The sequence below is a fragment of the Cornus florida genome, unplaced genomic scaffold (assembly GCF_030987335.1).
Source record: "Cornus florida cultivar Cherokee Brave unplaced genomic scaffold, ASM3098733v1 CherokeeBrave_3.0.0_Hap2_Chr09, whole genome shotgun sequence".
Taxonomy (NCBI): domain Eukaryota; kingdom Viridiplantae; phylum Streptophyta; class Magnoliopsida; order Cornales; family Cornaceae; genus Cornus; species Cornus florida.
This window is the reverse complement of record NW_026775579.1, coordinates 74,749,022-74,821,110: the sequence shown is the minus strand read 5'-3', so window position 1 is coordinate 74,821,110 and position 72,089 is coordinate 74,749,022. Positions and strand designations below refer to the sequence as shown.

General features: G+C 37.3%; 5 protein-coding genes and 1 pseudogene across 5 annotated transcripts in view; all 6 read left to right on the top strand.

Annotated features, from left to right (window-relative positions):
- The first annotated feature begins 2,409 nt into the window (after positions 1 to 2,409).
- Positions 2,410 to 2,826, top strand: LOC132272882 (uncharacterized). The gene has a single exon (XM_059773959.1). The coding sequence runs from the start codon at positions 2,410 to 2,412 to the stop codon at positions 2,824 to 2,826; it is 417 nt and encodes a 138-aa protein (XP_059629942.1).
- Positions 2,827 to 23,897: 21,071 nt separating this feature from the next.
- Positions 23,898 to 24,551, top strand: LOC132272881 (uncharacterized). Its single transcript, XM_059773958.1, has one exon. It carries the CDS (start codon positions 23,898 to 23,900, stop codon positions 24,549 to 24,551), a length of 654 nt encoding a protein of 217 aa, XP_059629941.1.
- A 14,463-nt stretch (positions 24,552 to 39,014) lies between these two features.
- On the top strand, positions 39,015 to 46,604 carry LOC132272880 (wall-associated receptor kinase 2-like; annotated as a pseudogene).
- A 1,027-nt stretch (positions 46,605 to 47,631) lies between these two features.
- LOC132272879 (wall-associated receptor kinase 3-like) lies at positions 47,632 to 62,117 on the top strand. Its single transcript, XM_059773957.1, has 3 exons — positions 47,632 to 47,676; positions 49,394 to 50,021; positions 61,870 to 62,117. The coding sequence occupies exons 1-3, from the start codon at positions 47,632 to 47,634 to the stop codon at positions 62,115 to 62,117; spliced, it is 921 nt and encodes a 306-aa protein (XP_059629940.1).
- Positions 62,118 to 69,003: 6,886 nt separating this feature from the next.
- Positions 69,004 to 70,124, top strand: LOC132274443 (wall-associated receptor kinase 2-like). The gene has a single exon (XM_059775717.1). It carries the CDS (start codon positions 69,107 to 69,109, stop codon positions 70,085 to 70,087), a length of 981 nt encoding a protein of 326 aa, XP_059631700.1. The 5' UTR covers positions 69,004 to 69,106; the 3' UTR covers positions 70,088 to 70,124.
- Positions 70,125 to 71,728: 1,604 nt separating this feature from the next.
- Positions 71,729 to 72,089, top strand: part of LOC132274442 (wall-associated receptor kinase 3-like) — a 3,162-nt gene continuing 2,801 nt past the window's right edge. Inside the window, exon 1 of the mRNA XM_059775716.1 lies at positions 71,729 to 71,918. The gene's annotated coding sequence lies outside the window, so the exon portion shown is untranslated. The remainder of the gene's footprint in view (positions 71,919 to 72,089) is intronic.

Genomic DNA, 72,089 nt, shown 5'->3' with positions numbered 1-72,089 from the left:
CGAGACTATCCTTTTAAAATTAGGGGTATTACAATTCCTTATTTATACAAGTGTGGGCCTATGTGGAGGGAAAAAATCCCCTCCAATAAGATTAGTCCATGTCATCACGGAGGCAGGTCTGTTTTCCGAAAAGCCCGTCATGCTCAAGCCCAAAGTGAATGTACTCCTAGCCCAGGATCACTGTTATTGGCTCTCTTACTTTTATCCGAGCCAAATCAAGAGAGTGTTAACCCGATCTGCTCATTTCAAACATCTGGCCTATTATTCAAGCCCATCCGGTTAATGCTATAGCTAGCCCAGTTATTCAAGAATGAACGAATCCTACTTGCTGAAGGATTTACCATAAAAAGAGAACTTTGCAATAGAAAGTTCTACACGAAGCAAGTTCTATGGATGGAAAATTAAACAATGGAAAGAACTTTAATTGTAAAGAATGTATACATAGAAAGAATTGGAGGACAAGTAATGCGAGTCTTACCATAACTCGACTACTTTTTATGTATAAATAGAGGCCAAGACCTCCAATAAAAGGGGACCAAAACGTACAATCAATTCTACGATTCTTTATACACTATTCATATTTGTTTTTATTATTTTTTGAGTGAGTTGTTTTATTTTTCTCAATCATTATTGGTTGAGCAAAATTTTGCACCTACACTTTGGCGCCATCTATGGGAATCGTGTGCAAATATATTCCCACTCTTGTTTCAAGTGAATCTTGCTACTACCATCTGGAATGTCGAATGGAGGATCTTCAACAGATCAACAGATGGAGTTGATGCAGAAGATGCGTGAAGAGTTTTTACATCAGTTTGACATACTTCGTCAAGCAAACGAAGCTAGCGTGGCTTAGATCGCCTTGCTTCAATAGCAGAATAACACTCTGCAAATGGCGATGGCTCAGTTGGCACCACCGCCACCACCAGGTGATACGATAGTACCCCCTAATCAGAATATTCCTCCAGTTAACGAGCTTGAACCTAATGGGGCACGACCTAATGAGGCTCAGCCAAACGAGGTTCAGCAACAGCAGAGGGCAAGGTCCGAGGTAGTCGCTTTAGACAACTTCCCTCGTTGTACGTAGGACGAGCAAGCCGAGTCTAGCCATAAGCTCACACTATGGTCCAATGGTATTCCAGATGGTTCAGGTGTTCAGGATGCCTTTGATGAGAAAAGACTCCTGAAGATTTAGACACCCGCTGAGATAGCCAGAGAGCACAAAAACTCCCAGGTGAAGACTCCTTTCACTAACGATCTATATATGGTTGAGAGGTTCAAGAAATTTACCATGCCTTCTTTTACTCAATTTGACGGTACGAGAGATCCTTCTCAGCACCTGGCTCATTACACCCAAAAGATTGCTTTGGATGACCGTAATGATCCTTGGATGTGTAGAGTTTTTCCTACCAGTTTGATAGGAGCAGCACTAGAGTGGTTCAGGAATAGGCCATACAAGTCCATCCCGGATTATGTAACTCTGTGCACCATGTTCCTAGCACAATACTGTAGAAATAAGAACAAAAGAAGAGTATTGCTACCCTCTTCACCGTAAGGCAAAAGAAAAGGGAAACACTGTAGAATTTCTTATCTAGATTCAACATGGAAGCCTCGAAAATAACAGACTGTCATCCCGCGATTGCTATAGAAATATTTAAACTTGTAATAATTCAGGGGACGAAGTTTCATACTTCCTTGGTCAAATATTCTCCTCCCGACATGCAGACTCTCAATGCCAGGGCCCAAATCTACATCCGGCTCGAGGAAAATGTAGCACACCGAGCGCAGCACACCACCCTCATGACAGTAGAGAACAAGCCTCGGGAGAGAATTCCAAATTCAAAAATCCAAAAAAGCCAGCGCGCCTCAACGCCGATCACCCAGGCACCTAAGAAGGGGCAAAGGGTAGAGGAAGGGTTTACACCTCTCCGAACTACCTTGGCTCGGCTCTTCCAGGAGAATAAGATGAGGTTCACAGCCCTGCAGCCAATGAAGCAACCCTTGGAGCAGAGGGACAAAAACAAGCATTGCGCTTATCATTGAGATTATGGGCATTCAACCAATGATTGCAGATCCCTTAGGCGACAAGTGGAAAATATGATAGCCAGAGGTGAGTTGGTAGATTACCTCATGACGAAGGAATATGTGAAGCCCCGCGAGGTCTATCCTCGCAAGGTAAAAGGTACTCAAGTAAAGGTCATTCATGCAATACATGGTAGATCTGAAGATGATCAAGAGTTAGAGGAGGTATACAGATCCAGATTGAGGGTAACCCATAATCTCAGGAAGTTATCCTCGGTCAATGCTATCGCCTCGGGCAGCATCAATATTGGATTCGGCGATGGCGACCTATCCAGAGTTTAACTCCCCCACGAGGATCCATTGGTCATCAGTCTTTTAGTGGCGAATTACATGATCAAGAGGGTTTTGATAGACCCAGGGAGTAGTGCCAACATCATCACAAAAGTGGTCTTTGAGCAGCTAGAGATCCCGTCATCATCAATTCGACCTACCTCCAGCCCATTGATGGGGTTCGATGGTACAAGAGTAGATCCCCTTGGGGTAATAAACTTATTAGTAACTGTGGCGAAGAGAACTCTGAAGGAGAACTTTGTCTTAACAGAGATCCACCCTTCCTATAATCTCATCATGGCTGGATCCACCCTTCATCAGGTGATGCGGTGCTTATCTTCGGATGAAAAAGAGGTTATTAATCTATGGGCCGATCAAGTCGCTGCGAAAGAATGCTATATGCTGACACAGGCTGAAGCAAAGAAGGTGTCTAGACAACCTCAACCAGGCATGACTCCCAGAGATGCACTCAAATAGCAATTACAGAGCCCTCTGCCCAAGTATCTTAAGGTAGAGGAGGAAAAAGAAACTGCGAAGCCTACCGAGGAGATCCTCGAAGCCATAGAAGTTATCCTCGACAACCCCTAGAAGATCACTTATCTAGGCTCTTCTTCTACATCCGAAGAAAAGGAAGCATTAATTGATGTCATTCGGAGCAATGCAGGTGCTTTTGCATGGGATCATTCGGACATGATAGGGATCGATCCTTTAGTCTCCTGCCATAGCCTGAAGGCAGATCCGGAGTTCAAACCGGTGAAGCAGAAACACCGAAGGTTTGCCCCTGAGCGCAATCATATTATAGCTGAAGAAGTGAACAAGTTGTTGCAAGTAGGTTTCATCCGAGAGGTGCAATATCCATAATGGCTGTCAAATATGGTGGTCGTCCAAAAGAAGAATGGGAAGTGAAGGGTTTGCATAGACTATACCAACCTCAACAAAGCTTGCCCTAAAGATAACTTCCCTCTGCCGAAGATAGATCAGATGGTTGATGCCACTACGGGCTACAAGAGGCTTACATTCCTCGACAAGTACTAAGGATATAATCAGATTCCGATGAATCCAGAAGATGAAGAAAAAATTGCTTTCATTACAGAAAATGGCACTTATTGTTACAGGGTCATGCCCTACGGGCTGAAGAATGCCGCGGCCACTTATCAACGCCTTGTCAACAAGATCTTCGACAACTTGTTAGGGAAGACGGTTGAAGCATACATAGATAACGTGGTGGTCAAAAGTGTAAAGAAGGAAGACCATCCGAAGCACCTCCAGGAAGTTTTCAACACTTTAAAGAAGTACAACATGAAGTTGAATCCTTCCAAGTGCTCCTTTGCAGTATCATCAGGTCAGTTCCTCGGCCATATAGTGAATAAGAGAGGGATAGAGGTAAGCCCAGCTCAGGCTAAGGCCCTCATGTAGAATCAGGAACCAAAAACTCATAGGGAGGTGCAAGTTTTTACCGGTCGGATCGTAGCTCTCAGCCGGTTTATATCTCGATTATCAGATAAGTGTAAACCATTCTTTGATGCTATAAGATCTTAGAATAAGGATATATGGGAGCCTTAGCAGCAGGGGGGGCCTCAACCAGTTGAAACGATATATGGCCGAACCTCCAATTCTATCCGCTCCAAAACCTGAAGAAGTTCTTATTATGTATTTAGCAATTTCTAACATAGTGACAAGAGCAGTGCAAATTAGAGAGGAAAGAAAGAATCAATACCCAGTCTTCTACACAAGTAAGACAATGACAGATGCAGAGATACGGTATAGCAAAGTAGAGAAAATCATCCAAGCTTTGGTTTATGTAAAGAGGAAGCTTCGACATTATTTCGAATCTCATAGCATTGTGGTGCTCACCAACTACCCTATACGGGGTATACTTTCTAAGTCGGATTTATCTGAAAGAATTACCAAATGGGCCATCGAGCTCAGTTCCTTCGACATAACCTATGAGCTGAAGGTGTCACACAAAGGACAGGCCTTAGCAGATTTTCTTCTAGAATACGAGGACACTCCCGAAGAACCAGAACTCCCTGAACCACAGTGGGAGCTTTGGGTTGATGGTTCCTCGAATCAAACAAGTGTAGGAGTTAGGGTTGTTGAGTTAACACTCGAAGGCTCCAAAATGCAGCAGTCAATTTGTCTGAATTTCCCTGCTACTAATAATGAGGCCGAATATGAGGCATTACTTGCTGGTCTTCGATTGGCTAGTAGCCTTCAGGTACGGTGTTTAAAAGTTTTTAGTGATTCACAACTTGTTATAAATCAAGTGATAGGTCAGTATCACCCCAAAGAGGAAAGGATGAATACCTACAAAGAAACTGTGAAGAATGTTACACGAGGATTCGATCGCGTCGAATTCCACTAGGTACCTCATGTTGAGAATGCTGATGCAGATCAATTGGCCATAGCAGCGTCATCCTCAAATGAAGATCTGACTCAAATTGTGCCAATTGACATCGTGGACGAACATAACATTAACCTTCAGCAAGAGGTAATGGTGATTCCAGCCATTCCGCGAGAGCCATGCTGGATTGATCCATTGGAAGCCTACCTCAAGTATGGTACTCTTCCAAACCAGAAAATTGAGGCGCGGAAGCTCAGACTCACCGCAACTAAATATGCCATCATCAACAACTAGTTGTACCGCAAGTCATTTTCAGGTCCTTACTTGAAATGTTTAAGGCCCACTGAGGCTCTTGTGGTATTGAAGCAGATTCATGACAAAGATTGCGGCAACCACTCTGGGGGAAGATCCCTCACACATAAGGTTCTAACTCAAGGCTACCTTTTGGCTATATTTGGCTCGGAAAGCTGAAGAGTACGCCTGAAGATGTGATAAATGTCAGCGCCACGGTCCAATGAAACATCGACCTACCATAGATTTGCACGCAATGGCAAATCCATGGCCATTCGCACAGTAGGGGATTGATATGGTGGGCTCTTTACCCAAGACCGTGGAACAAAAAGAATACGTGTTGCTAGCTACAGACTACTTCATAAAATAGGTGGAAGCCGAGGCTTATTCAAGTGTGACCCATGAGCAGGTAAAAAGTTTCATTTGGAACAATATCATTTGTCGGTTTGGGGTACCAAAAGTCATTATGATGGACAATGGTAAGAACCTCGACAATAAGAGTACAAGAAAATTCTTCGCTGAACATGGAATTATACAAAAGCTAGCTGCGGTCAGTCATCCACAAGGGAATGGACAGGCTAAAATAACTAACCGAGCCATTTTCAGTTGTTTAAAGAAGAAGTTGGAAAAACTGAAAACAAAATGGTACGAGAATCTCCCTTAGGTGCTTTGGGCGTACTGAACCACTCCACAACAACCCACGAGGGAAAGTCTATTTGCCATGGCCTATGGTTCTGAAGCTGTAATCCTAACTGAGGCGGCAGTTCCAACCCTTCGAACATTCTCGCTACTTGAAGGACACAATAGATAACAGCTTGAACACAGCCTTGATCTTCTTGACAAGAAGAGGGATGTTGCAGCAATTAGGCTTGCTTCATATCAGCAACAGTTGCGCAGCAGCTATGACAAACGTGTCAGGCTCAGGAGCTTTGTGGTAGGCGATTGGGTTCTGAAGTAAGAGACAGCTCATGTAAAGAAAATGGAACCTAATTGGATCAGACCCTATAGGGTTACCGAAGTAGTGGGGAAGGGAGCATACCATTTAGCCGAAGCTGACGGGCGTCCCATTGCGCGTCCTTGGAATGCAATACACCTTAAAAGGTACTACCATTAGATAAGTTTGTCAATTTTACAAGAATTTCTTCACAAATAAGGCTGCTTATGCCCACAGTTAGCAAATTTATTTCTTTATGTTACTTCTATCATATTCGATGTGGGGGCCATACTAGTACCCTACCCTATAATTATGTGATTTTCATGCATTTTTATGCGTACACATTATGCAATTTTTATGCCAAGACGCATTATGCAATTTTTATGCCAAGAAGCAATGCCAAAACTAAGATATCAAGAGGTATTCTTCACAATAAATCTTTTTATTTAAAGCTTTTTATCCCACATCGATAAAAAAGTACGTTTTGCATTCTGTTATATATGGGAATATTAAAATAGTTGAGTGCAGTGTAAGGAGGGCTCACTGGTATTGAAAGCGGCCAAGCCTAATACCAGAGGCATTCCTTACACTGACCTTTTTGTAAAGATGGAGTTATTGACCTATATTTGATGAAATCTAATCTATGTCCCACATCGAATAAAACTAGAAAAGGGATGAAGTTGATATATACATAATCCACTACGTCTAGTTGCCAAGAAGAGAGTCTCAGTGGAAGAAAGTCTCCAAAAAATGAATAGGAAACTTCCCAGCCACTGTTACTCGCTTTCTTGGCCTCCTATCGTTTTTGAGTCTTTGGCTTCATGACAGGTTATTCGAAAAAAAAATAATATATATACGAATGGTTTAGCTAACTTCTCCTCAGGCACAGCACTGAGGAGTCATTCGCTTCAGACCCTAGTGTCCGGCTCAGCACACCTCCCCTTAGGCTCAACGCCAGGGAGTAATCCATTTGCTTCGAACCCCAAGTGGTCGGTTCAAAAATTTTTCCCTCAGGCTCAGCGCCGAGGAGTCATTTGCTACGGACCCTAAGTGTCCGGTTCAACAAAATTTCCTCTCAGGCTCAGCACCGAGGAGTCATTCACTTCAGACCCTAAGTGTCCGGCTCAGTACACCTCCCCTCAGGCTCAGCGCCGGGGAGTAATCCATTTGCTTCGGACCCTAAGTGTCTGATTCAGCAAAATTTCCCCTCAGGCTCAGCGCCGGGGAGTAATTCATTCGCTCAGGACCCTAAGTGTCCGGTTCAGCAAAATTTCCCCTCAGGCTTAGTGCCGGGGAGTAATTCATTTGCTACGGACCCTAAGTGTCCGGTTCAGCAAAATTTCCCCTCAGACTCAGTGCCGGGGAGTAATTTATTCGCTACAGACCCTAAGTGTCTGGTTCAGCAAAACTTCCCCTCAGGCTTAGCGCTGAGGAGTCAATTATCTCAGGCTTTAAATTGCCTGGAACAAATGTCTTATAGAGGTCGTACTCACTGACTCTGAGCTCAGTAGTATGAGCCACAAGGTTATCCCACATCGAAAAAATACAAGAAGAAACAAGTATATACATACTTATTTCACACAAATCCATTTCAAAGAAGGGTTCCTTTGACGGTTAAATCACCAAAAGGATAAACAATCCTTCGATATCAGGTAAACTGTCAAAAGAGATCCCTTCTTCACATCTTATTTATTTTTGCTTCGGACTATAATAAATGTTGAACCCTCAGACAGGGTAATTTCTTTAAAATATTCACATTCAATAAAGGGTGTGTGATATTAAAGACATTCAAGAATATTCAGTTGAAGCAAAATTAAGGCTTCACAGCCTAAGAAACATAGTTATATCATTCATAGTTATATCATTCCAAAAATTGTTTCATTACAAAAAACGAGGTTACACGATCCTACTTCCTCTTCGGATCAAACGGAGCAGATTCAAAAGCGTCCACCACAGCTGGACTCGATGCTGGAAGAATTGAAGGGCCAGGAGCAACTGTAGGAGTTGGTGCACTAGGAGCTGGAGGGACTTCAGGATAAGCCTTCACCATCTCAGTAAAGAGCACTTCAGCTTCCTGAGCCTTCGGACCCTCATCATAGGGGAAAGACACCCCCATATGAGCATCAAAAGCCTCGGGATCTATTATTTTCTCGCCTGAACCTTGATTAAAGCCGGACTTATAGGCCTTGGCGCTAGACAAGCGCACTAAACTGGAGTAACGCCCCTGTATTTGCCTCCCTGTAATGATGCAGGTGCTAAGGGCATTGTTCAAATGCTGAACCTCAGCCTCCAGTAACTCCACTTTCGCATCTGAAGCAGCCAGACGTTTCTTATACACATCCCTAGCTTCATATGCAATTTGTGCATTCGCAATGGCATGAGATGCCTTCTTCTTAAAATTGCTGAGGTCCTTCTCTAGCTTCTGAAGGGAGGAAGACTGAGCTTCAGCAGTGGCACAAAGAGCCATGGTGTGATACAGGCCCTGCATCATTAGATAGTAACAATAACGATGTGCATCATCAGATAGTAACAATAACGATGTAAGTAAATTGGCGAGATAATTACGAAAATGGAAGAAGAAGGGAGGAGCAAACCTCTATGGCACGAATAGGGGCAGAAGGGAGTAGCTGGTCTAATCCTATTCTACCAATAATCTCTTCGTCTTTGGGGAGCCACATTCCCTGAGCAACAGCTAGCGCCGTAGATGGGTCAATGATCATAGAATCACCAGTATGGAGGATTGATTTTTCAGCCCTCGAGAAAGAAGGAGTCCAAGGTGCCCCAGCGTCAGCCAGGACGTAAACTCTGACCTCCTCTTCAGGATGAGTCTCCTCAGCCTTCTTTCCTTTACTTTTTGGATTGGAAACACTCTTGGATTTCATGGAAGAAGACGTTAATCTCGCCTTCTTACGCAGAGGGATTTCATCAATCTCCTTCTCTTGTTCATTTAAGCGCAATATAATCAATAGGGCACTCTCTGCAGCCTTTCTCTTTAAAGCTTCAGCCCTTTGCTTTTCTTCCTCTGTCATTGGGAAGCTATCAAAAGAGGGGAGTGAGAGGTTCATGAGGTCTGCAGTCACGGCTCTAGAAGCAATTGCTTTAAGGTTTGAGGAGGTAAGCAAGTCCTCAACAGAAGGAGGCTCTTTCCAAACCTACTCTTCCAGAAAGGAAAGCCTCTTTTTGGCAGCAAAGGAGGGGAATGTCACTGAAAAAACACTAAGAAACTCGTAAATATACCGAAAGAATAAGACTCGACATGGGAAATAGCCAGAACAATCTTTATGAAGAGAGGGGGGACGTTCTATACCTAACTTCCCAAGCTTGTGTGGGATTGGGAGTTTGCTCGATTGAGGGACGACCCATCTCTCTTTAACAATTATCATCCTCTCTTTCCACTTCTTTTCAGAAGTAAAGAGGTCTGTACATATCCTCTGGTTCAAGGGATAGGTAAAATAGAAGTGACCAGGTTCGGTTCCATGCTTGGAAATAGTGTAAGTAATTAGCAAGTCAGTCAGAGTCAGGTCAAGACTCTCCAGCCATCGGCGAATTAGGAGTGCCGAGATTATTCGAAGGAAGTTAGGGTTTACTTGTGGGGGTGCAACCCCTAATTTGTTAAAAACAAAATGGTAAAAAGGGTGAAGGGGGAATCTAAGAGCATTGAGATGCCCAATAGAGAGGAGCAACTTGTCTTCCCCGCCGCCCTCGCCGGTACACAAATCGGCACCCTTGGGATATTCTACAATTTCTACTCGCTCGGGAATCTCAAAATCTTCCATTACGGATTCAATGGAAAACTTAATATGACGAACAGATAAAATTGAATCTTTTTCTTCCTTTGTAAAAATATTGTCCGACCCAGAGGTGGTTGCCCCGGCCTGGATTGGAGAAACATCCGGCTGATTAGCCGAGTCATTTGCAGACCTAAGGAAGTTCGAAACCCTAGGAGGAGGAACCCTAATGAGATTAGGGGAAGACGAGGGCGTGGACTCAGAGTCCACAATTTCTATGTGTTCAGGAGTAGTCAAAGTACTTATAATGCAAGATTGGAAGAAAGAGAAGAAAAACTAACCTGGAGATATGAGAATGTGAAGAACTCGAAGGATGAAACGAGCGCAGTAAGAACAAAAGCAAGTCTTGAAGAAGTCCTTGAGACAGAATAACAATAGACGCAAATGGAAACACCTCGTGCGAAATGTGGCAACTGCACAACTTCAATTCCCTTTTAATTAGGAGTCGTAGTCCAATTAAAGAGGAATTGGGGGCAAAGTGTGGAGGGAAAAAATCCCTTCCAATAAGATTAGTCCATGTCATCACGGAGGCAGGTCTGTCTTCCAAAAGGCCCATCATGCTCAAGCTCAAAGTGAATGTACTCCTAGCCCAGGATCACTGTTATTGGCTCTCTTACTTTTATTCGGGCCAAATCAAGAAAGTGTTAGCCCGATCTGCTCATTTCAAATATCTGGCCCATTATTCAAGCCCATCCGGTTAATGCTATAGGTTGCCCAGTTATTCAAGAATGAACGAATCCTGCTTGCTGAAGGATTTACCATAAAAAGAGAACTCTACACAAAGCAAGTTCTGTGGATGAAAATTTCAACAATGGAAAGAACTCTAATTGTAAGGAATGTATACATAGAAAGAATTGGAGGACAAGTAATGCGAGTCCTACCATAACTCTACTACTTTTTATGTATAAATAGAGGCTAAGACCTCCAATAAAAGGGGACCAAAACATACAAGCAATTCTACGCTTCTTTATACACTGTTCATATTTGTTTTTATTAGTTTTTGAGTGAGTTGTTTTATTTTTCTCAATCATTATTGGTTGAGCAAAATTTTGCACATACACCTAACAATTCGCAAGTAATTGATACAACAATCATTTTCTATAAAATATTAAAAAAACATGTAATCCGGATATGTGTTCAAAAATCATTATGTTATGATGCGTGGTGTGGTGTTTCTTACTGCAGTTATTTTTTAGTTTACTTATGCTTGTAGTCATAGTTATTTTCCTTTACAGTGTATTTATGCCTCGTGGGAAAGACTTTGTATAGTTGTATTGCAATTGTTAATTGAAAGAAGTAGAATCAATGATAGGGTCCACCAATGTTTATTTGGAATGCAAGTATCAAATTGGAGATGCCTATACAAAATTCTCAAAATTAAGTCTTCAAACTGGGAACAGAGCACTTAAATGGCTTCACAATGTGTTATTAGGCTACCACTACTGTTCATGGCATCAACAGCTCAAATACTAATATGACCCCTTTCTTTGATCTTTACAAACTTCTTTCTTTGATGAAGATTGAAAATATCACAAACTATTACTTTCGATTTTTGAGGACTTCATTTTTTTGTGAACAAGACGTTCTGCAATGACACGGCTAATCCAGATTGGAATTGAATCTAAAAACTTTGCATTAATTTGAGAGCTTCATACAAACTCAGCTACATCAAAATTGAGAAAAATCAGTTGCATGTATTGTTAAAGCTATTTGCTAAGCAAATATACTAGTGACAACTTTAGAATAACAATTAAAATTAGTGATTAGTACTTCTCACAAAAGATTTATTGTTGAAACAACATGACTGGCATTTATAATTTGAAAAAGCACGGAATGGATTAGGATTTTTGGAAAAAAAAATCCCAATTTTAATCGAATTTAATGTATCGAATGTGATTATTCAAAATAATAGATTGAGTTCTGCTACATCGCTCGACTACTCCAACAATCCTCAGAGGCTGTGGTGGGTCCCACATCCGCCTTCGAGTAGCCTGTGACCTTGTGAGTAGTCATCGCTAGCTAGCCGAGTATTATAGAGTTTTCTAAAATAATATCCAAGTAGGAAATGACTTTGTGAGTAGCATCGCTACCCGTGTATTATTGAGTTTTCCAAAATAATACTCGTATCTAAATAGGAAACTCATCACAACTTTCATTGGCTAGGTGGTGTTTTGTTAAAGCCCTGCAGTTCACAAGTTTAAGCCATTGAATTATCCAATGTTCTGGCCTCCATTGGCTTTCGAGAAGCCTGTGACTTTGTGAATAATTATCGCTAGCGAAATATTATAGAGTTTTAATTACAAAATAATATCTAAATAGGAAACTCATCACAACTTTCATTGGCTGGGTGGTGTTTTGTTGCAGCCCCGTAGTTCACAAGTCTGGTGGACTAGTCATGCCATTGAATTATCAAGACATTTGGTAATAAAATTGTATGATAAATTAGGTAGATTTATTAATTGATTATTTTCGTGTTATGTTATTTATTTTGTTTATTCTTTTGGCTTAAATAGCATTACTTTTTTAAAATAATAATTCTTTTCAAGTGAAAAACAAGGTAGATATATATATATATATATATATATATATATATTTGGTCATGAAAAACAAGGCAGAGTAACCAATTTGAGTGGAAGATGAATTATAAATTTGAATGAAACTTTAAGGAATGTGCTTGTTTGAATATGAAAAAATAAATAAATAATATTGATCCTCTCATTTAAAGATCTTCAGCTGAAAATAATAAAATATGAGTAATGATACTCATACAGAAGACATATAGTGAATTACCTAACTAAATAATTTTTTATTGATGTTTTTTACAAGTGCAGGACCTCACTTCCTTATTTGTAATAATTCCTTATTTATACAAGTGTAGGTTTAACAATTTACTGCAAGTAATCAAAATAACAATTATTTTCTATAAAACATTTAAGGAACATGTAATCCGGACATGTGTTCAAAAATCATTATGTTATGATGCTTGGTGTTTCGTATTGCAGTTAATTTTTAGTTTATTTATGTTTGTAGTCACAGTTATTTTCCTTTACAGTGTATTTATGCCCCGTGGGAAAGACTTGTATAGTTCTCTATTGCAATTGTTAATTGAAAGAAGTAGATTCAATGATAGGGTCCACTAATGCTTATTTAGAATGCACGTACGTAGTATCAAACTGGAGATAACTATACAAAATTCTCAAAATTAAGTCTTTAAACTGGGAACAGAGCACTTAAATGGCTTTACAATGTGTTATTACGCTGCCAGTACTGTTCAGGGCATCAACAACTCAAGTACTTCTTTCTTTGATCTTTACAAACTTCTTTCTTTGATGAAACTATTACTTTCAATTTTTGAGGACTTCAATTTTTTGTGAACAAGACGTTCTACAGTGATACGGCTAATCCAGATTGGAATTGAATCTAAAATTTGCATCAATTCGAGAGCTTCATACAAACCCAGCTACATCAAATTTGAGAAAAATCAGTTGCATGTTTTGTTAAGGCTATTTGCTAAGCAATACACTAGTGACAACTTCAAAATAACAATTAAAATTAGTGATTAGTACCTCCCACAAAAGATTGATTGTTGAAACAACCTGACTGGCATTTATAATTTGAAAAAGCACTGAATGGATTAGGCTTTTTGGGGAAAAAAAAATTCCCATTTTTAATCCAATTTAATGTATCGAATGTGATAATTCAAAATAATAGATTGAGTTCTGCTACATCACTCGACTATTCCGACAGTCCTCAGAAGCTGTGGTGGGTTCCACATTCGCCTTTGAGTAGTCTGTGACTTTGTGAGCAATCATCGCTAGCCGAGTATTATAGAGTTTTCTAAAATAATATCCAAGTAGAAAATGACTTTGTGAGTAGTCATCGCTACCCTAGTATTATTGAGTTTTCCAAAATAATATCTAAATAGAAAACTCGTCACAACTTTCCTTAGCTGTGGTGTTTTGTTGTAGCCCCGCAGTTCACAAGTTTGGTGTACTAAGCAAGCCATTGAATTATCCACTCCATTAGCCTTCGAGAAGCCCAAGGGAGGAACTAGTAATGGGCTAACTTGGGCTATAGCTCAGGTCCAATTGAAAATTTTTTTTTAGTAATATTGTTCCTATAAGCCTATGTGTTATTCTTTCTCTTCCTATCAGCCCAGCCCAATTCATAGTATTTCTATAAATAAAAAGAGTTATAAAATTTAAACCTTAAATATGAGTAAATTCACGAACCATAAACATGCCCAATCACAAAATAAATCATAATAAAATATAATAGGGCCCAGCCTAATAAATCAAAAACATTGTTAGCCTATGGAAGAAGACCTAAACTCTTTGTGTGTAACACTAAGGCATAGGTGGATGGATATCATATATTATTATTGTTAATCCAGTAAAAAAAGAAAAGAAAAAACGAAGGGCTTTGTTGATGACTTGATAATTTCTTATTAAATTGGATAATTTACTATATAATGGATTAATAACTAATTAGGGACGGAGCACATAGGTCTTACTTTTTAATGTGAATTTATTGATAAGGAACATATATATCTTACATTCTTGTTGTTGTTTGTTTTAATACTTGTATGAGGCAAACTTCAATGGATTCTTGACTGTGAAAATACGTTAGAGTTTGAAAGTGTAAATGCGTTAGAAGGTTGTAGATTATTGGGTTTAATTAAATAATTGATGCATGATAATTATATATTTAGAGCATGGATGACACACTATGAAAGTGTAAATGCGTTAGAAGGTTGTAGATTATTGGGTTTAATTAAATAATTGATGCATGATAATTATATATTTAGAGCATGGATGACACACTAAGTAATCATGGGTTTAATTATTTTTAGCCCTCCCTACTTTGCAATCCTGGCTCCGCCCCTGGAGAAGCCTATGACTTTGTGAATAGTTGCCAAATATTATAGAGATTTAATTCCAAAATTATATTATCTTCGTATAAAAAAAAGTGTCTTTTTTGGGAAACTATAATAGTTCAATTTGTGAGAGTCATGATTCTTAAAAATGACATTTTTTATAAAACGGAGAGAATATCTAAGTAGGAAACTCATGACAACTTTCCTTGGCTTGGTGGTGTTTTGTTGAAGCCCCGCAGTTCACAAGTCTGGTGGACTAGTCAAGCCATTTGGTCCTTAAATTCCTCTTGCACCGCTGGCCCCACCCATTAAATATATATATAGTACTACGTAGTAATTATATATATATATGAAAATTTTAATATAATGCCCCTTTAAAATTATTAGTTTCTTATATGTTAATTTTCTGGTCCTTTTCTCTTTTTTTTTGGAAGTTAAATCAATTACACATACATATTGCCTCCACCGAGTTTTGAACCCGGAACCTCCCTTTAGGAAGAAAGGGGTGATACCGCTGAGTCATTTGGTCCTTAGGTTGGTCCTTTTCTCTTTGTTAGCGTGAAATAGATAGAAAGGAAAAGAAATAGAAAATATTTAAAATTGTTAAGGGTTCGTTTGGATAGATAGAAATTTTTTATGGAAAGTGAAAGTGAAAGTGAAAGTGAAAGAAAGTAAAAGAAAGGAAAAGAAAAAAAAATCAAATTTCAATCATGTATTTGGTTAGCAAAAAAAATTTCCAAGAAAGTTATGAGAAAATATTATTTTGTGAGTTCGGAAAAAATGAAAGTGAAAATAAAGTCATTGTAGTTCCCAAAACTACCCTTTTATTTATAAGATTACTTTGTGCTCTTTCGACACACTATCATATCTCCTGAATTATGAACAAAATTAAAATTTCAATTTCAAAGATGAAATAATGAACATTATAATATTTGTCTTATGATGTTTAATAATAGATATATGTGATCATAGGTGCAAGTTTAATTAATAAAAGATTTTGATCCGAAAAATATTGAGGATAAAAGGTTGAAATTAATATATATACTTTTAGTCATAGAAAAAAAAAAGTTCAGTCTAATCGAAATAAAATACTTGAAACTAAATTAGTTTGATACATACCTAGAGTTAAAGTTAAAAGAGTTTAGTATATCTAATATACCTTGAGTCTTAAAGTCACAAGAAGTCTATATATAAAAAATACATGTATGAATTAAATAATAATTTCAAATCTTGTATGCGCATAGACTTTATTGAAACTTCTACTTTACCCTTTTTAAATTATAATAAAGAAAAGGTTCTATAACAAAACTTACAACATACCTTAGTCCTTCTTCTTCTTTTTCATTATTTTTATTTTTATTTTTATTTTTTTATTTTTTATTTTTTGAAAAGTAAACTACTATTCTTATTATCAGGGAGAAAATAAGTAATAATAATGATGACGTCTATGATGATAATAATAATACGTCCCTCTAACAGGTCAAGAATAGTAAGCCATACAGGAGGAAAATATTTTGGGACGAAGTAGAAGTCAAGTACAATTTGGAAGGGCCTCAAATTTAGGCTCTTTCACATCAAAAAATATTTGTGTTATGTATTTTTGACATCTTTAACATATAATGATTTAAATGTAGGGATAATTCCATAAAAACAGAGTTTTGTAAGTCAAAGGCTAAAAAGATGGAGTCAAATTTCTATTTTCTAAATAAATGTAGTTTTATGAAATGATGAGGTGGACATGGAAACTTATTGCGAAATGACCCAACTATCCTTTCTCTCTCTTCATATCTCTTTGTGATTGGAGAAGATGAATGCACAGTACCATCTCTCTGGATTAGTTGTTTTGCCTTTTATTTATACATATCCTGTTATTGTACCAACTATATTTATGGACTACCATATATATCAGTATATGGATTTGATTTTGTTGATTTTTAATTGAATTCTGTAATTCATTTGTCATAATTTGATTTGGTCATCAGATCTCCAAGAAACACACACCAACTATATTTATGGACTGCCATATATATCAGTATATGGATTTGATTTTGTTGATTTTTAATTGAATTCTGTAATTCATTTGTCAAAATTTGATTTGGTCATCAGATCTCCAAGAAACACACACCACTGGTGTTGAAAATGTAAAGAAGGTGAGGGGTTAGAAATTTAATAGATAGAAGAAAGTAACAACACTGTTTATGTTTGTAATTTACTGATAAAAACAAACATTTACAGAAAAACTATTTATATGGTATATGATCATCTTCAAACTTAACAAATAGTACAACCCCTATTATTGCATGTAATCCTTGCTTGTGGCCGGTAAGAACACTCCATCGTTGGTATGAAGAGATTTATAAAGACAAGCAAAGGAAACTTTGACTGAAAGAGTAGGTAATCACAAAGAGATATGAAGAGAGAGAAAGGGTAGTTGGATCTTTTCGCAATAAGTTTCCATATCCACCTCAGCCTTTCATAAAACTCCATTCATTTGGAAAATGAAAGTTTGACTTCACCTTTTTGGCCTTTGACCTACAAAATTCCATTTTTATAGAATTATCCCTTAAATTTAAGACCCTAAATTTGTTTTGTGTATTTTTTGGCGGTCCATTGAAAGATTTGTGTTATGTATTTTTGGCATTTTTAACAAATGATGATTTAATTTTTTTTTTTTTTGGCCATTGATAAGAAAATTACACAGCCACTTTGTTCTTTTAAATATTGGAATCCTCACCACCTACCTTAAAAGGTAAATAAGATATCATTGGACCACAAATAATGATTTAAATTTGAGATCCTAAATTTGTATATTATATATTTTTGACTCACATTTGAAAGTTCATCTAAAATCACTCAAAATTTTGTGAATCACAGGCCTAGTTATTGAAATGAAGCAAGACCCTCGCCTTCCACGAAACAAACGGACCTTGTATTTATATGACGACTATAGCCATCATTTACATTTAAGGAATACTGGCCACACCCTTTGTCCAGGCGAATTAAAGTCTTCTTTCCTTAAACCCTATTCTATAAGTTGAGTGGAATTGAAAATCGGCAGATGTTCACATATATGAGAAGAAAAGAAAAGAAAAAAAAAAACATAACATAAAGAGGCTCTAACTGAACTTCATTAAAACCGTTAAATCATCGGCACCGATTCAAATAGAAAGGTTTGATTCAATTTCGTGGATCAACGTTTCAATTCTGAATTTAATAATAGTGGAATCATTTAGTTTGACCCTCACTCAAATAAACATACTAATAAAATAGTATTCCAGGTAATTCTAATTTAGAACACATTACATTATTGATAGGACAAAATTTTATGTAGGTCATAAAGATGTAAGTAAGATGTGCTTTAAGTTTGGTTAATTACTAATTATAACTAAATTATAATTAAGCTGAAGCTGTAAAGCCGTACCACTTGATATTATCAGTTCTTATACGGTTGGAAATCTTTCGATTTCAGTTTAGTGGGCTCAAGATCAACTAGTTTGCAATTTTACTGGATCTACTTTACCCTTTTCAAATTACATTATAATAAAGAAAATGCTGTATAACAAAACTTACAACATGCCCTTAGACCTATAAAAGGATATGCCTCAAATTACATTTCTGTTTGTTCAATGTAAAATATTTTTCTTGAAAAAAATTTATATATATTTACCTGAAAAATAAAATTTTTATTTTTTTAAAAAGTTAACAAAGGTTGATGGGAGAAAGTAAGTAATAATAATGATGACGTCTATGATGATGAATAATACGTCCCTCTAACACGTCAAGAATAGTAAGCCATACAGGATAAAAATATCCTGCGACGACTTAGAAGTCAAGTACAAGCGATAAAGGATCACATTTTAATCTGTTGAATGGTAATCACTTTAGCATTTCTATTTAAATATCACTCTGTATAACACTAGAGGAAAGTATCAGCTCACTCAAATTCTACAAAGAATAAGTAGTTCCAACAGTAGTTGATCGAAAGATAGAGAAGCAATGAGATATCATAAGATGCTACAACTTTTTTTTGTAGTGTCAATGGCGATGATATTAGCAGCAATTGCAGCTGCAGCAGCACCAACGGTTTGCATTGAAAGCTGCGGCAACCTGAGTATTCCGTACCCGTTCGGCACATGCAAGGGCCGTTACCGAGATGAACATTTCCTCATCACATGTAATGACTCCACGCCATTCTTCAGAAAAAGCGACACAAAAGTTCTTGACATAACACTTGACGGGGAGCTACGAGTCATATGATTGTTACGACAAAACGGGTGCACAGGTTGACAAATTCGATAATAGGATGAATGTGGCCAACCCCATCTCATACACCTAAAATAAGTTAACAATTGTAGGTTGTGACACTTACACATACATACAAGGTTCTATAGACTATGGATATGTGTGGAGGGAAAAAAAATCCCCTCCAATAAGATTAGTCCACGTCATCATGGAGGCAGGTCTGTCTTCCAAAAGGCCCATCATACTCAAGCCCAAAGTGAATATACTCCTAGCCGGATCACTGTTATTGGTTCTCTTACTTTTATCCGGGCCAAATCAAGAAAGTGTTAGCCCGATCTGCTCATTTCAAACATCTGGCCCATTATTCAAGCCCATCCGGTTAATGCTATAGCCAGCCCAGTTATTCAAGAATGAACGAATCCTGGTTGCTGAAGGATTTACCATAAAAAGAGAACTCTGCAATAGAAAGTTCTACACAAAGCAAGTTCTGTAGATGGAAAATTCAACAATGGAAAAAACTCTAATTGTAAAGAATGTTTACATAGAAAGAATTGGAGGACAAACAATGCGAGTCCTACTATAACTCTACTACTTTTTATGTATAAATAGAGGCCAAGACCTCCAATAAAAGGGGACCAAAAACATACAAGCAATTCTACGCTTCTTTATACACTGTTCATATTTGTTTTTATTATTTTGAGTGAGTTGTTTTATTTTTCTCAATCATTATTAGCTGAGCGAAATTTTGCACCTACACTTTGGCGCCGTCAGTGGGAACGTGTGCAAATATATTCCCACTCTTGTTTCAAGGGAATCCTGCTACTACCATCTGGAATGTCGAACGGAGGATCTGTAACAGATCAATAGACGGAATTGATGTAGAAGATACGTGACGAGTTTCTACACCAGTTTGACATACTTCGTCAAGCAAACGAAGCTAGCGTGGCTCAGATCACCTTGCTTCAACAGCAAAATAACACTCTGCAAACGGCGATGGCTCAGTTGGCACCACCGCCACAACCAGGTGATACGGCAGCACCCCCTAATTAGCAGAATATTCCTCCAGTTAACAGGCCTCAACCTAATGGGGCACGACCCAATGAGGCTCAGCTAAATGAGGTTCAGCAACAGTAGAGGGCAAGGTCCGAGGCAGTCGCTTTAGACAACTTCCTTCGTCGCACGCCGGACGAGCAAGCTGAGTCTAGCCATAAGCTCACGATATGGTCCAATGGTATTTCAGATGGTACAGGTGTTCAGGATGCCTTTGATGAGAAAAGACTCCTGAAGATTCAGACACCTGCTGAGATGGCCAGAGAGCATAAAAACTCCTAGGTGAAGACTCCTTTCATTGACGATGTGTATATGGTTGAGAGGCCGAAGAAATTTACAATGCCTTCTTTTACTCAGTTTGACGATACGGGAGATCCTTCTCGACACCTGGATCATTAAGCCTAAAAGATGGCTTTGGATGACCATAATGATCCTTGGATGAGTAGAGTTTTTCCTACCAATTTGACAGGAGTAGCACAAGAGTGGTTCATGAATAGGCTACATAAGTCCATCCCGAATTACGTAACTCTGTGCACCATGTTCCTAGCATAATGCTGTGGAAATAATAAGCAAAAGAAGAGTATTGCTAGCCTTTTCACCGTAAGGCAAAAGAAAGGGAAAACACTGTAGGATTTCTTATCTAGATTCAACATGAAAGCCTCAGAAATAGCAGACTGTCATCCCGCGACTGCTATAGAAACATTTAAACTTACAATGATTCAGGGGACAAAGTTTCATACTTCCTTGGTCAAATACTCTCCTCCTAACATGCAGACTCTCAATGCCAGGGCCCAGATCTACATCCGGCTCGAGGAAAATGTAGCCCACCGAGCGCAGCACGCCACCCTCATGACAGTGGAGAACAAGCCTCAGGAGAGAGTTCCAAATTCAAAAATCCAGAAAAGCCAGTGTGCCTCAACGCCAATCACCTAGGCACCTGAGAAGAGGCAAAGGGTAGAGGAAGGGTGTAATACCCCTAATTTTAAAAAGGATAGTCTCGGCATTTTTTTTTAAACATATTTAAAACTTTATTTTATTATCTTTATCGCATTTTTATTTAATTGGTTATTGGAACTTTGACTTAAATTGTTTATGTGATTATTTGGTTTAATTGTTGTTTACCTATGTGTCATGTGTTTTAAATTGAATTAAGTGTTTTAATTATTTAATTGGGTTTTTAATTGAAATTAATTAGTTAAGTGGATTTAATTATGTAATTGTTTTTTCATTTAATTCTGTTTTAAGTTACAGTTAAATTTAGGGTTGCATTTACATAGGTGGCCGACGTAGGTATTTATCTTAGGTCGGTTTATGGGCCGAGATGGGCTTTGGCTTAAGGTTACATGGATTAGGGTTTAATCACTACGCCTATAAGTATGTGTGTCACGGTGGTTTAGGGTTTGAGAATAATTAACCGGAATTTCTGTAAAAACAACAGAGACCGTGAGATACAGAGAGAGAGAAACAGAGAGCAGTTGTGGGAAAACAGAGTGAGGCTTAAGAGGATTTGTACAGAGAGGACCAAGGAGGTTGAGTAAGGATTAGAGACAGAGTTATAGGAAGCTTGGCGGCGTTCAGAATTGCAGGAAAACTTAGAGACGACACAGGGGTTTCATAATTGAAATCACGGGCAAGTTCTTATCTTCCTCCTTCCCTTTGATTTGTGTTCTGTGCACCTGGACATCTCTAGGAGATTAATTGGCCTTAAACTGAACCATGCATGTTTTATATATGTTTTACTTGATCGTTTTATCTGTGAAATTTAGTTACAAAACAATTATAGCGCGAATGTTTTCTTAACTCTGTTTTGGCATAACGTCTCACTGTTCTAATTTTTATTTTGAATCTTACTGAAATCAACCAAGGTCTGACTGGATACTAGACGTAAGTTAAGACTTCAAATTTAGATTGGAGAAAGAACAGAGGGGTTGGGATAAAACTGATCTTGCAATTTAGTTTCAGTGCCGTTCTTCAACAACGCTAGTTTAAATGGCCTGATTAAACTCTGTAATTGCTTTCAAAACTATTGTAAACAATCTTGGGGAATGCTTCGAGACTAAATTACGAGTCCTAAGTTTGGTTTTAAAAACTAACAGAGGGTTAGGAATAAGCCGGAGAAGGAGCACAAGAGCTGAAACACGCACCGGGGACGAAGGCTCACACAGGAGGTGAGAGCCGGCTCCATGGAAGTGGGAGCCGGCTCCCACAACAAAGTGGAGCCGGCTCTAGGAAGTCCTAGAGCCGGCTCTAGGCTGGAAAAGAGCCTGCTCCAAATTCTGGAGCAGGCACCCTTGTTCTTTTTGGTTTATTTTAATTTTTTTTAAGTTTTCTACGTACTAGGTTCACTGTTTGGGCAATCTGGGTTATTAACCGGTTTTAAAATTCTAGTTGGGTGTTAAATAATAATTTTAACTTGTAACTAAGGTCTTGAATTGTATAAATTTACCCCTTAGTTTAAATGGAATTAACAGTACGCTATTTGACAACTTTGCGTACAGTTAACGGCTGGAAGGAGATTTGTTGATTAATTTTAATCTGATGGTTTAGGGTGCTATAAAATGATTCTAAATTTATTTTTGACGCACGATGAAGTCTTTTAAAGTAATATATTGGACTTGTGGCATAGTGGGGGCTCTGTGCTAAAGGCTACAACACAGTATAAGTATATGACTTAGTATTCTATTACCGGATGGAGGGAACTAGATCGCTTAGTTTAATCTAGCGATTTATTGGACTATAATATTATTATAGAACTAATTTTAAATACATGATAGGGTCATTGTTTTTATTAAATTTGAACTATGCATGTGTTGGATGTTAATTGTTAGAATAGTTTATTCTCCGATGCAATTACATGGATTATTACTGGATTTTATTTTCTAGATCGTTAAAATTCCTTCTGCAAGTATTGGATGGTGGTTTTTGGACTGTAAATTATTGAACTATTATATATGTTGTAATTTACATGGATATGGAGGATTGTATGTACCGGTATGGGACGGTGACATACTAGGGACGGTTTAGCTCAAAACGCATAAACCTAACCTAATGGATTAATGGAATGGATTGAGAGATATCAAATCCTAATTGTGGCTAAGTCAGATCAGCTGTAACCAAGTTGGATGACTTCCTGGATTAACGGATGGTAGTTAAGTCATATCCACTGAATAAGTTGAGTGATTAACTAGTTGGTTTATTGTAGGTCAGTTTAATAAATAGTTGAACTGCTTACCCTGGATTTGGACAGACTTTATATATATGTTTATGGTACCACGAGTTGAGCTTGAGTCTCAGACTCGTTGGTTAGGGTGCGTATATGCAGGGGATGCGTAGCTGGTTATAATAGGTCGAGGTGTACCCTATTAGGTCTAGGTATTCATGCCCACCCTTGGGTGCGTATTCGCATGTTGCCTTCTATTCAGGTTGAGACCCCTATTATAGACTAGTGAATGTCCCTTACTGTGGATATATTTATACGTATGGACTAGATAGATATTGTGAGGTGTCTACGGTGTATCTGCGTATCGGGTCACTGTATGGATTACAGTTAGATTAGAACTTGCTCGTGGGTCTGACCCACTCCTTCATTATTCTTTTCAGGTACAGGACGGTTCCAGCCTTAGAACTTGATCGTGCTTGTCGAGGACAGTCTCACATCCATCTGACTACGTAGGACTTCCCTCGATGTTTCTAGTATTATTTATTTTCAGTTTTCAGTTTCAGTTGAACTTTTAGTTAGGGGTCCATCAGTGGATTCCCAAGTTGTAACTTTGAAGTTTTGGAGGATTGGAGTTTCACTTTTCAGTTACACATGGAGGATTTTATTATTGTTATTTCTTTCAGTTTTATTATATCTTTGTTGTTCTTTTTGTCATCTGTGTTCGGTTTAAAATACTTTAATTGTTTGATATTCCCTCGGGTTTGGGCCTGGGCCTGATCAACCCGTGTCTCGGATCCGAGGGGTATCACAAAGGGTTTACACCTCTCCAAACTACCTTGGCTCGGCTCTTCTAGGAGAATAAAATGAGGTTCACAGCCCCGCAGCCAATGAAGCAACCCTTGGAGCAGAGGGACAAAAGCAAGCATTGCGCTTATCATCGAGATTATGGGCATTCAACCAATGATTTTAGATCCCTTAGGCGACAAGTGGAAAATATGATAGCCAGAGGTGAGTTGGCAGATTACCTCATGACGAAGGAATATGTGAAGCCCTGTGAGGTCTATCCTCGCAAGGTAGAAGGTACTCAAGTAAAGGTCATTCATACAATACATGGCAGATCTGAAGATGATCAAGAGTCTAAGGAGGTATACAGATCCAGACTGAGGGCAGCCCGTAAGCTCAGGAAGTTATCCTCGGTCAATGCTATCGCCTCGGGCAGCATCAGTATTGGATTCGGCGATAGCGACCTATCCAGAGTTCAACTCCCCCACGAGGATCCATTGGTCATCAGTCTTTTAGTGGCGAATTGCATGATCAAGAGGGTTTTGATAGACCTATGGAGTAGCGCCAACATTATCACAAAGGCGGTCTTTGAGCAGTTAGAGATCCCGTCATCATCAATTCGACCTACCTCCAACCCATTAATGGGGTTCGATGGCATAAGGGTAGATCCCCTTGGGGTAATAGACTTATCCGTAACTACGGTGAAGAGAACTCTGAAGGAGAACTTGTCTTAACACAGATCCACCCTTCCTATAATCTCATCATGGGAAGAGGCTGGATACACTGAATGAAAGGAGTTCCGTCCAGGTTTCATCAGGTGATGCGATGCTTATCTTCGGATGGAAAAGAGGTTATTAATCTATGGGGCAGTCAAGTCACTGCAAAAGAATACTATATGTTGACACAGGCTGAAGCAAAGAAGGTGTCTAGACAGCCTCAACCAGGTGTGACTCCCAGAGATGTACCCAAATAGTAATTACAGAGCCCTCTGCCCAAGTATCTTAAGGTAGAGGAGGAAGAAGAGGCTGCGAAGCCTACTGAGGAGATCCTCGAAGCCATAAAAGTTATCCTCGGCGACCCCCAGAAGATCACTTATCTAGGCTATTATTCCACATCCGAAGTAAATGAAGCATTAATCGATGTCATTCGGAGCAATGCAGGTGCTTTTGCATGGGATCATTCTGACATGATAGGGATCGATCCTTTAGTCTCCTGCCATAGCCTGAAGGTGGATCTGGAGTTCAAATTGATGTAACAGAAACACCGAAGGTTTGCCTCTGAGCGCAATCGCATTATAGCTGAAGAAGTGAATAAGTTATTGCAAGCAGGTTTCATCCGAGAGGTGTAATATCCACAATGGCTGTCAAATGTGGTGGTCGTCCAAAAGAAGAATGGGAAGTGGAGGGTTTGCATAGACTATACCAACCTTAACAAAGCTTGCCCTAAATATAGTGTCCCTCTGCCAAAAATAGATTAGATGGTTGATGCCAGTACGGGCTACGATAGGCTTACATTCCTTGATGGGTACTCAGGATATAATCAGATTCCTATAAATCCAGAAGATGAAGAAAAAACTACTTTCATTACAGAAAATGACACTTATTGTTACAGGGTCATGCCCTTCGGGCTGAAGAATACCGGGGCCACTTATCAATGCCTTGTCAACAAAATCTTCAATAACTTGTTAGGGAAGACGGTTGAAGCATACATAGATGACATGGTGGTCAAAAGTGTGAAGAAGGAAGACCATCCGAAGCACCTCCAGGAAGTTTTCAACACTCTGAAGAAGTACAACATGAAGCTGAATCCTTCCAAGTGCTCCTTTGCGGTATCATCAGGTCAGTTCCTCGGCCATATAGTGAATAAGAGAGGGATAGAGGTAAGCCTAGCTCAGGCTAAGGCCCTCATGCAGAATCATGAACCAAAAACTCATAGGGAGGTATAAGTTCTTACCGGTCGAATCGCAGCTCTCAGCCGGCTTATATCTCGATTATCAGATAAGTGTAAACCATTCTTCGATGCTATAAGATCTAAGAATAAGGATATATGGGGACCTCAGCAGTAGGTGGCCCTCAACTAGTTGAAACGATATATGGCCAAACCTCCAATTCTATCCGCTCCAAAATCTAGAGAAGTTCTTATTATGTATTTAGCAATTTCTAGCATAGCGACAAGTGCAGTGCTAATTAGAGGGGAAGGAAAGAATCAATACCCAGTCTCCTACACAAGTAAGACAATGACAGATGCAGAGACACGATATAGCAAAGTAGAGAAAAGCATCCTAGCCTTGGTTTATGCGAAGAGGAAGCTTCGGCATTATTTTGAATCTCATAGCATTGTGGTACTCACCAACTACCCTATACGGGGTAAACTTTCTAAGCCGGATTTATCTGGAAGAATTTCTAAATGGGCCATCGAGCTCAGTTCCTTCAACATAACTTATGAGCTGAAGGTGTCACACAAGGGACAGGCCTTAGCAGATTTTCTCCTAGAATACGAGGACACTCCCGAAGAACCAGAACTCCCTAAACCATAATGGGAGCTTCGGGTTGATGGTTCTTTGAATCAAACAAGTGCAGAAGTTGGGGTTGTTGTATTAGCACACGAAGGCACCAAATTACAGCAGTCAATTTGTCTGAATTTCCCTGCTACTAACAATAAGGCCGAATATGAGGCGTTACTTGCTGGTCTTCGATTAGCCAGCAGCCTTTAGGTACAGTGTTTAAAAGTTTTTTGTGACTCACAACTTGTTATAAATCAAATGACAGGTCAGTATCACCCCAAAGAGGAAAGGATGAAAGCCTACAAAGAAACTGTGGAGAATGTTACACGAGGATTCGATCAAGTCGAATTCCACCATGTACCTCGTGTTGAGAATGCTGAGGCAGATCAATTGGCCACAGCAACATCATCCTCAAATGAAGATCTGACTCGGATTATGCCAATTGACATCCTGGACGAACCTAGCATCAACCTTCAGTAAGAGGTAATGGTGATTCCCGCCATTCCGCGAGTGCCATGCTAGATTGATCCATTGGAAGCCTACCTCAAGCATGGGACTCTTCCAAACCAGAAAACTAAGGCGCGGAAGCTCAGACTCACTGCAGCTAAATATGCCATCATCAACAACCAGTTGTACCGGAAGTCATTTTCAGGTCCTTACCGGAAATGTTTAAGTCCCACTGAGGCTCTTGTGGTATTGAAGCAGATTCATGATGGAGATTGCAGCAACCACTCTGGGGCAGATCCCTCTCCCATAAGGTTCTAGCTTAAGGCTACTTCTGGCCATATTTGGCTCAGAATGCTAAAGAGTACGTCCGGAGATGTGACAAATGTCAGCGCCACGGTCCAATGAAACATCAACCTGCCGAAGATTTGCACGTAATGGCAAATCCATGGCCATTCGTACAGTGGGGTTTTGATATGGTGGGCCCTTTACCCAGGACCGTGGAACAAAAGGAATACGTGTTGCTAGCTACAGACTATTTCACAAAATGGGTGGAAGCCGAGGCTTATTCAAGTGTGACCCATAAGCAGGTAAAAAGTTTCCTTTGGAACAACATCATTTGCAGGTTTAGGGTACTAAAAGTCATTATAATGGACAATGGTAAGAACCTCGACAATATGAGTACAAGAAAATTCTTCGCCAAACATGGAATTATACAAAAGTTGGCTGCGATCAGTCATCCACAAGGGAATGGACAGGCTGAAATAACTAAACGAACCATTTTCAGTTATTTAAAGAAGAAGTTGGAGAAGCTCAAAACAAAATGGTATGAGAATCTCCTTCAGGTGCTTTGGGCGTACCGAACCACTCCACGGCGGCCCACGGGGGAAATTCCATTTGTCATTGCCTATGTTTCTATAGCTGTGATCCCAACTGAGGCGGCAGTTCCAACCCTTCGGACATTCTTGCTACTTGAAGGACATAATGGGCAGCAGCTTGAACACAGCCTTGATCTCCTGGATGAGAATAAGGATGCTACAGCAATTAGGCTTGCTTCATATCAGCAACAATTGCGTAGCAGCTATAACAAACGCGTCAGGCTCAGGAGCTTTGTGGTAGGTGATTGGGTTCTGAAGAAAGAGACAGCTCATGTAAAGAAACTGGAACCTAATTGGATCGGACCCTATAGGGTTACCGAAGTAGTGGGGAAGGGAGCAACCGTTTAGCTAAAGCTGACGGGCATCCGAGTGTGCGTCCTTGGAATGCAATACACCTTAAAAGGTACTACCATTAGATAAGTTTATCAATTTTACAAGAATTTCGTCACAAATAAGGCTGCTTATGCCCATAGTCAGCCAATTTATTTCTTTATGTTACTTCTATCATATTTGATGTGGGAAGCCATTATGCTTCATTTCTTTCTTTCCATAAAAATGGAGGCCGTACTAGTACCCTACTTTACAATTATGCGATTTTCATGCATTTTTATGCGTACACATTATGCAATTTTTATGCTAAGAAGCAATGCCAAAACCAAGATATCAAGAGGTATTCTTCACAATGAATCTTTTTATTTAAAGCTTTTTATCCCACATCGATAAAAAAGTACGTTTTGCATTCTGTTATATATGGGAATATTAAAATAGTTAAGTGCAGTGTAAGGAAGGCCCACTGGTATTGAAAGCGGCCAAGCCTAATACTAGAGGCATTCCTTACACTGACCTTTTTGTAAAGATGGAGTTATTGACCTATATTTGACGAAATCTAATCTATGTCCCACATTGAATAAAAGTAGAAAAGGGATGCAGTTGATATATACATAATCCACTACGTCTAGCTGCCAAGAAGAGAGTCTCAGTGGAAGAAAGTCTCCAAAAAATGAATTGGAAACTTCCTAGCCACTATTACTCGCTTTCTTGGCCTCCTATCATTTTTGAGTCTTGGGCCTCCTGGCAGGTTATTCCAAAAAAACAAAATTTCAACTATGCAGTTAACTTCTCCTTAGGCTCAGCACCGAGGAGTTATTCGCTTCGGACCCTAAGTGTCCGGCTCAGCACACCTCCCCTCAGGCTCAGCGCCGAGGAGTAATCCATTTGCTTCGGACCCTAAGTGTCCAGTTCAGCAAAATTTCCTCTCAGGCTTAGCGCTGGGGAGTAATTCATTCGCTACGGACCCGAAGTATCCGGTTCAGCAAAATTTTCCCTCAGGCTCAGCACTAGGGAGTAATCCTTTTACTTCGGACCCTAAGTGTCTGGTTCAGCAAAAATTTCCCTCAGGCTCAGCGCCGGGGAGTAATTCATTCGCTACGGACCCTAAGTGTCTGGTTCAGCAAAATTTCCCCTCAGGCTCAGCGCCGGGGAGTAATTCATTCGCTACGAACCCTAAGTGTCCGGTTCAGCAAAATTTCCCCTCAGGCTTAGCGCCGGGGAGTCATTTGCTACGGACCCTAAGTGTCCAGTTCATCAAAACTTCCCCTCAGGCTTAGCGCCGAGGAGTCAGTTGTCTCAGGCTTTAAATTGCCTGGGACAAATTTCTTGTAGAGGTCATACTCACTGACTCTGAGCTCGGTAGTATGAGCCACAAGGTTGTCCCACATCGAAAAAATATAAGAAGAAACAAGTATATACATACTTATTTAACTCAAATCCATTTCAAGAAGGGTTCCCTTGACGATTAAATCACTAAAGGGAGAAACAATCCTTCGATATCAGGTAAACAGTTAAAAGAGATCTCTTCTTCACATCTTATTTATTTTTACTTCGGACTATAATAAATGTGGAACCCTCAGGCAGGGTACTTTCCTTAAAATATTCACATTCAACAAAGTGTGTGCAATATTAAAGGCATTCAAAAATATTCAGTCGAAGCAAAATTAAGGCGTTACAGCCTAAGAAACATAGTTATATCATTCATAGTTATATCATTTCAAAAATTGTTTCATTACAAAAAATGAGGTTATACGATCCTTCTTCCTCTTCGGATCAAACAAAGTAGATTCAAAAACGTCCACCACAGCTGGACTCGAAGCTGAAGGAATTGAAGGCCAGGAGTAATTGCAGGAGTTGGTGCACTGGGAGCTGGAGGGACTTCAGGATGAGCCTTCACCAACTTGGCAAAGCGCACTTCAGCTTCTTGAGCCTTCGGACCCTCATCATAGGGGAAATACACCCCCATATGAGCATCAAAAGCCTCAGGATCTATTATTTTCACGCCTGAACCTTGATTAAAGCCGGACCTGTAGGCCTTGGCACTAGACAAGTGCACTAAACTGGAGTAACGCCCCTGCATTTGCCTCCTTGCAATGATGCAGGTGCTTAGGGCATCGTTCAAACGCTGACCCTCAGCCTCCAGTAACTCCACTTTCACGTCCGAAGTAACCAAACGTTTCTTATACACATCCCTAGCTTAGTATGCAATTTGTGCATTCGCAATGGCATGAGATGCCTTCTTCTCAGAATTGCTGAGGTCCTTCTCTAGCTTCTGAAGGGAGAGAGACTGAGCTTCAGCAGTGGCACAAAGAGCCATGGTGTGATATAGGCCTTGCATCATCAGATAGTAAATTGGCGAGATGATTACGAAAATGGAAGAAGAAGGAAGGATCAAACCTCTATGGCACGAGCAGGGGCAGAAGGGAGTAGCTGTTCCAATCCCATTCTACCAATAATCTTTTCGTTTTTGGGGAGCCACATTCCTCGAGAAACAGCCAGTGCTGTAGATGGGTCAGTGATCATAGAATCACCGGTATGGAGGACTGATTTGTCAGCCCTCAAGAAAGAATGAGTCCAAGGTGCCCCAGCCTCAGCCAGGATGTAAGCTCTGACCTCCTCTTTAGGATCAGTCTCCTCAGCCCTCTTTCCTTTACTTTTTGGATTGAAAGCACTCTTGGATATTGCGGTTGAAGAAGACGTCAACCTCGCCTTCTTATGCAGAGGGATTTCATCAATCTCCTTCTCTTGTTCAGTTGAGCGCAATATAATCAATGGGGCACTCTCTGTAGCCTTTCTCTATAAAGCTTCAGCCCTTTGCTTTTCTTCCTCAGTCATTGGGAAGCTATCAAAAGAGGGGAGTGAGAGGTCCATGAGGTCTCCAGTCAAGACTCTAGAAGCAATTGTTTTAAGGTTTGAGGAGGTAAGCAAGTCCTCAATAGAAGGAGGCTCTTTCCAAACCTGCTCTTCCAGAAAGGAAAGCCTTTTCTTGGCAGCAGAGGAAGGGAATGTCACTGAAAAAATACCAAGAAACTCATAAATATATCGAAAGAATAAGACTTGATATGGGAAACAACCGGAATAATCTTTATGAAGAGAGGGGGGATGTTCTATACCTAACTTCCCGAACTTGTGTGGGATTGGGAGTTTGCTTGATTGAGGTACGGCCCATCTCCATTTAACAATTATCATCCTCTCTTTCCACTTCTTTTCAGAAGTAGGGAGATCTGTACATATCCTCTAGTACAAGGGAGAGGTAAAATAGAAGCGACCAGGTTCAGTTCCATGCTTGGAAATAGTGTAAGTAATCAGCAAGTCAGCCAGAGTCAGGTCAAGACTCTCCAGCCATCGGCGAATTAGGAGTGCCGAGATTATTCGAAGGAAGTTAGGGTTTACTTGTAAGGGTGCAATCCCTAATTTGTTAAAAACTAAATGGTAAAAAGGGTGAAGGGGGAATCTAAGAGCATTGAGATGCCCAACAGAGAGGAGCAAGTCGTCTTCCCCGACGCCCTCGCCAGCACAAAAATCGGCACCCTTGGGGTATTCTACAATTTTTACCCCTTCGGGAATCTCTAAATCTTTCATTACGGATTCAATGGAAAACTTAATACGACGAACAAATAAAATTGCTTCTTTTTCTTCCTTAGTAAAAATATTGTCCGACTCAGAGGTGGATACACCAGCCTGGATTAGAGAAACATCCGGCTGATTAGCGGAGTCATTTGCAAACCTAAGGAAGTTCGAAACCCTAGGAGGAGGAACCCCTAATGAGATTAGGGGAAGACGAGAGCGTGGACTCAGAGTCCGCGATTTCTATATGTTCAGGAGTAGTCGAAGCAGTCATAATGTAAGATTGGAAGAAGGAGACGAAAAACTAACCTGGAGATATGAGAATATGAAGAACGCGAAGGACGAAACGAGTGCAGTGAGAATAAAAGCAAGTCTTGAAGAAGTCCTTGAGCCAGAATAACAATAGACATAAATGGAAAAGCCTCGTGTGAAAAGTGGCAACTGCATAACTTCAATTCCCTTTTAATTAGGAGCCGTAGTCCAATTAAAGAGGAATTAGGGGCAAAGTGCGGAGGGAAAAAAAATCCCCTCCAATAAGATTAGTCCACTTCATCACGGAGGCAGGTCTGTCTTCTAAAAGGCCCATCATACTCAAGCCCAAAGTGAATGTACTCCTAGCCCAAGATCACTGTAATTGGTTCTCTTACTTTTATCCGGGCCAAATCAAGAAAGTGTTAGCCCGATCTGCTCATTTCAAACATCTGGCCCATTATTCAAGCCCATCCGGTTAATGCTATAGCCAGCCCAGTTATTCAAGAATGAACGAATCCTACTTGCTGAAGGATTTACCATAAAAAGAGAACTCTGCAATAGAAAGTTCTACACAAAGCAAGTTCTGTAGATGAAAAATTCAACAATGGAAAGAACTCTAATTGTAAAGATTGTCTACATAGAAAGAATTGGAGGACAAGCAATGTGAGTCCTACGATAACTCTACTACTTTTTATGTATAAATAGAGGCCAAGACCTCCAATAAAAGGGGACCAAAAACATACAAGCAATTCTACGCTTCTTTATACACTATTCATATTTGTTTTTATTATTTTGAGTGAGTTGTTTTATTTTTCTTGATCATTATTGGTTAAGGGAAATTTTGCACCTACAATATGCAACCGGTTGCATGTTGGTTTGTAACAATATTACTGATGTGGTCAATGGTTCGTGCTCTGGGATCGGTTGCTGCCAAACATCCATTCCCAAAGGAGTAACATAATTTAATGTGACGGTGAAAAGCTATTACCATACAGGGGTTTCGGACTTCAATCCTTGCGGCTTTGCCTTTGTTGCCGAAGAGGGCTGGTATAACTTCTCCTCGGCCGACCTTTACCGTCTAAGCAACATTGAGCAGTTCCCAGTTGTGCTTGATTGGGCGGTTGGCAATGAGACGTGTGAAGAAGCAAGAAAGAATGTGAGCAACTATGCATGTGGGAACCATAATACATGCTATAACTCTGATAATGCCTGCGGCTATCGCTGCAACTATTCTCAAGGTTATCAGGGGAACCCCTACCTTCCAAATGGTTGTCTAGGTATGTGCTTGCAGCCTGCATATACATGTGTTGCTTTAATTTCCTTGCTCCCTTGTGATCTTATTCTGAACAAAGAGAGATATAAAGTTTTATTTTGTTAATTTTTTCTTCATCATCATTCATAGTCTTAATCTCTCACATGAATTCTCTTTCTCCAAATTATATTATACATGTCCTTTCACATATTATATTTCACTTTTAAAAATTATTTTTAATAATCTTATCATCCTGGTATTTTTTATTGCTCTCTCCTTATATTATATTCTATTATAACAAGTCTTATATAGATCTCCGGTGTACATATCCAAACCATCTAAATTTGCTCTATTGGATTTCCTCACTATGGGTACTACACCTAATTCTTCTTTCAAAAGTTCATAATTTCAGTAGTAAACATATCTCTTATAGTCACTCCATTCATCCATGTTAATACCCAGGTGTTATTAGGCTATCAGTACTGTTCATGGCATCAACAGCTCAAGTACTAATATGACCCCTTTCTTTGATCTTTACAAACTTCTTTCTTTGATGAAGATTGATAATATCACAAACTATTACTTTTGATTTTTGAGGACTTCAGTTTTTTGTGAACGAAACGTTCTGCAATGATAGATTGGAATTGAATCTAGAAACTTTGCATTAAGAGAGCTTCATACAAACTCAGCTACATCAAATTTGAGAAAAATCAGTTGCATGTTTTGTTAAAGCTATTTGCTAAGCAATTTACTAGTGACAACTTCAGAAAAACAATTAAAATTAGTGATTAGTACCTTCCACAAAAAATTTATTGTTGAAACAACCTAACAGTGGCATTTATAATTTGAAAAAGCACCGAATCGATTACGCTTTTTGGAAGAAAAAAAAACTCCCAATTTTAATCTAATTTAATATATCTAATGTGATAATTAAAAATAATAGATTGAATTCTGTTACATCACCCGACTATTCCGATAGTTCTCAGAGGTTATGTTAGGTTCCACATCCGCCTTCGAATAGCCTGCGACTTTGTGAGTAATTATCGCTAGTCGAGTATTACAGAATTTTTCAAAATAATATTTAAGTAGGAAACGACTTTGTAAATAGTGAGTATTATAGAGTTTTTCAAAATAATATCTGAGTAGGAAACTCATCGCAACTTTCAGTGGCTGGGTGGTGTTTCGTTGAAGCCCCGCAGTTCAGAAGTCTGGTGGACTAGTCAAGCCATTTAATTATCCAAGGTTCTGGCCTCCATTGGTTAATTAATTGTAAGAGCTATCCAACTCAATTTAGGATGCAACTTGTGTGGTTGGAGTGAAGTCTTGAAGACCCTAATTCCACTGGCCAATGGGTTTAGCAGTCTGACTAAGTCATTTGTTTATTTTATTATAGGAGTTATTGAATAGAAAAACACACAACTGACAAGTGCTTCAGATGTAACTGTGATACTATGGTCCCTCAAGAAATTATTTGCCCTAAAAAGTATTCAAACCTTACACCTGATATTTTAAGAGGCGTTGAATTAAGTTCTTACCCACATAAGCTAATTCCTTAAAGTTCACATAAATATATGAAAAAAAATTAAAATTTTAATTGTTGAAAATATGTCACATTATTGGTAGGTTAATTTTTTTATAAAAAAAAAAAAAATTAGAAATGCAATCTCAATTGGGTAAGTAAAAAAAAGAAAATTTTATTTAGTCCATCAAGTTTTATGTAAGCTATACTTTGTGTATTTTTTAAGGACAGAAAAATGAAGCCCTTTATAAAATACGACTTTTTACAAGGGTGCCTTTTTTTCTTTTCTTTTTTTTTCCTGAATGGTGTTTATTTTATTGATACAAATAAGCAATAATGTACATAAGGAAGCTCTTTATGCGCCTTTCTTTTTTAAAAAAAAATTCAATGCAAAACAATATGCTAAATGAATGAGTTTTAAAAAATAAAAAATAAAAATAAAGAATTAATATATTTTTTAGTAATATTTTCATTGAAAAAATTACATGCTATAGGTAAGTACAAATATTTTTTTTTTTAAGAATTAGGAAAAAAGAGAAGAAAAAGGAAAGAAAAATGAGAATTTTGAAATGAAAAAAAAATTAGAATTTAATTGAAGAAGAGAAAGTTAACCTTTTTTTTTTTTCCCTGGGATATATATTAGAAATTAAAAATTTTAGGAGGCATTATATAGAAAATTTAATATATATATATATATATATATAAAAATTAAAAATTACTATATATAGTAATGAGCGGTCCACCCCAGGCCAGGGTATATGCCCCGGGCAAGATTTTTATTGAAATTAAGAAAGTTCATCTTGTGGGGCTGCTGGCTTGTAATTGGAAAGAACACGCCAATGCATAAGGGGTGGCGGAAGAAAACTAGTCTTACGCGGTTTTGTGTCCATCTTTACTGAAATTATCCAAATACCAACCGTTTTCAAAGTTTGATTACCACCTATAGATATTTACATTAGACTATAGAAGGAAATACTCTACAAAGAATAACCTCCACTTAAGAGATCAGAAGCAATCATGAGGTTTCTACATATATTGGTGGTGGTGGTGGTGGTGGTGGTGGTGGAGGAGTTAGTAGTAAATGCAGCAACTCTCGCCAAGCCCGGTTGCTCACAAAATTGTGGGAATCTTACCATTCCATACCCGTTTGGCACAAGCCTGGACTGTTGTCGAAAATTCAAAATGAGAATTTCCTGATAACATGTATTGACTCTAAGCCATATCTTTTAGCCAACTCAACTGTCCTTCACATATCACTTGACGGCGAGTTGCGAAACTCTACTTGGTTAGGGGCATATGCCTGTTACAACAAATTCAGTGATTGGTTTACTACTACAATTCACCTCTTTTCCCAAATTTTCCCAACTCCTCTACCAAAAATAAGTTCACGGTGGTAGGCTGTGACACTTATACATGTTATGAAATAAGGGTCGAATAGGAGTTTATGAGAATAAAGAGAAAAATTAATAATAAGAAAATATTATAGGCATACATACAAACGAGATAAGGATTTACGTGGTTCGGGCTATGCCTACGTCCACGGGGAGAAGACAAAACAATATTTCACTATAGAAATAAAGAGATACAAGGCAAAGTGGCTCACACCCAAAACTCAAATACGCCCACACTCTCACTCTCCAACTGATATTTCAAACTTACTTTGATGATCTTGGATGCCTTGGATCAAATATGTGCAAGGCTATTTATATAGCCCAAAAATACTTAGTGTCCAAGTATATTCAAAACTTTCTTTGGAAGCTTTACCATCTATCAAAAGAATTTGTTGTACACACCAATATACTTGCTGATCACACATGCTTGAAAGACAAGATGATGATGTAATGGATGACCTCAATTTGAGCCATAATATTCAACAAATCTCTACCTTGGTGAAAATTCAAATGAGCCATTATATCTCTGCAAAACAATCTGTCTTCTCCACAAAACAAATTGATTAAGAATTTTAGTTAAGTTTGAGTCATCCTCAAACTTAACCCTTAGGCTCTCATTTTTCAACCCATGCATGTCTTGCGCAACCACAAGCATACCTCCGGTATTTCTATCAAACTCAAAGCGCTTACCAAAAACACCCTTAGAAACTCCAAGTTTGACAACTCCTTAAGCAACTTTCTCCAACCGCTCACTAACCACTTGTTGGTAATGAAAAGTCATCTTCTCACCCTTGTAGAGAATAGGACGTCCTTGACTTTTCGTCGCATCTCTATTGTGACCAACTACTTGTCTCCCATACATCTTAATAACACTCGAATGGACTATCTCATTGCCACCAAGATTATTGCAATTCAACATCACACCTGTCCTCATAGGTCTGCCTCACTACTGCAATTTTGGTTACCATCTGAAAACAGATTTCATTCTTCCACCACGTTGTGTAGTCCCCTCACAACCCTTTTGAGAATTACGATTGTAACTCCTCTTTCTAACTCTTCTTTTGCCAAGACCCGAACGTAGATTTCTGCTAACTGTAAAAGACCTTGTAGAAGCTTCACCTATTATTGTATTCCCCTGGAGAGGATATAAAATTTTCACCTTAGTGCCCTGTAGCACCACAAGAGAATCCATCACAACCATCATTAATCCACCCTCTGTTACAACCTTGTAACCTTTAGAGTCAAGCACACCTACTGAAACAAGATTCATCTTTAGATCCGGTACATGTCGCACATTTGATAATGTTCTCACCAACCCATTGTGCGTTTTGATCTTGACTATTCTAATTCCCAAAATTTTGAAAGCTTTCCTGTCCCCCGTCAAAATCAAACCATATATGAACGGAACAACTAGAATCAAGAATCCAACTGTTATTAAATGACATACCTGAACACAAGGTTGTCATGAGAACATATTCGTCACTTTCTAAATCACTCGTTGTAGCAATTGTCACAGAAGCTACTTCTTGAACCTTCTCTTTGCCATTCCCATTCTTCTTCCTTTAGTTTGGGATAGTGCTTAATGATGTGCCCTATCTCGTGACAGTAGTAACATTCCACATTTTTATGAGATCTAGATTTGCCCCTACTACTAGAACTCTTTGTCTCACTTTTGCTTCTTACAAATAGACCTTTGGCTTGCTCATCTCCAATATTTGCAGGCACCTTTTTCCTTAACTCCTGAGAGTTCAACAAGGATTTAATATCCTCCATGCTAATAGTGTCTTTTCCATAGAGTAATGTGGTAACAAAATGCTCATAGGAAAGAGGCAAAGAACACAACAAAATAAGGGTTTAATCCTCGTCATTAATTTTAATATTAGTATTTTTCAAATCCATAATAATATAATTGAAATTATCAATATGCTCCTTAAGAGGCATACCTTCATACGAAGGGTGCAGAGTCTGTTGGTGAGACACTTTGTTATATACAGACTCTCCAATTTCAGTCATAACTTTGTCGCTGTGTCTTCATCAATAACTTCACACAACACCTCATTAGCCAAATTCAAAATAATCGCACTGCGCACTTTTTCATCGACCTCATCCTTATCTTCATTGGACATAGTTGTTGGCAACTTGTCCTTCCTGAACAACACCTTCTTTAAACCTTGCTGAGTCAGGAGGCTTGCATCTTAATGTGCCAAAGACTTAAGCTAATCTTGCCATCAAATTTATCAATTTCATATTTGTCGACATCTAAAAAAAAACTCCCCAAAATATTTCTCGGTGAATAGTACCATATTTGTGAACAGTACCGTAAGTATGAAATGTTACAATGAATAGTACTATACATGTGAACAATATCTGTACACAATACACGAACCCGAGCTCTAATACTAAATTGTTATGAAATAAGGGTCGAATAGGAGTATATGAGAACAAAGAGAAAAATTAATGACAAGAAAATATTATAGGCACACACACAAACAAGATAAGGATTTACGTGGCTCAGCTATGTCTACATCCACGGGGAGAAGACAGAACAATATTTCACTACGGAAATAAAGAGATATAAGGCAAAATGGCTCACACCCAAAACTCAAATACACCCATATTCTCTCACTCTCTAACTGATATTTCAAACTCACTTTGATGATGTTGGATGCCTTGGATCAAATATGTGCAAGGCTATATATATAGCCCAAAAATATTTGGTGTCCATGTATATTCAAAACTTTCTTTGGAAGTTTTACCATTTGTCAAAAGAACTTGTTGTGCACACCAATATACTTGATGATCACACATACTTGATGTGATGACCTTGTGGACGGGAGTGTCGTGGGCGGGTGTGAGAGACACTGACAGGCTACCACACTGGCGAGTTATGGGTGCACAAGTCCCACATCGCCTGGGAGAGGGAAAGGTGAAGTGCTTATATGTAAGTGTGTCATCTCCAATTGGTATGAGACCTTTTGGGGTGAAGCTCAAGAGTAAAACCGTGCGGGCTCAGGCCCAAAGCGAATAATATCATACCATGTGGTGGAGTGGGTTGTTACAAATGGTATCAGAGCCTGACCCAGCTGGAAGTGTGCTGACAGGGACGTCGGGTATCAAAGGGAGGTGGATTATGGTGACCTTGTGGGTGGGTGTGCCGTGGGCGGGTACGAGAGACACTAACAGGCTACCACACTGGCAAGCTACGGGTGTACAAGTCCCACATCGCCTGAGAGAGGGAAAGGTGAAGTGTTTATATGTAAGTGTGTTATCTCTAATTGGTATGAGGCCTTTTGGGGTGAAGCCCAAGAGCAAAACCCTGCGGGCTCAGGCCCAAAGCGGACAATATCATACCATGTGGTGGAGTGGGTCGTTACACTTGAAGGACAAGATGATGATGTAATAGGTGACCTCAATTTAAGCCACAATATTCAACAATGCATATGTAGAGCAATACACGGGATCTAGGTACATAAGTGGTTACATGTCAATGTGTGATGATTTTTATGATGTAGTCGCTGGTTCGTGCTCCGGTATAGGTTGTTGCCAAACATCAATTCGTGAAGGAGTAAATGAACTTCAGTTGACAGTGAGCACTTATAATAACTACGCACATGTTATCTTCTTTAATCCCTGTGGCATCGCGTTTCTTGCTGAAGAGGGCAGTCACACATTATTCCCAGATGAACTTTTAAAAAATATGACCGTGAGCGGATTTGCCCCAATGCCGGTTGTGCTTGATTGGGCTATAAGCGGTGAGACGTGTGAAGAAGCCAGAATGAATTTGAGCAGCTATGTATGTGGGCAAAATAGCATATGCTATAGTTCCACTAATGTTTTGGGTATCTCAGCAACTGTTCTCAAGGTTATCAACGAAACCCTGTTTGCACTATAAAAATAAAATTTTTAATTTAGACACATGGTGTTGTTTGATTGGAGGAGAAGATATGTACCGTGTTATTAAATAGGACTCCTATATAAAATTAGAGTCTAAAGTCAATAAATTGCCTATGTCAATTTTATTCCACAAATACAATTTATTTGGATAAATTTAAGACAAAAGGCAAAAGGTGGATAAGATTAAGACAAGGGTAGTTTTTATAATTCAAATGATGGTGGATAAGATTAAGACAAGGGTAGTTTTTATAATTCAAATGATATTTGAATTTAAAAAGAAAACTGCTGCTACAAGGTTTCTCTATAAATAGAAACAGGAGGAGTTCGTGCAAAAGGTCCCCGACCAACACAACGCATTTTCTTTATCGATGTTTTTCATTCTCTACAATTTCAGTTCTTTAATTGTATTTTACTTCTGTTCATAGGAGTAGCCTCTAGTGTTAGAATTCCACTTCTTGTACTCTGTATAAGAATTTTACTTATGAAATAAAAGTCGACGCTTGGCATCAGTCCCCTCTACTTTTATTTTTCAAGTCTCTTAGAATAGATGAATGCTCGTATCATTTGTTTTACTCCCTTCATCCATTCTACTTATAATGCTGAAAGTCCTCTTTATTGAGGCGTTGAAGAACCTGAAGGAAGGGGTCATCCTTGCCTTCCAGCAGTCGCTTGATTCATTAAGGGCCGATTTCAGATTCGGTCAGCACTAAGGATAGTTTGGCTATCGAACCCCTTGGGTCCAAAAACTCTGGCACGCCCCTAATAAAAAATAGCCAAACAATTTGGCACGCCCGGTGGGACTCCGAAAGTGTCTAAATCTATGCCATTTACTCGGTCTCAGTTGTAAAATTTTCCTGAGAAACAGCCTCAACATTAGGAATAAGAGGCTGAAATCGAAGTAAATCAATAGCCAAGTAATCAGATGTTGGCTGAGAATATTAATAATTTAGTGCAACGGATGAAAATTTCTAGCCGTACCTTTCATGGAGCATTAGAGCCAATCTATAATACATTGGCTAATTTAAGTAATTCCTTGACCATCTTATCAACAAGGTTTGATCAACACCTTATGGCACAATCGTATATTACAAATACTTTGTTGCATACACAACAACAAGTTCGAGTGCCTGTTGGGGTTCAACAGAATTACTACCAACAACAGCGGCAAGGGTTTCAACCCCTTCTGTAGCCATTGCATGGATAGCATCCACCCCTGGCTAATCAATCGCAGGCTAATCAGTCGCAACATCAGACACTAGCGGAGTACCAACTAATCAGAGGGGCCAATCAGAATGTGAATTGGCCACCACTTAATCCGATTTATCAATACCAACCGCATGTACGTCAGCCCCAAGAGGGGCGAGATAATTTTAATACTAGTTTTAATTTTTCAGCGCCTCAACCTCAGGCGTCATATGTGCCTCAACCTTAGGCGCCGAATGTGCCTCAACCTTAGGTGCCGAATGTGCCTCAGCCTCAGGTATCGTATGTGCCTTAGCCTCAAACACAACAGCCAAACCATCAACCCCTTATGGTTGATTGAGATCAATTGGCTAATTTAATTCAAAAAACTTATGGACCATCCCTAAGAAGAGTTGGTCGCCCTACATATAGGAAGCCATATCCGGGTTATATAGACCGATATGAGTTTCCAAGAGGCTATAAAGTTCCCAATTTCGTTACCTTTTCGGGAGAAGACTCCACTTCGACCATTGAACATATTGGTCGGTTTACCATTCAATGTGGTGAGGCTGGAGTAAATGAATTTTTTAAATTAAGGCTATTTGCTAATTCCCTTAAAGGGACCGCATTTTCTTGGTATATAAGTTTACCGGCAAATTCGGTCTATACTTGGCAACAATTGGAAGAAATGTTTCATACCCAATTTTATAAGACCGAACCAAAGGTATCGATGCCTGACTTATCTAGGCTGTCCCAAATGCTTGGAGAGACGGCTGAAGCCTTTATTGGTAGGTTAAAAAGTGCGAGAAATAAATGCCAAGTAGCCCTTCCAGAAACAGAATATGTGAGTCTAGCCTTGAATGGTTTAGACTTTGAATTACGAAGGAAATTTGAGGGAATGCAATTTCAGGATTTGTTCCAACTAGCCTCTAGTGCTACAAGATATAAAAAGGTTCTGAAAAAAGAACAAGATAAAAGGAATGCCTTTAGGGGTACCTATTATAGGGACCCAAACTATGAAATTCATGTGACAGAGGCATCGAATAAAAATTATGTCAAAGATCCTACTTATGAGAATCATTTGACAAAGGCTGAAAGTGGCATTAAAGTTAACGCTGCAGAATTGATAAAAATAAAGCATTACATATGTCAAGCATTGAAAAAGCCTCTGAAAAGGGTTAATGATGTTCAGGTGTTGAATTCAATAACCATAAGGACCCAAAAAAAGGCTAAAAAGTAATATAATTTTGAACCAAGGCTTACTTGGCCTTGGGGGGCAACTCGTTCGGCCTTAAGAAATCCCAAGAGGCCGAAAGAATTTCAGTTCGATTCGGGAGGACCCATTAAGTTGTTCAACCACTTGGGGTACCAAAGAAGAATCGGTTATTGTGACCGATTTAAATTATGAGTTGTTGATTGATAGCCAAATATGTACATTTTGGTTGTAAATGTCAACAATTTAGTGCTGAGATTGTAAATTACCCAGGGGCTAAACACAATCAGCCTGCACCTAGACCTAATTCAATCCTGCACCTAGACCACTTACTTGTCACGTTGGTGGTAAGGTTTGATCAGCACCTCAATCAATTAAGTGCTCAAAATGATTGTATGGTGAATGTGCCGTAGTTAGGATGTGGTTGAAAGATTGCTTATAATCGAAATAAAAAAGGGGCTGATAGCAATAAGGTGCTAATCGAAAGCAATCGAAGAATTGTCAGAAGATATAGGGACTGGTTAGTTATGCAAAGGGCCAAATAAGAGTGGCTAATTTAAATTGTGATCCATCAATTCAACTCTTTAAAATTTCGGTCTGCCCTTATTTCAAAGAGCTGGGGGGGGGGGGGGGGGGCATTGTTTGCACCATAAAAATAAAATTTTTAATTTAGACACATGGTGTTGTTTGATTGGAGGAGAAGATATGTACCGTGTTATTAAATAGGACTCCTATATAAAATTGCAGTCTAAAGTCAATAAATTGCCTATGTCAATTTTATTCCACAAATACGGTTTATTTGGATAAATTTAAGACAAAAGGCAAAAGGTGGATAAGATTAAGACAATGGTAGTTTTTATAATTCAAATGATGGTGGATAAGATTAAGACAAGGGTAGTTTTTATAATTCAAATGATATTTGAATTTAAAAAGAAAACTGTTGCTATAAGGTTTCTCTATAAATAGGGACATGAGGAGTCTGTGCAAAAGGTCCCCGACCAACACAACGCATTTTCTTTATAAATGTTTTTCATTCTCTGCAATTTCAGTTCTTTAATTGTATTTTACTTCTGTTCATAGGAGTTGCCTCTAGTGTTAGAATTCCCCTTCTTGTACTCTGAATAAGAATTTTACTTATGAAATAAAAGTCGACGCTTGGCATCAGTCCCTTCTACTTTTATTTTCTAAGTCTCTTAGAATAGATAAATGCTCGTGTAATTTGTTTTACTCCATTCATCCATTTTACTTATAGTGTTGAAAGTCCTCTTTATTGAAGCGTTGAAGAACCTGAAGGAAGGGGTTATCCTTGCCTTCCAGCAGTCGTCTGATTCACTAAGGGCCGATTTTAGATTCGGTCAGCACCAAGGATAGTTTGGCTATCCAACCTCTTGGGTCAAAAGACTCTGGCATGCCCCTAAAAAAAAAACAGCCAAACAAACCCCTACCTTTCAAATGGTTGCCAAGGTACGTATGTTTCAAATGGTTGCCAAGGTACAGAGTATTTAGAGTGTATTACACTGTTTGAGAGTTGTTCTTACAATGTATCGGGAGAGGGTTATATTCTCTACAAACAAACTTACAAGTCTCATTTCTCATCATTAAAACTCTTAAGTTTCATAGGATTAAATAACATGAGTAATCACCAATAAATTGGAATCAATATCTGCTGTCAGTAATGGCTATCACTTTATTTTTGATGATAACATTCTGCTTATATGTATGTAGTTGTATAAATCTGTTGCTATTTTATTTCATCAAAGGTCTATTCAACTTTATCTTTTAATAGGAAAAGTATTACTTAATTCTATGAAATCGTTAGGTTAAGTTTGTGTAAAGTGACGTGACTTTGACTTTGACTATTAGGTTGCATCTGATGGTGCAGAAAAGCATCTGATGAATTATTGGTGGTGCAATATTCCATATGGTTGTCTATTTTATAGTTTGATTACTTTGACTGTTAGGTTGGTTACGTGGTTCGTTACTTTTTTTATTTTTTTATTTTACAAGGTAAGAAGTATTATAAATTAGATTAGTACATGTAGATATCTGACACTTCAAAAATTACTAGAGGCACTAATTTACTGTGTTATCGAGGCATCTGCATGTGGTTCATTACTTTTACTGTTACCATTTTAATTTAATATTAATAAAATTTTTCATTTCATAACCAAATTAACGGGTTGATCACGGATATGAGGACAACTCGATAACTTTTTTAGTTAAGGAGCTCTTTAATTTTAGGACTAAAATCATAAAACTCATCTTTTATTTTCAAAAAGGTCATATAACCCCCCTCAATTATCAAACCAGCTCCTAAACTAGGAAATACTATTACGTTACGCCCTTTCCGTAATGAACAGTCAATTATTACAAAAATGACAATAATGCCCTTAATAGTATATTATTATTTTATTAAACTGATATTAGCCCTTAATTCTATTAGAGTTTTATGCATAATTTTAAAAGTATAAGAAAATTTTGTTATTTTATGAGCGGTGTTGAGCTCTTAGAGCACCCCCATTAGAATCATTAGACTACACTATTAAAAGGTGCGCTTCCTGATTTAAAATGCTTTCCAATTCATGTTAGTGTAGCCTTATTTCATAGTGATTTATGTAACAAACTAAATAGACATAATCTTTGAGAACACTTTTGTTATATCATTTATGATCCATAAATATTCAAATTTGAAGAACTTATACATACTCAATGTGCAATTGTTTTGTTTCTTTTGGACTCAAAAGATATTGACGAGTGCAAAGGTCAGAAAAAGGATATTTGCCCAATTGGTGCCCTATGCAAAAGCACAGAAGGTAGTTACTCATGTGTTTGCCCACCCAGTTCCCACAACATTGATGGAAATGGAACTGCATGCATACAAGGGAGACGATCATTACAACTCATTATTTCTTTAGGTACAATCTTCTGAAATTCCCTTTTAACCCTCCTCCCCATGAAATTATTCTTACCTTTTCTGCACTTGCAGGCATTGGAATTGCTATTGGCATTCTACTCTTTATTGCTATTGGTTTATGGTTGAACCGTAAATTTGAGAAGAGACGGAAAAACAAAATCAAACAGAAGTTCTTTAAGAGGAATGGAGGTTTGCTAGTAGAACAACAACTCTCTTCAAGTACAGAAAGTGGGGTGAAAACAAAACTCTTCATAGCAAAAGAGTTAGAGAAAGCCACAGATAAATTCAACGAAAGTCGAATCCTTGGTAAGGGTGGACTTGGTACAGTTTACAAAGGGATGTTATCAGATGGAAGCATAGTGGCTGTAAAGAAATCTAACATAGTTGATGAAAATCAAGTTGGTCAATTCATTAATGAAGTTCTTATCATTTCTCATATAAATCATAGAAACATTGTGAAATTGTTAGGTTGCTGCTTAGAAACTGAAGTTTCAATACTAGTGTATGAATATGTCTCAAATGGCACCTTCTCCGACCATCTTCATGATGAGGGCTATGTTTCGATGGCTTGGAATAATCGTTTAAGAGTTGCAGGGGAAATTGTTCGAGCACTTGCCTATTTGCACTCATGTGCTTCTACACCTATCATTCATAGAGATATAAAGTCTAGCAATATACTATTGGACAACAATTACAGGGCTGTGGTGTCCGACTTTGGAATTTCAAGGTCAGTACCCCTTAACAAGACTCATTGGACGACTTTGGTCAGGGGCACATTTGGTTACTTTGATCCCGAGTACTTCCGATCAGGGCAGCTTACTGATAGAAGTGATGTTTATGCCTTCGGTGTAGTTCTTGCCGAACTTCTAACAGGAAAAAAAGCTATCTCCTCTGATGGATCTTATGAAGAAGGTCTTGCACTTCATTTTCGATCATCATTGAAACAAAATAGTCCGTTTGAAGTTTAGACACACAAGTTGTCAATGAAAGCCAAGATGAGGAGATTCATGTTGTTGCTACCCTTGCCAAGAGATGCCTAAAATTGAATGCGAAGAAAAGGCCAAGTATGAAAGAAGTGGCAGCAGAATTGGACCAATTGACAAGGATACAAGAGCTGCCATTGATTCAACAGAATAGCCTGGATAGCTACGACTTGGTGAGTGAAAGGTCCTCCTCTTACACAATTGATGCAGTTGAAGAAGAAAGTTGATGATAGGAAATGTTTCTTATAGTCAAATTCCAAGGTAATGAAGTTTCTATTTTCTTTTCCGAACAATAATAGAAGTTTAAGGAGGATTGTCAGACCAGTTTCTTTTGGTTTTGAATAACTACAATGATTGACTATCACCTTTGTTCACTGTTTAATTTTGAAGGGTTTGTACGAATTTCGTATTAAAACTTTTAAAGATATCTAGTAGCTAAATTTGTGTTTTGCTAGTGATATCTAGCCCGGGTTAAAAATATCATGAAATCATTCTTTTTCTTTCTTTATGTTCTCTTTTTTAGTTGCTTTCACTCCTGGACCACTAGGTCCAATAGAGTTTAGAATAAATGGTTTACTATTTTACTCTTAAATGCATCAATATATTCAACATTTCTTATGGCAATTCCAAACTAATTTCAACCCATGAGTCTATGACTGATCAAAGTATATCAGTTTGTATAAATCAGTACAGAACAAGAAACAGATTCCTAGTGTAGTGAAGTAATCAAATTATCTTTAAAGAAAAACTTGAATGATTTGAATTTCCTAACATTCCTTCCAAGGCAATGTAAGTCCTCAAGAAGTAGAATTAAGGAAATTTTAAATATTTTGCTAGCTTGCAAATCATGTTACCTTGCCTTATTAGCCACGAACAACGTTGGTAGTGTCTTCCTGGAAAATGCTGATTCTTGGGGAGCATTAGCATGCGTCCATAAGATATCTGAACACGTTTAAAGCTAAGATTCCAGGTTAATTCGAAAACCAATGACAATAAATGTATTAAAAACATTAATAGTATGACAAATACTAAAAATAACAATTGAATCAATTATTATCACACACAAATGAACTGTTAACGATATAGGATACACGAGGGCGGTATAAAAACAAATATCTTACTTCTCCACTCTTATTTTTTAGATAGATGACAAGATTCATAAAAGGGTTCACCGTGGTGTGTTTTATAAGCGTATCCAAGAGATTTCACTCAACTCAACCCAACAAAGGCTTTTTTCAACTTTTTGGGATCAGCTACATGAATCATGTCTCGCCACTCCACTCTGTCTAAAGCCTTAACTTTAGTCAAACCAATATCTAAGAGATACATCAACTAAAAAAAAAAAACTAATTAGAAGAGTAAATTATCACATTAGAAAAGGAAAAATGCAACAGCCCCACTTACCTTGGTTCAATTGCTAACAAAACTTTCTCAGCCTAGTTCTTGCTTTTAAAACCGTAAATGATCAATTGTCGCTCAAAATCATACCCCAATGGTCAGTGGGTGCATCGGAATCATACCCCAAATGGTTGCCAAGGTACGTATGTTTCACGGGGATGGCGTAAGGGGAAGCCAGGGTTGCATTCGAGATCAAACTAATCCACCAATATTGCTAATTACTCTATGTAAGTGTGCATTTTGTGAATTTTAGAAACTTCAGCTGCATTGTTTCCCTAGTAGTTGTGGTAAAATTAATTTATAGGAAACTTTATTCAAGTGCTTGGCAAACATTTCTAATGGCCTAATCTTTTTTCTCTTCAATTTTTTTTTTTTTTTTCTTTTTGTTTTTGTTTTAAATTATGTCACTCACACTTATTACTCTTATTATATCACAACCTTCCCTTCAAGAAAAATGAAGAGATGCCACTTGGACTTAAAGTCTTCGGCATTTGCAATTGTATTGTGTTTGGTATAAATTTATTTTTGAAGGGGAAAAAATGTCTTTGCCTTAATGGACAAACATATTTTCTCCATCTACAATTTTTTAAATCAAGGTTATCTTCATACATAATATGTTAACATATTATATAAGCGTAAAAAAAAAAAAAAAGAAAAAAAAAAAGGAAAAAAAAACCTCATCTTATATTCAAAATACGCGAAAACCCTCCTATAAACCCCCTCAATTTTTCAAATTGAGCAAATAAGAATATTTTTTTAAACTAAAAATTAAAATACCTAAAATACTCTTAAGACAAAATAAAATTAAAAAACAAAAACTCTCTCTCAAAACAAAGAGGTTATTTTGAGATTTTTATAAAAGAATTTGTCAAAATCTACCATCAATAATTATCATGGGACAATTTGCTCACATAATTCAAATATTGAATAGTTATATGCACATAATAAGTTGAGCGATGTTTTGTGCAGAATTTTTATATAACAAAGTGTTTTATTGCACTTTACCTATATGTAAATGAAAACTTTTTTTTTTTTTTTTTTTTTTCCCTAGTTGGGACTAACGCACACCGCCTCCACTGAGGATCGAACCCCTAACCTCCCTTTGAAAAGTAGGAGTTGTGTACCACTAGACCACATGCCTGTTGGTTGTAAATGAAAACTTTGATGACATCAAAAACCTCCTATCAAGATTGACTCCAAATCCAAGGTTTGGGAATGATTACATGTATCAGAAGTGATTAGTGGTAGAATAATATTAGGTCATGCACACCAATAACAATAGAAATATACCAATAAAAAAATTAGCAGTGAGTTATGTATTGTTGGAGGCTTCTCTCCAGTGCTCCTTATTTGGTTTTCAGGTTTTATTTTATGTTTTGATAGGCAAACACAGGCCTATTTTGTCACTAGATGTGGAGGTCTCTTTAATAGGGGATGGAGGTCATACTCCTTAAGTTAAGGGTCCAGTGGTATCTTGCTCCCATTTTAGGAAGTATATTGCTACAATTTTTTCAAAGAGGATTGTAAGGGGTAAATTTTTTTAGCCATTTATATATGTTTACTTTTTTTTCATATTTTATTTTTAACAATTGCAAATAATTTTAAGACGATATACGTTTGTTGTTCCTTGTTTTTCCTTTGTCAAGCTTTCCATAAATTTAAGTAAAAATAGAGTTTCAAACAATACTTAACAACTTATTGAATTGCAATATAAAGTCATTTGAGTCCTCTAGGGTTCAATTGATTGAAATGCAGAGCATGAGCGATGAATTTTACTTTGAATTGACTTGATTGTAGGCCTTGGCCTCACAGTTGCATTATTCGTGGGATGCTTTTTGTTATATTGAGGAATCAAGAGGAGAAAATTCATCCAACTTAGAGAAAAGTTTTTTCAACAAAATGGTGGTTTGATGCTACAACAACTTTTTTCAAAACTTGATAGTTCAGCTGAGACCACCAAAATCTTTACTATAGAAGAGGTGAAGAATGCAACCAATAACTTCAGTGAAAGTGAAATTGTCGATCGAGGAGGCTTTGGTACAGTTTATAAAGGAATTTTATCACAAAACAAAATAGTTGCTATTAAAAAGTCCTCTGTAGTCGATCAAAGCCAAGTTGACCAATTTGTTAATGAGGTGATTGTACTTTCCCAAATCAACCATAGAAATGTGGTAAAACTATTGGGTTGTGGTTTAGAGACAGAAGTTCCCTTGTTGGTTTATGAATTTATCACCAATGAGACTCTATACCACAATCTCCATGGAGCAGGTCATTTCTCGTCGATCCCATGGGAAATTTGTCTAAGGATAGCCAAAGAAACTGCAGGAGCATATTTGCACTCTGCAACTTTCATACCGATCATTCACAGGGATGTCAAGTCTACTAACATACTCTTAGACGATAACTTTACTGCAAAAGTCTCAGAATTTGGATCTTCAAGATTAGTTCCGTTAGATAAGACACAGCTAACCACAATGGTGATAGGTGTGTATTTATGGATTTGTCATTGTCAAATACACTCCATATCAACATAAAATACCTACAACCATTTAACTAAAAATGTCTAACGGTAAGTAGGGTTGAACTACGCATTCAAGTGAGTTTTTATTTCCGAACAAGAGATTTTAAAACATTGATTTTAGAGTTTGTCACAAATAATTGAAATAAAATTACAACTACAAAACCATCAAATAGGTAAGTGAGAATCAACAAAAAAAAAAAAAAAAAACATGTAAGTAAAACTAACTTGCATTAAATTAAATGAGAAGAAAAACTTAAAGAAAACATCTTGAATTAAATGAGAAAAGCTTGCATAAAAATTACACAAAGAAATAAACTCTCAAAAACTACAAGTATCTCTCACTATCTAACTCTATCTCCGAAGTGTGCAATTTATAGCCAAATGAAGTAACCCACTTGTAGGCTGTGATGATGGCTTTGCCCAAACTACTTCTTCATTTCCTCACGCCACCTTTCTACTACTCACTTCACTGACGACTTCACATATTAACCACTTCTTCACCTTCTCTTCCTAACTTCTATTTCAACCACTTCTTCACTTTTTCTTTTCTTTTCTTCTCTTTTTTTCTTCTTTCTCTCTCCTCCTTTTCTAACTCATCATCATTCTCTTTTTCTTTTCTTTTCTTCTTCTCTCTCCTCTTTTTCTGGCTCCTACTGTACTTCTTCTCATTTCTTTTTAATTTTCTCTTTTTCTTCTTCTTTAATAATGATGATTTTGTTGTACCTTGGATTTGAACTTGAAACCTCTTGAATGATAATTTGCAAAACACACCAACTTTTCTACAATGCTCCTTGTGTACATTTTTTGTTATAAATAAATACAATCTTCCTTTTGCAGCCAATTTTCACTTATTTTCCATTTTTGTTTCTTTTCTTCTCATTCATGCATTAACACTTACAAAACACAAAACAAACATATAAGAATATTTAAAGAATATAAAACTCTAATTAAAAGCTTATTTTGATATATGAAAAAATAGGTTTTGTGTACTTATCAAATTGCCCCCGAACAAGCTTTTGCTAGTCCTCTAGCAAAGAAAGGCAAAAATAGATAAGTTCACAAAAAAATATTATTTTTATTAACAAAAAGATGTGCCACTTTCGCAAGCTACTTTCGATTGCATTTACCATATGTAATAAGGCTTTAAACCACTAGGTTACCCCCTAGTGGATAAGTTATAACCTCGTGAGGGTTTCCAATGAAGGTACCCACAAACTTCCAAAGAATTGTCCTACATATCTACAAAATGAAAAGTTTTAGAGATGAAAATATCAAGTTCTTTATATACAACAAGCTACTAAGGTATTATAAAAACAAATATTTCAAGAAAGTTCACCCATAAACAACCTAGAAGTAGAGAGTGTGTGTGTGCGAAGTCAACAAAAAATTTATTTTCAAATCCAAGTGATGAAATTCCCAAGTCTTTAAAAAACTATGTTTTGACTTCAAATCTCACGGTAAATATCTCTCTAAAAGAATATCTCTCGAAGATTTGGCTAACTGTATCTCTCAAATGTATGTGAGTAGGAACTCTGTTTCCAAAGTAAAATCAAGCTCACATACTAATTATTTGAAGGATCGATACATATAATAGAAGAGTCTCATAACAGGAATGTTGATCACTTTTGAGAGAATGTCGAGTTACCCACCATAATGCCTTCTTATTTACTATGCACTGTCATACCTTTTCTAAAAACATTATTGAGCTCAGTTTGTACATAAATATTTTTGAGAATGAGGGGTCTTTAAAATATTTGAAAGGAATACTTTACTCTTTTTTTTTTTTTTTTTTTTTTTTTGAAGAGAATATGAATGACTTTTTGATCCCTTTTTCTTTTACATACAGTCATCCCTAACATTTCTCAGAAAAATAACAAGATTACAAAAGGTAATGAATGTATGATAGTACATAGTAAACTAGAAGACTTATGTTTCTCTTAACTCGATGTGATTTCATTCTCAATGATCCACCAAGATAAAGGATTATGAGACTAACAACAAATTTTTATCGCGCTATCCAAGAAATTTGAGCCATCTTGTGACTCGGAGTTAGCGTAAAGCTTTCTAAAAAGATGAAAGGCACAAAAACTCACATGGTTTTAAGTTTCCAGTAATTGATTTCTAGATTCTTGAGAGATTATTCACTTCTTTTTTTCAAGCTGCGACTTTGTACAAAAATATCTCTACTTCTAAATTCCCATGGTGCAATGTCTATCATTATATCATCTTAGTAATAAGCTTAATCTCAATCTAGAATAATGACATCTTTTAACTTTCACAAAGTAGAAAAACAGGATTTTTTTTTTTTTTTTTTTTTTTTTTTGTGAAAAGATTTTCAAAAGAGGTACATGTTTTGATAAATCTGTCTTACCCCCAAACAAAATAAAACACTGTCCCTAGTGTTTGAAAAACAGAACATTGAAAATTGGTGAATGAAATGGACAATGTACTGCTGGAGAAAAAGAAAAATTAGAACGAATTACCTCTGAAGTAAAATCCCTGCAAATAATCATTGCAAAAGAGAGACCAAGTGTTCTAAAATTATGACAGATTGTACCCCCAAACAAAATATAAGCATAGCTAAAGAAATAGAAACAAGGAACTGGGTTGCCTCCCAAGAGCGCTAAATTTAACGTCTTTAGCCAGAAGCAAGTGGGGTAGTACCCCCGGAGAGATCAGTCCGAATAGACAGGATCAATGAGAAGATTTTCCTTAATTTCATGAGACTCGAGCTCAAGAAAAGGCTTTAGGCAATGAACTTTAACTTTAAACAATTCCCTAGTCGTGGGGTCTTGTACCTCAATTGCACCATGACTTGCCACATGTTTGATATAGTATGGGCCGGACCAACGTGACCGTAACTTCCTGGGAAACAATTGAAGATGGGAGTTATACAAAAGTACTTTTTGTTCGGGGGAGAAATCCTTTCAAAGAATGTGTTTGTCATGTTCCAACTTTGTTTTGCCTTTATACATTTTGGAACTCTCATAGGCATCATTTCGAATTTCTTCCAACTCATCAAGCTGGAGTTTCCTATATTCATTGGCTTTATCAGAGTTAAAATTCATAGCCTTAATGGCTAATAAGCACGGTGTTCCAGCTCTACAGGCAAATGACAAGTTTTGCCATAAACTAAACGGTACAGAGACATTCCTATAGGGGTCTTGTAAGCAGTCCAGTATACCCACAAAGCATCCTGAAGCCGAAGGGTCCAGTCTTTCCGTGTAGGATTAACTATTTTTCCCAGTACTTGCTTAATTTCCCTATTAGATACCTCAGATTGACCATTGGTTTGTGAGTGATATGACAGGGCCACTTTGTGAGTGATACCATATTTGGACAATAAACTTCCAAAGACTTTATTACAAAAATGTGAACCATTATCACTTATAATGGCTCGAGGTGTACCAAACCTAGGTAAAATTAAGTCTTTGAAGAAACACACCACAACTCGATGGTCGGCTGTCTTGGTGGCTAAGGCTTCTACCCATTTGGAAACATAATTAACAGCCAGAAGGATGTAAAGACACCCATATGAGGAAGGAAAGGGTCCCATGAAATCAATACCCCAAACATAAAAAATTTCAACAACTAGAATGGGTTATTGGGGCCATTCATTACGTTTGGTAATCTTACCTAACAATTGGCATCTATGACAAGCCAAACAGTAGGTGTGGGTATCCTTGAAAAGGGTGGGCCAATAAAATCTTGACTGTAAGATTTTTACAGCGGTTCTTTTAGAGCTAAAGTGGCCACCACAGGCCTGATCATAGCAGAAAGAAATGACAGATTCTTGGTCTACCTCAAGGACACACCTACGGATGATTTGATCTGGACAATATTTGAACAAGTAAGGGTCGTCCCAAAAATATTCCTTAACCTTAGCTAGGAATTTATCTCTCTCCTGTCTGGACCAAGTTGAAGGAATTTGACCCGTCACAATGTAATTGACAATATCAGCATACCATGGGGCAAGAGTTATTGCAAATATTTGTTCATTCGGAAAAATATCCGAGATTGGAATGGATTTACTAATGGACTCAACAACTAGACGGGACAAATGATCGGCCACCACATTATCAGAGCCTTTCTTATCACGAATCTCAAGGTCAAACTCTTGAAGATGTAAGATCCAACGGATCAACTGAGGTTTGGCATCCACTTTGGAAAGAAGATGTCTTAAGGCAGCATGATCGGTATAGATGATGACCTTGGAACCAATCAAATAGGAGCAAAATTTGTAAAAGGAAAACACGACTGCTAACAATTCTTTCTCCGTGGTGGAGTAATTGATTTGGGCATCATTCAGGGTTTTGCTAGCATAATAGATGACATGTCGTGCTTTCTCAACTTTTTGACCTAAGACAGCTCCTACTGCATAATCCGACGTGTCACACATGATTTCAAAGGGTAAGTTCTAATCTGGCGAACGGATGATGGGTGCAGTGGTGAGAGTTGACTTTAATTGTTCAAAAGCAGAGTGACAGGGATCGGTAAACTTAAAGGGTATATCCTTCCCTAACAGATGGGTGAGAGGTCTTGCTATCTTGCTGAAATCTTTAATGAAACGACGGTAAAACCCAGCATGACCTAAAAAAGCTCTAATATCCCGAACAGTTTTGGGAATGGGTAAACTCAAGATAAGGTCAACTTTAGATTGATCTACCTTAATTCCTGTAGCGGAGATATTATGACCGAGGACAATTCCTTTTTTAACCATGAAATGACACTTTTCCCAGTTAAGAACCAAGTTAGTATCATGACAATGCTGAAGAACAAGAGTAAGATGGTGAAGGCATTACTCAAATAATGAACCAAAGACAGAGAAGTCATCCATGAAGATTTCAAGAAACTTTTCAACCATGTCACTGAAAATACTCATCATACACCGCTGAAATGTAGCAGGTGTATTGCATAAACCAAAAGGCATGTGCCGATAAACAAATGTGCCAAATGGACAGGTGAAAGTGGTCTTATCTTGGTCATCAATGTGGATAGGGATTTAATTATATCCAGAGTAACCATCTAAGAAGAAATAGAAGGATTGACCAGCTAATCTTTCTAACATTTGATCAATAAAAAGCAGAAGGAAATGATCCTTTCAAGTGACAGTATTGAGCTTTCGATAATCAATGCAAACTCGCCATCCAGTTTGGACACGAGTAGGAACCAATTCATTATGGCTATTGGATACGACAGTGATGCCTGATTGTAACTTACCCATTAACTATCAGAAATAGGATAGATGATACCGGCATCAAGAAGTTTGATAATTTCAGCACGAATAACTTCCTTTAAATTAAGGTTAAGTCTCTTTTGGGGCTGCCTATAGGTTTTTGCATCGTTATCTAAATGAATATGATGTTGAACCACTAAAGGACTAATGCTGCGAATATCATCAATGGACCACCCTATGGCTACACGATTTTCCTTAAGAACCTTAAGAAGTTGGGTTTCCTGATTAGTAGTCAAGTCTAAAGCAATTACCATGGGAAAAGTGTTAGACTCACCTAGGTAAGAGTACTTTAAAGTCTCAGGTAGAGGCTTTAGTTCAACCTTGGGTGCATTTTTCTTATTTTCGAGAGCAGTGGTAGCGGGAACAGATAATGATTAAAACCTAATCTTCGGTGGTTCAAAGATTGGAGTGGAATCGAGTAAAGCATTGACCTCACCAATATAACTATCCGCATCAAACTCATCACAAAAATGTGCTAGACACTGTTGGAGTGAATCCTCAGGGTAAGAGTTCTCAAAGTTGTGAGCGGCTAATGACTCAATGAGACAAATTTCTTCAATGGAATCTGAGTTAGGGGGTTGCTTCATCAAATTAAACATATTGACTTCCAATTTCATGTTTCCAAAGGTTAGAGTCATACTACCATTTCGACAATTGATCACAGCATTAGCAGTAGCTAAGAATGGTCGACCTAAGATAATAGGAATTTGTGTACCTTGGGTAGGTTGGGTATCGAGAACAATGAAATCAACCGGGTAATAGAAATTAGTTATTTTCACTATCACATCTTCATTTATATCTCGTGGAATTTTGACAGAACGATTAGCTAATTGGATCCTAACATAAGTTTTCTTCAAATTATTCAAGCCTAGCTCCAAATAAACTGAATATAGTAACAAATTCACACTAGCATCGAGATCCAACAAAGCATGGTCAGCAAACGTTTCTCCAATCCTACAAATGATAGTTGGACTCCCAGGGTCTTTATGTTTAACCACGGCTTGATTTTGTAGGAAGAAAGAACAATTTTGGGCTATGAAAGCTTCTTTGGGGATGTTGGTTTTCCTTTTGACTAAATCTTTGATGAACTTTGCATAAGACAGAACTTGTTTAATAGCAGTGAGAAATAGAATATTGATTTGAAGATTTTAAAAAATATCTAAAATATCACTGTATTGTGACTCCTTCTTATTGTTGACTAGTTGAGAAGGAAATGGGGCGGGGGGAACATAAGACTGAAGATGGATTGGATCAGATTCGGAACCTTGGTCCTCTTTGGTGTTGGGTAGGTCTGATGCACTAGACTTGGATGGTGCACTTGTAGCTTGGGTGGGTAGCTTAACTTGATTATTGACTTTCTTCCCTGACTGAAGGGTTAAGATGGAGTTCACTTGATTATTTGATTTGTCAGTGTGAAGAGAAGTTCCAATGTGATTCACTTCTTTACCTCTTGGATTAATTTCAGGTTGGCTAGGTAAGGTACCCTTTTGTCTTTCAAATAGTGCAGAAGTGAGTTGAGTCAACTGACTGTGGATAGATTACTGAAATTAGAGTTAACTCTGAGTTAAAAGGTTAAAGTGATTCTCTAACTTTTGAATTCTTTGATCTGATTACTTGTTAGATTGATCAAGATTAAGGGCAAGCATTTTTAGAGTGTTCTCATAATTGGTAGCACGGTGGTGCAATAGGACAGGAGCAACATAATTGCTCATTGGATCAATTGCAAATTCTCTATTTTGATTGAACTGATTGTTCTTAGGAAAATATCCTGGAGGGACAAGAGGACCTTAAGGTTGTGCTGGCCTATTGGGATTACCTTGGAAACCGGGAGGACCACCTAAGTTTTGTGGAGGCAAATTTTGTCGCCACGAAAAATTCGGATGGTTTCTAGTATCGGGATGATATGTCTGATTAAAGGAATTAGCTGTCGGTTTCCTATAGGTATTATAGGCACAAACTTGTGCATCTGAAGGTTCAGATGTACAGTAGATTGGACAAGCCTTAGTGGGATGAGATGAACTTGAACAAACATTGTATTTTGCAGGTGTTGACATGAAAGCAAAGGCATCAAATTTTTTATTCAAATCTTTGACTCCTTCCACTAGACTTTGCATCACTGATTTGAATTCAGGTTCGAGTTTGATCTCAAAAGGATTGGAAGTTCTTTTGGAGGGATCATTCCTAGAGAATTCGTCATCACAAGGGTTCCAATTCTAACTTTGGTCATTCTCAGCAAGTTCTTTTAAGAAAGCATAAGCTTCTTCCGGAGTTTGGGATTTGAACTTTCCTTGGTGCATTGACTCAATCATGGTTCGGTTAGTAGGAGAAAGCCCTTTATAGAAAGAATGAAACAATTGTGCTTTCTCAAGGCCATGATGTGGGCATTTGAGAAACAAATCATGAAAACGCTCCCAAGTTTGATGGAATTGTTCTTCATTTTTTCCTTTGAAAGTGCTTATGGCATCTCTCATTAACTCAGTTTTTTGCATTGGATAAAACTTGTTCATGAATTTTTTAACAAGTTCATCCCATATTCTAATGGAGTTTGGAGGAAGAGAGTTGAACCATGAGGAATCTTTATCATCTAAGGACAGCGGAAACAGACGCAATTTGACACCCTCATCAACTAAATACTGATTTTTGAAAGTACTACAAATGGTTAGAAACTTCCCCAAATGGACATAAGGTTGTTTACTTTCAAATCCATGGAATTTAGGCAACATATTGATGATATCGGCTCTAATCTCAAATTGAGGCCCGATTGGAGGAAGAACAATACAATTGGGTGGATTGGCTATGATAGGGTCATAATAGTCATTCAAAGTTCTAAGAGCAGGTGGGACAACCGGTTGTGCTGGTGGAACAAGTGGTGGAACTGGTGGATCCATAGGAGAATAATTGGATTTGGAAGAAAGTAACGATACTTTCTCCAAAGCAAAGATTGAAGGATCACTGGAATAACGGATTAATTGTTTGTTAACTCTTAACCAGTTGGGCATACAAAATGGACATCAAAGAGCACACGATTTTTATTTTTTTATTTTTATTTTTCAGGGAAAGCCCTTGAGAATTAGATCCTAAAAATGGGCTAGACACTGGAGTGCAAACACAAATCACACAAATATTTTTTGGCTTTTTAATCTTGAGCTTAAATTCAAGGATGATGATTTTTTTCTAAAGTAATTAAAGCTTCTATGAAAAAGCTCCTACTCTCTTCTAGAATAATTAGAGGCTTACCAATTAAGGCCTGCCAATAGGACAACCAGGAAAGTTTCCAGGAAGTGTGGGGAGGACGAGGCCTGTTTAATGACGGTACACTCACACCCTTAGACAAAACTTTCCTTAGACATTGTCGAGTTGGAAAGTACTCATTGGAGTGACCAAAAATTAATTTTGTCCTAGAGGATCCTATGAGCTATGTGAAAAACCTTATGGCCAATGTCTTCTTGATTTTAAAATTAAATTAAATTTGGCTCGAGTTTGACAAATGTAAGGATTTAATGATTTGTGGGCCACGGAAAACGGGTAATGAAATCCCGACCGTATCTTGTTTGGGTTTTGCCCTTAAGTATCTTATGCAAATGCTAATTAAAAGATTCACAAATAAAACAACCAAAAAAAAAAAAAAGGGAGTGAGAGTATGATTTTTTTTTTTTAAGATAAAGAAATACAAAAATAAAATCGAAGAAATTGTGAACCTAAGGTTACGTCTAAGTTATTCCATCCTAAAATTTGCATGCAAAAGTTAATCACCTAAAAAAAAACTAAGTTTTCCTGGTCTAAAAAAAAAAAAAATGAAACCGCTAACGAGAGATTTGAGGTATTTACTTGAAAAATAAAGCTATCGTTTGTCGTTTTTTCCAAGTGTGCTCCAACGAGAATATCCAAGCTTTGAATGCTCCAAAATGAGTCTCCAATTCGAATCGACAATTTTTTTTTCTTTTTCCTTTGTTTTTTTTTTTTTTTCCTTTTTTGAGACTGGTTTACCACAGAACCAGTTTGTAGAACTGGTTTAGATTCTTGTCCAGGTCTGAACTAGGACAATGCTACACTTGTAGCCAGTGGCTATTTGGATTTCTTTGATTATATATATATATCCAAAATACAAGTACTGTCCCAATCCACAACCAGAGACCAAGGAGTTCACGGCGAAGAGGAACGGCCGGCAGTTCCCGGAGAGACGGATTGTGAACGGCGGCTGGAATGGACCGGCGATGAGCACGGCTATGAACTTGCGGGGCGGCGAGATTGCGCAGCGGTGGACTTGTCTGAACTCGGTTGCGATCTCGGATGAACTTGGTTGGATTGGACGGCGGTTTCGGCCTCGGTCAGCTCTGCTAGATGAGGCCGGTGGTGGAGATCTCGGATGATGAAGGCGGATATGAACTCGTCTGGAACGGGCCGGTGATGAGCCCGGCTGTGAATCACTTGGTACGGCTGTGGATGACTTGGCCGGGAGGACTCGGCGGCGAGCTTGCGAGCAAGGTGGACGGGCTATGGGCGGGCGGCAAGCGAGGCTGTGCACGCCGGCGATAGAAGAACAGCGGGGACGAATGGGTGCGGCTTCGGCTGTGATGAAGCCGGTCGGTGGGCTTAACGGCGAAGATGGACGACGGGCAAGATTTGCCGGCTGTGGAGTAGCGGTGATGAGCAGCGAACTAGCGATGGGTTGTGAAGAGCTCTGATCCGGCCGTGAGGACGGCTGGTGGTGAGAGCTCGGCTATGGAGAGCTCGACTGCAGACGGCGGCGGAGATGAACGGTTCGCGGATGAAGACGGGCGGGTACAACGGCGGCTCGGAATGGCGGTAGAACTGAATCGCCTTGAGCAAGAGAAGAACCCACCGGCGACGATGGAGGACGGGAACAGTGGTTGTACAGCGAGCATGGAGAAGCCAAGCTTCTTGTTCTGTAAATGGGTTTCGAAATTTTTTTTTTTTACTCACAGTATAACACAGTTGGAAGAAGATGTATATATATATACATATAAATAAAAAATAAAAAAAAAAAAAAAAAAAAAAAAACAAACACAAGCACAAAACAGTAAGCAAAAATTTCACTCTTTGTTTTTTTTAAACTAAAACTGAGAGTAGAAGAAAAACAGAAGAACAATAATTTTTTTTTTTTTTTTTTTTTTTTTTTTTTAAAATAAAACTTAGGTGCCTAAGTGATCAAAACAGAGATAAATTTTTTTTTTTTTTTAAAATAATTGCTTAAAGAAAATAAGCACAACAAATTTTTTTTTTTTAATTGAAAAAAAATAGAGTAACAAAAGAACCTAAGCCTAAACAGTAAGCAAAAAGGCTTACTCTTCCAGTGTAGGAGCAAAACGAAATACAGAAAATAACAAATAAAATAAAATATAAAAGCCCAAATTACCAAATAGAAAAGTGATAAAGAATAAAAGATAGATTAATCCAAAATTAAAAAATCAACTTTAAATCGGCAATGGCGTCATTTGATAGGTGTGTATTTATGAATTTGTCATTATCAATAGGTGTGTATTTATGAATTTGTCATTATCAAAAACACTCCATATCACCATAAAATACCTATAACCATTTAACTAAAAATGTCTAACGGTAAGTAGGGTCGAACCATGGGAGTTTTTGTTTCCGGACAAGAGATTTTAAAACATTGATTTTAGAGTTTGTCACAAATAATTGAAATAAAATTACTACTACAAAACCATCAAATAAGTAAGTGAGAATAAAAAATAAAAAAAATGTAAATAAAACTAACTTGCATTAAATTAAATGAGAAGAAAAACTTTAAGAAAACATCTTGCATTAAATGAGAAAAGCTTGCGTAAAAATTACGTAAACAAATAAACTCTCAAAAACTACAAGTGTCTCTCACTATCTAACTCTATCTCTAACTATCCAACTCTGCCTCCGAAGTGTGCAATTTATAGTCAAATGAAGTAACCCACTTGTAGGTTGTGATGATGGCTTTGTCTAAACTACTTCTTCATTTCCTCGCGCCACCTTTCTGTTGCTCACTTCATGGACCACTTCACATATCAACCAGTTTACCTTTTCTTCCTAACTTCTATTTCAACCACTTCTTCACTTTTTCTTTTCTTCTCTTCTTTTCTTCTTCTCTCTTCTTCTTTTCTAACTCATCATCATTTTCTTTTTCTTTTCTTTTCTTTTCTTCTTTCTCTCTCCTCCTTTTCTGACTCCTGCTGCACTTCTTCTCTTTTCTTTTTAATTTTCTCTTTTTCTTCTTCTTCAATAATGATGTGGCATGTGATTGACTATGTAGCAAAAATATAACACCATTTTTTTGCACCTTGGATTTGAACTTGAAACCTCTCGAATGATAATTTGCATAACACACTAACTTTCCTACAATGCTCATTGTGTACATTTTTTGTTATAAATAAATACAATCTTCCTTTTGCAGTCAATTTTCACTTATTTTTCATTTTTGTTTCTTTTCTTCTCATTCATGCATTAATACCTACAAAACACAAAACAAGCATATAAGAATATTTTAATAATATAAACTCTAATTAAAAGCTTATTTTGATGCATGAAATAATAGGTTTTATGTACTTATCAAATGGTTCAAGGAACGTTTGGCTACTTAGACCCTGAATATTTCCATACAGGCCACTTGTCAGAGAAAAGTGATACATATAACTTTGGAGTGATCCTTATGGAGCTACTTACAGGTATAAAAGCACTTTCTTTTGATAAACCAGGGGAAGAGAGAAATTTAGCCACATACTTCCTTTCTTCAAAGAAAGAGAATCGGTTGTCCTTAATTCTAGATGATCGAATTGTGAATGAGGGTAACACGGATGAACCAACGGGCTAGTGGCCTAGCGGTATTCGCCTCTTACTTCTCAAAGGGAGGTCAGGGGTTCAAGTCTCGAAAAAGACAAGTATGTGTAAGTACCAACTAAGAAAAAAAAAAAAAAAAAAAAAAAAAAAAGCGTAACACGGATGAGATGCTTGAAGTTGCAAACATTGCATAGAGTTGTCTAAGATTGAAGTGGAACGAACAACCTACAATGAGGGAAGTGGCAATGGAGCTTGAGGGACTAACAAGAGTGGAGAAGCACCTTCTGACTAGTATCAAAGTGAATCAAGATGAGACCAAGTTCTTACTAAGTGGATCATTCAACTCTCATGGCATCACAACTGGATGTGATAGTCTCAAGGACAAAGACGTAATACCATTAGAGGTTGATCACGGCCATCTAGCGTCTTGCAGCAATATGAGTAGGACAATGACAGGGGTTCCAATATACCAAGGGGCATCTGGTGCACTTAAGTGGGACACAATTTGATGCACTTAAATGGAAAACATGTATGCCCTATTTTAGTGTATGTTTCAGTTGATTGTTCCCGTGAAACAACTACTCTTCATCTAGAGATTTGTTTTAATCCATGTAATTTGAATATTACATAATGTAGTTTTTTTTTTAATGTAACAAGAACTTCATGATAATCAACAGGCCTGTGACCTAGCGGTATAAGTTTCCTATTTTTTAAAAGGAAGTCAAGGGTTCGAATCTCTGTGGAGGCACTGTGAAGAAAAAAAAAAAAAAAAAAAAAAAAAAAGGGACCTTCATGATACTTCACTTGCCGGGAAAAAACGAAAATGGTGATACCATTGTTCTTTCTCGCTCCTAAATAACAGTAGTAGTTGTCTAAAAAATTGACTAAGATATTTTTGTTATGATATTATTAATAAACTTTTCTTTTACTCTGTTCAAGATACTGAGGTTAGGGCCATTCAATTTTCGTATGGTATTATGATCAACCAAACTCAAGGTGATTGACCTGCATAGAATTTTTTGCATAAAATAATTCAATAAAATTATAATTTATTATTATTATTATTATTGGCTAAAAACACACTAACACACTCACTTTTGTTTTTATGGAAACTCAAACTCTCCACTTTCTACTTTGAAGAGTGAGAAAGTAATAGCATAGGACTACAAAGCCTTTGGTAATAAAATTATATGATAAAATTACGTAGATTTATTAATTGATTATTTTCTTGTTATGTTATTTATTTTGTTTATTCTATTGGCGTAAATAGTATTACTTTTTTTAAATAATAATTCTTTTCAAGTGAAAAAAAAGGCAGACATTTTTTTTTTTTCATGAAAAACAGGGCAGACTAACCAAATTGAATGGAAGATGAATTATAAATTTGAACGAAACGTTAAGGAATGTTGCTTGTTTGAATATGGGAAATAATAATAATAATAAAAAAAATAATAAATAAATAAAAAATTGATCCTCTCATTTAAAGATCTGCAACTGAAAATAATAAAATATGAGTAATGATACTCACACAAACCATATACAGTGAATTGTCTAACTGAATGACTTTTTTATTAATTATTTATGTTTTTTACAAGTGAAGGACCTCACCTCCTTATTTGTAACAATTACTTATTTATACAAGTGTAGACCTAACAATTCACTGCAAGTAATTGATACAACACTCATTTTTCAAAATCTTATATTATGATGTGTCGTGTTTCGTATTGCAGTTAATTTTTAGTTTATTTATGCTTGTAGTCACAGTTATTTTCCTTTACAGTGTATTTATGCCTCGTGGGAAAGACTTGTATAGTTCTATTGCAATTGTTAATTGAAAGAAGTAGAATCGATTATCGTGTCCACCAATGCTTATTTGGAATGCAAGTATCAAACTGGAGATGCCCATACAAAATTCTCAAAATTAAGTCTTCAAACTGGGAACAGAGCAGCTAAATGGCTTCACAATGTGTTATTAGGCTACCAGTACTGTTCATGGCTTCAAAAGCTCAAGTACTAATATGACCCCTTTCTTTGATCTTTACAAACTTCTTTCTTTGATGAAGATTGAAAATATCACAAACTATTTCTTTCATTTTCGAGGACTTCATTTTTTTGTGCACGAGACGTTCTGTAGTGATACGGCTAATCGAGATTGGAATTGAATCTAAAAACTTTGCATTAATTTGAGAGCTTCATACAAACTCAGCTACATCAAATTTGAGAAAAATCAGTTGCATGTTTTGTTAAAGCTATTTGCTAAGCAAAATACTAGTGACAACTTCAGAATAACAACCTGACAGTGGCATTTATACTTTGAAAAAGCACGGAATGGATTAGGCTTTTTGGGAAATAAAAAAAAAAAAAAGCCCAATTTAAATCCAATTTAATATATCTAATGTGATAATTAAAAATAATAGATTGAGTTATGCTACATCACCCGACTACTCCGACAGTCCTCAAAGACTGGTGGGTCTCACATCCGCCTTCGAGTAACTTGTGACTTTGTGTGTAGTTATCGCTAGCCGTGTATTATGGAATTTTCCAGAATAATATCTAAGTAGGAAACGACTTTGTGAGTAGTCATCGTTACTTGAGTATTGTAAAATTTTTCAAAATAATATCTAAATAGGAAATGACTTTTGTGACAAGTCATAGCTACCCTAGTATTATAGAGTTTTCCAAAATAAGAAACTCATCACAACTTTCCTTGACTGGGTGGTGTTTTGTTGAAGCCCCCCAGTTCACAAGTCTGGTGGACTAGTCAAGCCAATGAATTATCCAAGGTTCTGGCCTCCATTGGTTTATTAATTGTAAGACCTATCTAACTTAATTTAGGATGGAACTTGTGTGGTTGGAGTGAAGTCTTGAAGACCCCAATTCCATTGGCCAATGGGTTTAGCAGTCCAAGTCATTAATTAGTTTGTTTGATTATAGGAATTATTGAATAGAAAAGAGCTTGAGATGTAACTGTGTTACTATGGTCGCTCAAGAAATTATTTGCCCTAAGAAGTATTCAAACCTTACACCTGATATTTCAAGAGGCGTGTGAATTAAGTTCTTATATATCCACTTAAGTCAATTCATTAAAGTTCACATAAACATATGAAAAAATTAAAATTTTAGTTGTTGATATTATGTCACATTATTGATAGGTTAATAGTATAATTTTTTTATTAAAAAAATTAATAAAAAAATTAGAAATGCAATCTTAATTAGGTAAGTAAAAAAATTGTAATGTTTGTGATTTTTATATATTTATATATAAATGTGTGGTAGTAATTTTTTTTAAAAAAAAAAGAAAAGTCAAAATAGAATTTTTCTTAGTGAGACCCACCACTAATGCACATTTGTATGGCCAAGTGGCCATTTGACCTCTCATTTTCTCTCTCCCCGTAAAAGCTCCCTCTCCCTCATTTTCATTTTTTTTTCTTTTCTTTTTTGCTTCAAGCTTTAGACATTGATTTCTCTCTCATTTTTAAGAGATTTTTGGATCTTCAAGTTAATGTAAGCAATTTCATCTTTGGCCAACCATAGGATTCTCGAAAATTGGGTTGGAATTGGGGTTTTTGCATTCTTTGAAGTAGGGGTGCTCTAATATATAATTTATTAGATTTCTTGTGAAGTTTTCTTTTAATTAGACTCTAGGCATGCTTAAATTTAATTTTTCTTGATTATGTTTGTTGTGGCTGTTGGTATTTAAGTGATAAAAGCATACTAGGTGTTAAGTGAGCTTAGAAATATGATTAAACCTTTTGTGGTGAATAAGCAGGTTTAGTGTTGATGTATTATATGCCTATGTTTTTAAATTGCTATGAAAAGTGATGTAGTAATTATGAAAATGAATTATTATATTTTATACTTTATCTATTTAAGTTGTTGGATTTGCTAATTGAAAGTATGTAAAATGCAATGATTTAGAAAGTATGATAATGTGATATTGTGTGAGAATTCATATTTTAAGCATACTTGAATGATGTGCCTGAAATGTAGGAAATATCTATATTGTTATGTCATTGAAGGATTTGCATAGTTCATGCTTTATCGTTAGGAAAGTAAAAAGGAAAAAGTTTATTTTAAAAACAAATGAAATTATTTTTTGGAGAAAAGTTTTTGAAAAGTGTTGTGAAAATCCGAACGCCTAGGAGGCGCCTAGTGGTTCGTGCTGTTAGTGTGATCTAGAGGGGGGCTAGAGAGAGATTCTAGTGTGGTTGAGCTACCTAGGCCCAAACGACGCCATGGAAGTGCCATGTGGTCGGGAAAAGTTAGCCAACCCCTCCCTCGTGACGCCTTGGAGGTGTCTTGGGTCAGATAGCACTAACGGTTTAGAGGATTGAAACGGTATCATTTTGGAAATGGGGAGCGATATTGCATAGTATGGCATTGCATTGGCATACATTGTATATTTGGTGGTTAGACGACTTGAGTATGCATTGTTGGTATTATCGTTGTTTTGCTTGTTTTCTCCGAGGCATGACCCCACTTACCTGTACTCTATTCCTTATGTGAATTCACGGGGTCAAAAGAAGTGTGTCTTAGACACTTCCTACTTAGTTTATACTCACCCTTTTAATATTTTTTCAGGACACGGAAAGGAAGTAGCGGACAACACTCCTTCATAAGTTTTGATGGGTTAGTGGACTGTTTTGACATATTTTGTAGCTATGATCGTAATTTTTTTATAAGCCTTGGGGTGGCACGTATATTATGTATCGACCTTGAAATTGATCATAGTGCCTTAAACGATCTCAGGTTCAAGTAATGACCTGGTTAACTATTCAGACCCTCGAATTTGAATTGTTACAAAAAAAGAAAATTTTAATTTAGGATGGAACTTATGTGGTTGGAGTGAAGTCTTGAAGATCCCAATTCCACTGGCCAATGGGTTTAGCAATCTAAGTCATTAGTTTGTTTTATTATAGGAATTATTGAATAGAAAAGTGCTTGAGATGTAACTGTGATACTATGGTCCCTCAAGAAATTATTTTCCATAAGAAATATTCAAATCTTACACCTATATTTCAAGAGGCGTCGGAATTAAATTCTTATCCACTTAAGCCAATTCCTTAAAGTTCACATAAACATATGAAAAAATTAAAATTTTAGTTGTTGATATTATGTCACATTATTGGTAGGTTAATAGTATAATTTTTTTATTAAAAAAAAAAAAAAATAGAAATGCAATCTCAATTAGGTAAGTAAAAAAAAGAAAATTTTAATTTTGGATGGAACTTGTGTGGTTGGAGTGAAGTCTTGAAGACCCCATTTTCACTGGCCAATGGGTTTAGCAGTCTAAGTCATTAGTTTGTTTTATTATAGGAATTATTTAATAGAAAAGTGCTTGAGATGTAACTGTGATACTATGGTCCCTCAAGAAATTATTTTCCCTAAGAAATATTCAAATCTTACACCTGATATTTCAAGAGGCGTCTGAATTAAATTCTTATCCACTTGAACCAATTCCTTAAAGTTCACATAAACATATGAAAAAATTAAAATTTTAGTTGTTGATATTATGTCACATTATTGGTAGGTTAATAGTATAATTTTTTTATTTAAAAAAAAAAAATAGAAATGCAATCTCAATTAGGTAAGTAAAAAAGAGAAAATTTTATTTAGTCCATAAAGTTTTAAGTAAGCCATACTTTATGTGTATTTTTTAAGGACAGACAAATGAATCCCTTCTTTATAAAATGTTACTTTTTACAAGGGTGCCTTTTTTTTTTTTTTTGTTCCTGAATTGTGTTTATATTATTGATACAAATAAACAATAATGTACATAAGGAAGCTCTTTACGCGCCTTTCTTTTCCAAAATCTTTTAATGCGCCTGGTTTGAAGTGTTGGAAGTATGTTCGGAGGTCTGGATGGTTTCGTCCACTACATCGTTCAAACTACAAAGTAATTTTAGTACTTCTAAAATAATATACGGGTTAAAACAATGAAAAGAGAGTGTTATTGGAAACATGCATGATTTGAAGCCTGGAATAAACACATCATATTTAATTATATATTCCAATACAAGTTATGAATTGTAACATAATCTAATTTTTGGTACAATGGTGTGGTTGAGATGAGGTCTTGAAGCCTTGAACTGGTATATGACATTTATCAGGGACCCACTGGGCCACTTGCACCCCCTACGTGGCCCGCCTATTAAATATATATAACAATTTTATATATATATATATATGAAAATTTTAATGTTACATTTCCTTAAAATTATTAGTTTTTGAAATTATCTATTAATTTTCTAGTTCTTTTCTTTTTAAATTCCTTAAAATTACGTGCCAATGATCAATATATGTACTCCATAAGCATTGTGAAAGTGAAAATACCATATCCCCATTGAGATTAGGCCTAATTATACACGATATTTCTATTGTTTTATAAATTACACCAACCTCTTTCCAAACTAACCATTAAGTTTGATTGCCACCTATAAATATTCACCTTAGACTAGAGAAGGAAATATCCTACAAAGAATAACCTCCACTTACTCTGTAGTTGGTGTAGTTTGTGAGTAGTCGTCACTAGCCGAGTATAATAGAGTTTCTCAAAAAAATATCCAAGTAGGAAACGACTTTGTGAGTAGTTATCGCTACCCAAGTATTGTAGAGTTTTCAAAAATAATATTTAGGTAGGAAACTCATCACAACTTTCATTGGCTGGGTGGTGTTTTGTTGAAGCCCCGCAGTTCACAAGTCCGGTGGACACAAAGCCATAGAATAATTATCCAAGGTTCTGTCCTCCATTGGTTTATTAATTGTAAGAGCTATCTTTAGGATGGAACTTGTGTGGTTGGTGTGAAGTCTTGAAGACCCCAATTCCACTGGCCAATGGGTTTAGCAGTCTGACTAAGTCATTAGTTTGTTTTATTATAGGAATTATTGAATAGAAAAACAAACAACAGGCAAGTGCTTGAGATGTAACTGTGATATTATTCTCCATTGATAAATAGTCACATTAGAGTAGAGAAGGAAATATCCTACAAAGAATAACCTCCACTTAAGAGATCAGAAGCAATCATGAGGTTTCCACAAATATTGGTACTGATGTTGCTGGTGGTGGTGGTGGTAGTGAAGTTGGCAGTACATGCAGCAAATCTCTCGAACACTCTTGCTAAGCCTGGTTGTCCACAAAGTTGTGGAAACCTTACCATTCCATACCCGTTCGGCACAAGCACGGACTGCTGTCGAAATGAGTCGTTCTTGATAACATGTAATGACTCCAAGCCATATTTTGCAACCAAAAACGTAGTATACAACTATTTCCATTCAGAATACTTATATTTAGACAGTAACATTAATTCCAACTTAACTGTCCTTGGCATATCACTTAATGGCGAGTTGCGTGTCTCCACTTGGTTAGGGGCATATGCGTGTTACAACAAATCCGGTGGATTGGTTGACTCCGACAATTCACCGTTTTTCACATTATTTCCCATCTCCACCACCAAAAATAAGCTCACGGTAGTAGGTTGTGACACTTACGCATACGTACAACATTACCTAGGACCTTGGTACGCAAGTGGGTACATAAGCGGTTGCATGTCAATTTGTGATGATTTTTATGATGTGGTCGCTGGTTCGTGCTCTTGTATAGGTTGTTGCCAAACATTGATTCGTGAAGGAGTAAGCGCATTTCAGTTGACAGTGAGCAGTTATAAAAACCAAACAGATGTTATAGTCTTCAATCCCTGTGGCGTCGCCTATCTCGCTGAAGAGGGCAGTCACACATTCTTCCCAGATGAACTTTCTAAAAACAGGACCGTGAGCGGATTTGCCCCGCTGCCGGTTGTGCTTGATTGGGCTATTGGCAATGAGACATGTGAAGAAGCCAGAACGAATTTGAGCAGCTATGCATGTGGGCAAAATAGCATATGCTATAATTCCACTAAGGTTTACGGGTATCTCTGCAACTGTTCTCAAGGTTATCAAGGAAACCCCTACCTTTCAAATGGTTGCCAAGGTACGTATGTGAAATACTTGTTTGCTTATGTCAATTAAAGTTGTATTCATGTTTTTAACTTAATTTATATTTTTCAATCGTTCACAGATATTAACATGGTTATCAAAATCGCGATTCTGAGTCGTAGAATCGCACGATTCTACGACTCAGCTCTTAAAATCGACTCAAATCGGATCAGAATCGCCCAATTGATAGAATCGGGGGTAGAATCGGTAGAATCGTTGGTAGAATCGTAGAATCGTACGATTCTACACGATTCTACCGATTCTACCAAAATGTGTGTTTGGGCGGGCTTTTATACTATTTGGTCTTTGGGCCTTTATTCTTTTAGTTGTTTGGGCCAAAGCCTGGCCCAAATTTTGTATAGAAATTTACTAAATTATATATTTAATTATTTATTCTATAAATCATAAAATACAAAACCTACTCTATTCTAATATTAGAAACGGGGACCCTATCTCAGAGAGGAGAGGAGTGAGGACTGAAAGGAGGCGGCCGTGCAGAGGCTTATAACGAGCAGATCGGAATCATCGAATCCATACAGCAACTTGCAGGTTCGGCCAGGTATGTTCTTCCTTGATCAGGAAATTTCTAGAGTTTTTTCTAATCTCTATAACCCTTCGTAGCTTGATTATTCTAAGATTGTTCTAACCTTGATTATTCCTTGATTATTCTAACCTTTTATCTACTTGTTCTTAGAAATTATTCATCATGTTTTGATAATCTTTTGCATTAATGGTCTAATTTTAGTTTTAATTTTAAGTTCTGAGTCTTCTGACTATCTTTTCCAATTTCTTTAGTTTTTGTTTTAATTTTACCTGGCCATTTAAATTTTTATCACTATTTTTTAGCACTATTTAAGAAACTGAAAAAATTAATAGAAACTGAAACTGAAAAAATTAATAGAAAGGGAAAAATAAGCAGAAAATCACTATTTATGAAACTGAAATAGTGATTTTCTGAAACTAAAAAAATTAATAGTGCGGAGGATGAGTGCAGAGGATGAGTGCACAAATCACTATTTATGAAACTGAAAAAATTAATAGAAAGGGAAAAATAAGCAGGAAAAAAAAGTGAGTAAGAAGGAACAGTGTAACATTGCAATACTTAAAAGTATGTGACAAAATGAATTTGATTTGTAATATAGACATTTGTTTCATCAGTGTGAATATTCCAAAATCATACGAAGTGGACTCCACCACAAATGCGGATTCTACATATGCCCTAACTCTTTGGAAAGATTTTTTAATTTGGGCATCTTTAAATTGGAAACAAAAATTAAAGAGAAGCAGGGTCATGATTTGGAAGCTAACCTCAGCTAGTGATGTGTATCATATTTAGAGGGAAATGAATATCAAATAGAACCTTAACTCTAGGACAAACAATGAATGATGTGATCAATTTTGTGTTACATCTTCTTTTATTTATATTCAAACTTTGAAATATTTTCTTTTACTTTTATTTATATTCGGACTTTCGAATATTGTTAGGATTTGAGATTTGAAGTTATGGATATGTAATATGGTGTGTTTTGGCCTTATTTTGGTTATATTTTACATATCTTATTGTTTAGGAAGTTAGTTTCAATTATTTTTTTACAATTTGGTAGAATCTTACGATTCACGATCCGATTCTACGATTCCGATTCTACGAAGCCCAAAACAATTCTACGTAGAATCCCGATTTTAACAACCTTGGATATTAATGAGTGCTTGAATGATAAACTCCATAACTGCACAAATAAATGCAATAACATAGCTGGGAGTTTTAATTGTTATTGTCCAAAGGGCTTTCACGGGGATGGAGTAAGGGGAAGCCAGGGTTGCATTCCAGATCAAACTAATCCACCAATATCGCTAATTACTCTAGGTAAGTGTGTGTATTGTGTGAATTTTAGAAACTTCAGCTGCATTGTTTCCCTAGTAGCTGTGGTAAAATTAATTTAAAGGAAACTTTATTCAAGTGCTTGGGCAAACATTTCTAATGGCATAATCTTTTTACTCTTCAAATTTTTTTTTTCTTTTTGTTTTTGTTTTAAAT

Excerpts from the sequence above, each read along its gene's own strand:
- LOC132272882 (XM_059773959.1), top strand. The coding sequence starts at position 2,410 with ATGATCAAGAGGGTTTTGATAGACCCAGGGAGTAGTGCCAACATCATC.
- LOC132272881 (XM_059773958.1), top strand. The coding sequence starts at position 23,898 with ATGAGGTTCACAGCCCCGCAGCCAATGAAGCAACCCTTGGAGCAGAGG.
- LOC132272879 (XM_059773957.1), top strand. The coding sequence starts at position 47,632 with ATGGTCAGTGGGTGCATCGGAATCATACCCCAAATGGTTGCCAAG. Across the intron at positions 47,677-49,393 it reads TACCCCAAATGGTTGCCAAG|AGGAGAAAATTCATCCAACT; the intron begins GTACGTATGTTT and ends TGAGGAATCAAG. Across the intron at positions 50,022-61,869 it reads GCTAACCACAATGGTGATAG|GAACGTTTGGCTACTTAGAC; the intron begins GTGTGTATTTAT and ends AAATGGTTCAAG.
- LOC132274443 (XM_059775717.1), top strand. The coding sequence starts at position 69,107 with ATGAGGTTTCCACAAATATTGGTACTGATGTTGCTGGTGGTGGTGGTG.